Source organism: Mirounga angustirostris, unplaced genomic scaffold (assembly GCF_029215605.1).
Source record: "Mirounga angustirostris isolate CCGP_5_RB_7025 unplaced genomic scaffold, mMirAng1.0.hap1 SCAF_3, whole genome shotgun sequence".
Taxonomy (NCBI): domain Eukaryota; kingdom Metazoa; phylum Chordata; class Mammalia; order Carnivora; family Phocidae; genus Mirounga; species Mirounga angustirostris.
In genome coordinates, this window is record NW_026991711.1 from 31674041 (window position 1) to 31746129 (window position 72089).

The 72089-nt window shown below is 37.3% G+C and overlaps 1 pseudogene; it reads right to left on the reverse strand.

Moving 5' to 3' along the window:
* Positions 1-26622: 26622 nt before the first annotated feature.
* On the reverse strand, positions 26623-55343 carry LOC123839246 (translocon-associated protein subunit alpha-like; annotated as a pseudogene).
* Between the last annotated feature and the right edge of the window lie 16746 nt (positions 55344-72089).

Here is a 72089-nt window from a genome sequence, read left to right on the forward strand (position 1 = left end):
AGATTCAGAAGGAGGACGGGGCAGGGCAGATGCACATTTGCATTTCTCACATCCAAGGCCAATGAATGGAAGCTACTTTGAAAGACAAAGAGCCTCAGTTGGAAGGGCAAACCACAATGTGTGGGCAGTTCATGAAGTAAAAAGATCTGAGCCCTCTGGAGAAGGGTGAAGAGGCAAAGATGTGAGCAATCTGTTTAATAATAGTATGTGCTTGACAGGGGGTCTAGGTTTCTTCCTGCCTCTACTTCCTGACCATCAAGAGAGAGATGTGCCCTGCTGGAACACAGTATGAAGTGGGGCAATGTGTCTCTGGAGACTTCTGCATCAATCCCACCTCTATGCAATGGAGTTTAGCTGCCAACATTTTCCTATAGGATAGCCCTGGAAGTCAGTTGGAGGAGACCAGTTTATGAGATGTGGTTGGGAAATATTTATTAGAACAGCTTAAGTAATAACAACAGCTAACAGTTGAGTGTTTACTGATGTGTTAAGTGTTTCACAAACATTATTTCACTTAACTTTCATAACCCCATGAAGTTGGTATGATATCCCCATTTTAAAGATAGAACAAATTTGGCTTACAAAGGTTAGAATATGGATCCTTGATACAATGTGGAGTTGAGATTGAATTCTAGGTCTGATTGCAGATGCTGAGTTTTTAACAACCATGATCTACTGTCTCTCCTTGTAGCAACTTGACAAGTTAATGAACTTGACTACTTATCTGATCCCAGAGTGTGTTTCCTCTCCCAGAAGACTTTTAGCTGGAACATAGGTTTCTTGGGGCTTGTTCTGTTCTTTTGCTTGAACCAGGTACAAATCTGGGTAATTAAGAACAAATGTAATCAAGGGGAAATAACTCTGTCCCCCAGGCTTCCTAGGAAAAGATAAGTTTCAAAATTGGTTACAACCTCATGAATTTTTAGTATAGTATTTGAAAAAAATTAATTTTAAGACCATTATATTATTCCATAAATATAAACTGATTGACTAAGAAAAGAACTGATGGTACTATTACTATAGTTGTAAAGTTTAATAAGGTTATTGAAAGGTAGACAATTTTTATGGATGGATAATGGTTTTAATCTTAATTTGTAAGTCTTTCTTTTTTCTCTGTAATTTTTTTAAAATTTTAAATCCAGTATAGTTAACATACAGTGCTATATTACTTTCAGGTGTACAGTATAGTGATTTGACAATTCTATATCTTATTCAGTGCTCATCAAGATAAGTATACTTTTAATCTCCTTCACCTATTTCACCTGTCCCTCCACCCACCTCCCATCTGTTAACCATCAGTTTGTTCTCTATAGTTAAGAGTCTGTTTTTTGGTTTATCTCTTTTTTTTCTTTGTTTTGTTTCTTAAATTCCACATATGAATGAAATCATATAGTATTTATCTTTCTCTGACTGACTTACTTTACTTAGCATTATACCCTTTAGATACATCCATATTATTTCAGATGGCAAGATTTCATTCTTTTTTATGGCCGAGTAATATTCCAGTGTGTGTGTGTGTGTGTGTGTGTGTGTGTGTGTGTGTGTGTTATATCTTATCCATTTATCTATTGATGGAAATTTGGGCTTTTAGTCCATTTACATTCAAAGTAATTATTGATAGATAGGTACTTATCACCATTTTGTTCCTTGTTTTTTGTAGTTCTTCTTTGTTGCTTTCTTGCTCTCTTCTCCCTTGTGGCTGGTTGGCTTTTTTTAGTGATGTACTTGGATTCCTTCCTCTTTATTTTTTTTTGCATATCTATTACTGGTTTTTAATTTGTGGTTACCATTACATTTGTATATAACATCTTCTGCATATAGTCTATATTAAGTTGAGGGTCACTAAAGTTTGAACCCATTCTTTACTCCTCTCCCCTCCATGTTTTAGGTATAAGGTGTCATACTTTACAACCTTTTATTTTTGTGAGTCCCTTTACTGATTTTTATAGATATACTTTTTTTTTTTTTTTCACTGCTTTTGTGCATTCTACTTTTCTTACTCTTATGTATGGTCTTTCCTTTCTGCTTAGAGTCCCCTTTAACATTTCTTGTAGGACTGGTTTAGTGGTCATAAATTCCTTTAACTTTTGTCTGAGAAATTCTTTATCACTCTCTCTATTCTGAACGATAGCTTTGCTGGATAGAGTATTCTTGGATGCAGGTTTTTTTCCTTTTAGTGCTTTGAACATATCATGCCACTTTCTTCTGGCATGTAGTGTTTCTATTGAGAAATCAGCTTATAGCCTTATGGGATTTCCCTTGTATGTAACTGTGTTCTTTTCTCTTGCTGCTTTTAAATTCTCTTTTTATCACTACTTTTTGTCCCTTTAATTACTTTGTGACTTGGTATGGATCTCGTTGGGTTGATTTTGTTGGGGGCTCTCTGCCTCCTGGATCTGGATTTCTGTTTCCTTCCCCAGATTCAGAAAGTTTTCACTTATTATTTCTTCAAATACATTTTCTGCCCCCTTTTCTCTATCTTCTCCTTAGAATCCCTAAAATGCAAATGTTACTACACTTGATAATGTCACTGATTTCCCTAAGACTATTTTCATTTTGTATTTTTTCTCTTACCATTCAGATTGGTTGCTTTCCATTAGTCTGTCCTCCAGGTTGCTGATCCATTCTTATGCTTTTTCTACTCTTCTTTTCATTCCATTATGTGTACTTTTAATTTCATTTATTGAGTTTTTTATTTCTGATTTTTTTCTTTTTTATGTTTTCTATCTCTTTATTAAGGGTCTTACTGAGGTCCTCCACTCTTCCGTGACTTTCTTTATGACCATTATTTTAAATTCTCTATCAGGCATATTACTTATCTCCATTTTGCTTAGGTCTCCTGCTGTGATTTTTGTCCTGTTCTTTCATTTGGAACATATTCCTTTGTCTCCTCATTTTGTCTAACTCTCTGTGCCTGCTTCTCTGTGTTAGGAAAGTCAGCTATGTCTCCTGCTCTTGAAAGTAGTGGCCTAAGGAAGAAGAGGTCCTGTAGGGTGCTGTAGTATAGTGTCCCCTGTTTGCCAGAACCTGGTGCTTCAGGAGTGTCTATGTGTTGCATGCACCCTGCTGTTGTAGCTGAGCTGCTTTTTTCTTCAGTCCATTCATCTGCAATGGCTCTCTTGCCTGTTGTGGGCAGAGTTTGGTCCCTGTAGTGTTAGTGGCCTAGTGTGGGGCTGCCTTGGGCTTGAGTTGAGTCTGACCAGGCATTTGCCAGAGATGCAGTAGCATGGAACTGCAGGACACTCTCTCTGTGTTGTCCTTGAGAAGCCTTCTTTGGTTGGTGGAGCCTGCAGTCAGACCAGCTGTCTGCCCCCAGCTCACTGCCGGGGTCATAGTCTGATTGTTGTATGTGGTTATCTTTCTCTTTCCCTGGGGCAGTGGTCACTTTGGGGTGGTGCTGGTCCCTGTTGTAGCTGCTTTCACACTGCCAGACTTGTGCCATGCATTGGATGGGCTTTGGCAAAGTGAGAATTGGAGGGGGTGGATCTGCAGAAGTGTGTAGGGGCTGGAGGTGGGTGTTAGCAAGGTTTGCACTGGTCCTCTGTGGGAGGGGACCTGCAGCTACTGGGACTGAGGCAGGCTGGGTTAGAGAGAGTGGGTCTGCAGAAGTGTGCGTGGGGGGGGGTGGGGGAAGGTGGAGGGCGGTGTTTGCAAGGTTTGCAGGGGTCTGCTGTGGGAGGGGACCTGGAGTGGAAACTTGGCTGGAGGGGTCATGTCCATAGGTGATCATGTGGGCGAGATGTGTGTTAGCAAGTTGGGTAGCAAGTGTTGACACTCTCAGGTGACCAAGTGTTTAAAATGGGGGGCAGGAAAGAGAAATGTTGCCTGCCAGCTCCTTTGTTCCTGGAGAATTTTCCCAATGATTCCTGCATCTCCAGTACAAACTTCTGTATACCCCAGGCATTTTTCAAACTGTTGCTTCTGTGCTGTATCTCAGTGGGGCTGTTGGTTGTGCTGTTTCTTTAAGGGTGGCTCATTTCCTCTCACCCTGCCAGCTCTCCCAGATTGAGGCTGCTGATTTTTCAAGTTCCAGGTTTTAAGTTGGGGATTATAAAAACTTGAAAAATTAGGCCCCTCTGGTTTTCATAGCCAAGTGTTATGGGGATTATTTTTTCCTGTGTGGGCTTACCAGTGTGAGAGTCTGTTTCTTTCCCCTCTCTGGGTCTGCAGCACCCTCCCCACTGTGGAGGGCCCACAGGTCTGTTTGCTCCTGACCACAACTCCATCCTTCCTAGCCTCTTTTGTGTGGCCTCTTCTCTACATTTAGTTGTGGAGTTTATTCTGCCAGTCTTTGGGTCATTTTCTGGGTTAGTTACACTGATTTGGGTGTTATCTAGTTGTGTCTGTGGCATGAGGTGAGTTTAGGATCTTCATGCTCTGCCATCTTCCCCTTACGTCTCCTAATTTGCAAGTCTTTTATCATAATCCCAAACCACTCAAGGTGACAGTAGTTGCCACTTTTGCTAAATTCACATAAGCACATTTTTGTGATGAATTATGCAGTACTTTATGTCATCTTCCATGGGTGTAAGCAGACATTTCTTTTCTTCCTTGCTGGTAAAATCTCAATTTTCTTTAGGCATCTAGCCCTTCCCTAGCAATGATGGTTATCATAGTTCCCTTATCAGGGTTTAATTTAGGATGTGTTACCTGATCCAGTTTTGGTCAGTGAGATGCAAAGGGAAGTCTGTTGGGTGCTTCTGGGAGTGGTTTCTTTGCTGTTAAAAAAGAGACACACAGGAAGAGAAATGCTTTTCTTCCACTGGATATTCTTATGTCTGATTACTGGAGTAATGTCAGCTACCTTATAATCCTGAGGGAGCTATTCTGAGAAGAGCAGAGCAGAGTAGAAAGACAAACTGTTGGGTCCTTGATGACCTACTTAAATGTCCAATCCTGAAACCAACAGACTTACTAATATATGAAATATATCCTTGCTGTGAATTGTACGTTCCATTTTTCTGTTATTTGCTGCTCAAAGCATCCTGATATAGTTATCTATTCCTTTTATCATTTAAACACATTTATATCATAGAATAAACTTGTATTTGTTTTATATTGCCCTTCAAAAATGAGTCCAAGTTTATTATTGTTTTTCATTCTGTGAATTATGCATTCCTTTAGGTAGGTAGATGATAAGATTACATGACCACATTTCTGCTAAGAACAGAAGAAGAAATTCAAATGAGTTAGAGAAATAGGCAAAAATCAAAACATAAGATCTGACATTAAAGGATAGTATAAACTTTATAGTAGTTCATACATTTAGAAAAAGTTAAGTGATATTTGCTCTTTGCAACGATTGGGAAAATTTTCTTAGTAAAATCATTTATTCAATCACTGCCAATTAGCATTTACTGCACATTAGCATTTCTTGTGAATTATCATTTACACTTGGCACTGTGCTCACACCTAGTTTTGTATTTGGTGTCTGCCTGGCAGAGACTGTATAGTTAAGCAGGTGAGGCAAGAGACATGTATTTTGTTCACTTATGTGCAACAAATTACAGCCCCCCCCCCTCCCGCACACACACACAAACTTAGCAGCTTAAAGTAGTTATCTCATAGTTTCTGTGGCTCAGGAATCCAGGCAGAGTTTAGCTAGGTCTTGTGCTTCAGAGTCTCTCACAAGGCTGAAATCAAGGTGTCAGCCAAAGCTTGGTCTCATATGAAGGCTTGTTGGGGAAGGTTCCACTTCCCAGCTTACTCACGTAACTGTTGGCAGGATTCAGTTCCTCTGAGGCTATTGAATTGAAGGCTTCAGTTCCTTGCTGGAGTTGAGCACATCAAAGTGTATAAGCTGAGACGGCAGTAGAGAGATTCTGCTAGCAAGGTGGAAGTCACAGTTCTTTATAATTGAATCAAGAATGGCACCCCTTTATTTTTATTGTATTCTATTTTTAAAAGCAAATCACTATATCTATCCCATACTCAAGGGGAGGGGATTTTACAAGGTCATGTATATTAGGGAGTAGGAATCATTGGAGGCCATTTTCTGATTCTGCCTACCACAATACATATATAAATACTTTCAATATACAGTAATTGGTGATGTGTTCCAAGTGAGTAAGACAAAATAGAAAAACACAAGGGAGAGGAAGCAGTTCTGGCTGGAGGTGTAGAGAGAAGGTAATATTTGAAGAACAGAGTTCTAGTTCCAGACTACGTATTTATTTATGCTCTAGCTTGGATGGCACACACATATGTCACAGTGGAAAATCAATTTGGAAAATCACTGTTCTTGGCCAGAGGGACTCATTGAATCATATGAATAGGGGGGTAACCCCTAGCAGAAGTTCTGTGTGGGATTCATAAGGCAGAATGGAGGGAAGTGTAGAGGTGGAGAGGCCAAGTGAAAAGGGACTGCAGAGTTGAGAATGGAGAATAATAAGTGAAATTGTCTTTGGGTTGAGGGAGTATAAGAAAAGGGTGTGTGAGATGGACAATGAGAAGAAAGAACTGGTCTTGGTAATAACTGAATTGTGAGCTCACTGAAAAGAATAACTTGAAGATAACTCATTTTGACCCTGTAAGCTTGGGCTAATGCTAGTCCTATTAATGAAATAGAGAAATCAGCCAGTTGATTTGGGGTGGGAGGGGGTGAGGTGGGAGGGCTAGGTGGCAATTGGAGTTTGAGGTGCTGCTAGAGAACCTACCAAGTTGCTACTCAGGGTAGGTTTATTTCTTGACCAAACTAATATTAGTGAAAGCTTATTTTAGGCAGATGGGCAAAGACAAACCTAGGAAACCACACCAATATCTGCTCTTCTCGAGGACTGTGAAATGTATTACCATCATCATTGCAGTGCTGAGATTTTGTTTCTCAAATTCCCCAGACTGAATTTCTGCCTAAATAAATAACCATCAGATGACATTATGGGTCAATTTATCATAGGGTATTATAGATAATCAATTTACAAAGCATTTGGGAAAATTTTCCTGTAGCTGTTTTATTGGCTGCTATTAGTGTCACATGTCAACCATCTATTACTTTGGATTTGCAACGGCAGCTACTCTTTTACAAGAAATCTAATCAATTTGATGCATGGAGGTTTATTTTTGAGGTAAAATTCACACAACGAAGAATGCTTCTTTTGTTCCAATGAGACTATACCATGGTTTTAGGTTCCATTAGTGTAGCAATATATAGTTACAGTTGTACATAAGTAGGCAGAATGATTCTGATCGATAAACTATGATGGTTTAATTCAAGAGTACGGTAGAAAATGAAAAAAATAGAGTTTTGGAAAATTGCATTTTGTCCTTACAGTTGTAATACTATACATGGAAACAATCATCTCAGCTTTTTATAAAAGGCAAAACTGTCAGCCAAACTAAATAAACTCCCCAGACTCCAGAGCAGAACCTATGCCAGGGCTAATGTTGAGAGCAAATGTATCCATCTTGTTCCCAGACTGGTAACAGAGTCCATGTGTTTATTGGAACTTTGCCTCAGTCAAAGCCAGGAGTCTCTGGAATCTATAACATGGGCAGTTCTTAAGAGAAGCTTAACAGAATGAAATAAAATGAAACTAATAGGATGACATTTAATTTGTAGTTCTTGTTTTGCTTTTAGTTATGTGAATTAATTGGCATGCAAATAACAAATGGAGGCCAAAAACGTAGGAACAGTCTGGAAAAGTCTCAATCAAGACCTTGGATATAGATGCAGATATGGCTGAAGACAAAGGTTTTTTTTCAGTGTCCTAGGTAAAGAGCCCATACTGTGGCAGTTACTTGGAAGGCTGAAGAAAGCTGACTGGAAACTATTTGCCCGATCAGTTGTGAGGAGACAGGAATTGAGGAGGTGGATATGTGGGGTTACTTGTTGGGGTGATGCAGGGAAGATATGAAACAGTGGAGGGCACTGTGTACACTTGAAGAGTAGATTAGCCTGCAAGGAAGAAGGAAGTGGCTGTGAATACCCATGAGTGTGGGTTGCTGCTTGGAGTCTAGTGTTGACATACTTTTTGCATAAAGCAATGCTCTTTATTCACTTTTGTTCTTGGTTCTCATTTGACCACCCTGGCTCCATCCAGTTCTTGTGAAATTTTCTCTGAAGATGGAAGGATTAGTATTCACCATTTTCTAAAACTTTTCTTAAGGAGAGTGTTTAACAAAATGTGACATCTGGTAGATTTATATTTTCATGCGAGTTTTGCTAAAATATTATCTTACAATTATTTTCTTACAAATAGATCTCACTATTTTTTCTTTCTTCAGAAACTCCCAATTTTTTATAGAATTTGAACTGGTGAAATAGATGTGGAAACAAATGTGTCTAGTGGGTTTGCTGACTATAGTCTTATGTGAGGAGAATCATACATTGAGGTGGCTGGGAGAAACCCCGATGACTAGGAAGTCTCACAACTGTGAACCTTATGCCATATTTTCGTTAAATTTCAGTCCACCCGCCCTCATCCCTGCCATGACATGACATTTAAAGTACAGCTTCTAGAAATCAAGGACATGTTAAGTTCCAACTGTAAATTGAGACAAAATCCTTAATCTACCAAAATATATTTATACATTTTCAAACTAGAGAGAAAGAGTAAGTTTTTTTCCTTAGAATATTACTTTCACTTTTGAATGATAATTTTTGGTTTATTTTTAATAGGTCTAAGAAATGTAGTCTCACTGTAGAATATTTGAAAAGTATAGAGTGCTGGAAAGAGGATTAAATTTAATCATCCCACCCCTCCTTCATCAGAGATACAGTGTTAGGGCTCTTATGTGTTTTTTCCTAGTCCCTTCTCTGTTACATCAAGTTTCTCAAGAGTTTACAAAGTTAGCTCCATATTTTATAAACATCTTTGTGTCTTACTTGTTTTTCTATAACTTGAAAAAATTCCAATGTCATTATAAAGCTTTAGAATAACCTATTGTATAGAGGTAATATAACTTATTTAATTGTGCCCCTTTTGTTGGGTACTAATTATTTTCCGATTTTTGACACTTAATTTGTAAGTGTAATAAATAATAAATAATAAATAATAAATAAATAAATAAATAAAGCTGCCTATTTTTTCCTCATTGCTAATGTTTCTGATCATAAATTGGAGACAGCATTCTTTCTTTTAGATTTTTTTTTTTTAAATTTGAGTATAGTGGACACACAATGTGAAGTTGATTTTAAGTGTACAACATAGTGATTCAGCGTCTCTATACATTATGCTCACTCACTTCAAGTGTAACTAACACTTGGCACCATACAGTGCTATTATAATATCATTGACTATATTCCCTATGCTGTGCATTTTATCCCTGTGACTGTACTCATTTCATAAGTGGAAGCCTGTATTTCCCACTTCTTTTCATCCATTTTGCCCAACTTCCTCCCACTCCCCTCCCCTTTGGCAACCATCAGTTTGTTCTCTGTATTTATAGGTCTGATTCTACTTTTTGTTTGTTTATTCATTTGGTTTTTTTCTTTTTTTTTTTTTAGATTCTACATATGAGTAAAATCATATGGTATTTGTATTTCTCAGTCTGACTTATTTCACTTGAGCATAATAGACCGCATTATTTAAGTTAGATTCCTAGAAGTAGATTACTGTACCAAAGGATGGAATCATTTTTAAGGTTCTAGATACCTATTGCCAAATCACTGTCTAGATAAGTTTTATCTATTCTCTTTTGTAGTGCATGAGAATTTTCATCTCACTGCACTTTTCTCAGAATTTGTCATTAAATATTCAAAGAAAATTATATTTATTTGGGTTTTAATTGGTATTTCTTTAATAGCAAGTAAAATTGAACATTTTCTTCTCATAAAAATGTACCATTCGGGTGCCTGGGTGGCTCAGTCAGTTAAGGAGCTGCCTTCGGCTCAGGTCATGATCCCAGGGTCCTGGGATCGAGTCCCACATCAGGCTCCATGCTCAGCAGGGAGCCTGCTTCTCCCTCTCCCTCTGTCTGCCTGCCTGCCTGCCTACTTGTGATCTCTCTCTGTCAAATAAATAAATAAATCTTAAAAAAAAAAATGTACCACTCATATTTCTTCTTTAGCAACTGTTGGTCTTATATACTTATGAAGGCTCTTTCAATCTCCATTTTACTTTCCTGTTCAGAATAGTTGGGAAGCTAAAATCTGTATTTTTCCTAGTCCCTAAATGTGAGTTAGGTTGTACCAATTAGATACAGGGGCATGAGTTTTGAAAGGTGGAAGTGGGGGCTGATGCCACCTTCCTGTAACAAGGCTGGTGAATTAGAGGCCTCCAGGAGGAAGGAATCCAGGAGATCCCACATTCCATTGTTGTTACCACTTTCATGAATGTGGGGCACTTGTGATGTCAGCAGCAAAGTTCCAAGCAGAGCAAAACTTGGATCCTGGCCTCACTAATATGATCTTCAAGGCAGAAGCTGTATTGTGGCTCCCTGTTTCCAATTTCCCTAGCCCTTTAAAATATTTTGAAAGTATCTAGTATCCTCTTAAATTTTTTCTGCTGGAGATATCTCAGATGGTTTCTGTTTCCTGCATTGAGACATGGTTGATACATTGCCTGTTCCTCAAGTCTTCAAGATTCTCTCTTTGTGGCATGTTTATATGGGTCTATGTTCATATTTTACTGAAGACTTTTAGTGAAAGTCTTTTGCAAAATGCTTTTTGCATAGCAATGCAAAAAAAATTGAAATTAAGTATTTAATAACTCTTCATTTTAAGGGTTTTTAGCCACTATACCCTACTGCTAGTATTAGTATATCTATTAGTATTCTTTATTCATTCCCAATTTATTTCTATTTTCTGGATTCCATCTCTTCTTTTTAGGCTGCTCATTAATTCCCTTTATTACTTTTCAAAATTATGAAACAGTGCTTGGCTTTGGCAGCACATATACAAAATTATGAAACATATTTTTGCTTCTGACACATTTAGAAAACATAAAAGTTATAGTCATTTAGATTTTAAATAGTTTTTACTTTTGTCATTATTATGTTTTTATACCTGTCAGAAAAGAGGTCCTTATTTTTCTTTTACTTCTTTTTTAACTCCTTATTTTTCTTTAAAAGTTTTTTTTTGTATTCATATAATTTATTTTTTTCAGATGAACCTGAGAAATATGTTTTTAAGTTCTCAAAAGTAAGTCATAAGTTAGTTTTAGAATCATTGACCTCTTTATATTGCTGAATCCTTCCATCCATGAATATGGTCCACTTGTCACTTATTCAAATCTTTTCTTCCTGCCTCTCCATAAAATATCATGGTTATAATTTTCTTAAGATATTTGCCTTTCTTAGGATTATTCACAATCTTTTTAACATTATATTTTAAATCAGTTTATTTCTGGCATCTGGGAAAGATTGGCTTTAGTGTATTTACTTACATCTGACTACATTTTTTTCCAGTTGATTCTCTTTATTAGATTAACTTTTTAAAATCTTTAACAAACTTTTTCTGCCTCACACTGGAAAGCCAATTCTTCACATCAAAATGTAGGTATTCTAATAATTTTCCTAAAGAAAAAAGAACCTGAATCCACACTCATTTAAATAAAACCAATGCATACTTACTAAAGTCTACATGTGCATGGTTCATTCACTAGTAAATGCTAATGGGAATATAATGAGAATTTTCCAGTCTATACAGGGAAGCAGGGCACAAGTGCATGGACTTTGGAATGGTAGTAGGATATTTAAAAATAGCTGAGGAAAACATCCTAGTAGAGGAAAAACTATGGAGATAGTAAAAAGATCAGTGGTTGCGAGGAGTTTCAGGGGAGGGTAGAGAGGGATGAACAGATGAAGGACAGGGGATTTTTAGGGCAGTAAAGCTCATCTGTATGATAGTGTAATAGTGTTTACATGGCATTATGCAAAACTCATAGAACTGGCTAACAAAGGGTGAGCCTTAATGTAATCTATGGACTTTATTCAATAGTTATGGATCAATATTGTTTCATCACTTGTAACAAATGTACCACACAAATGCAAGATGTTAATAATAAGGGAAACTGAGGGCAGAGGAGACAGAGAGTATATGGGAACTCTCTACTTTCTGCTCAGTTTTTCTCTGGACCTAAAACTGCTCTAAAACGTAAAGTCTGTTAATTAAAAGTAAATTGAAGAAGAACACAGTAGGAAAGATTTCACAGAATAGTGTTGCCAAATGCATAGTTTAGACAAAACTTGCAGTAGAAACTCAGAGGAAGGAAGTATTACTTCAAGTGAATGTGGTCAGAAAGGATTGTACAAAATATGTAGTCTGAGTGAGATTTTTGGAAGATTGAGTTAGATTGATGGAGATTTGCTGATGTGGCAGTGCTTGGTATGAGAAAAACATGAAGGTAGAAAGGTGTGAAATTTGAGACAGATGGCTACCAATTTGCCTCAAATACATTTTTTTCTGAGGTGGAAAGTAGGCCTTGTGTGGAGTTTAGGATAATATTTTTGAAGGTCTTAGATGTCAGACTGAAGTGTTTAGACTTGAATCTCTAAGTAACAGGAGCCACAACAGGAAAATAACATGATCAAGGTGACATTTGAGTGTTTAAAAGTAGAATTCTGTAAGGTAATTGCAAAAATTCTATGGAAGTACAAAAGGGGAAAATATCCTTCTCCCATCTCCTGCAACAGGATGATACTTATGGAGTTAGAGACAGAACACCCAGAAATACCGTTGATGCTGGGCCTGGATTTCTTCAGGTCTTTTTTCCTTCTGTGCACACTGGCCCCCAGCTCCTGTGTGCTTTCATTCTGATAGCCTGCCCCTTCAGACCACCTGTAGCCAGCAGCCTGGGGGCTCCTGGAGCTGCTTTGCCTGCACATGTGCAGAGAGCCAGAAGCCTCTGTGAGGTGCTGATTCCTTCTGACCCTCACCAGCCAGACCTTAGTTACACCCCTTACCAGCTTCTGGGAGCATTTCTTTATCACTTGTATATGAAACCTTGTCTCAGAATCTGCTTTTGGGGTCTCTGACCCTGGAAAACTCTCTAGTAACAACTTTTGTGAGAGTTTTCTTTACAACTCTGGAAAAACCTCTCCATCTTTCTGGGCATCCATCTTATCTGCATGATGAGATGGCTGGTCTGTGATTGTGATTTCTAAATTTCCCTTCGGCTTTAACATTCTAAGATCCCAGCTCTAACTCTTCTTCTGGGGTTCAGGATGGGGACTGCAGGCCTGAGAAGATAAATCTCCAATCATCCTTTTCCAAGGTTGGCTCCAATTCCAACACCCAATTTTTAGGAATCATCTTTAATACCAGCAGAAATGAGAACAGTCAGTGTGCCAGTGATTAATAATACATTGGCTTTATTAAAACCATTTGTTTAAGCAGTAAAGGTAATTTGTGTGAGAGAAAAAAATATATACAAGTAAATAGGGGATTGTTAAATTAGAGGAGAAGAAGGTGAAGGTGCAGAATTTTCATCATGAGGTGAGGAAAAAGACATCTGAGCAAAATAAATGGAAGCTGGCCTGAAAGATCAAAAGACACATTTAAAACTTAAGCAATAGGGCGCCTGGGTGGCTCAGTTGGTTAAGCGACTGCCTTCGGCTCAGGTCATGATCCCGGAGTCCTGGGATCGAGTCCCACATCGGGCTCCCAGCTCGGCGGGGAGCCTGCTTCTCCCTCTGACCCTATCCCCTCTCATGCTGTTTCTCTCTCTCTCTCTCTCTCTCAAATAAATAAATAAAAATTAAAAAAAATAAAATAAAACTTAAGCAATAAACGTTTCAATGGGAAAAGGATGATTGGAGGTCAGTTTTAGTCAACAAATACAACCTACTTTACTGTCACTTTATTTTCCTCAAAAAATGCATTATAAAGTTTCTTAGGATGTAGTTTCTATCAGAACTTAATCTTACTGGAGCTTAGTGACAATAGAAGTGAAAGGAAAAGATAAGGTCCAACATTTGAGAAGCAGGATTACTCTTGGAGAAAAGTGTGAAGAAAGCTGAGAGCCCTGGGTATCCTCCTACCACTTCTTGCAATATTTCTCCTTCACATTCCTTCATGGTATCTGCTCCTCAGATGCCATGGCCAACCAAACATTCTCTCTAAGTGACAGTTTCTCCTTCATACCCCAATGTGGCCTCATCCTATTAGGGTTCTTCCTCTCTCACACACTGTTTTTCCTTCCTCTGGGCCCCACTTTCTGATACATATTAGTGGGTGGCAGTGGCTTATTAATTACCTTAAGAAATCTATGCTAATGTGTTAGCTAGGTAACTAATTATCTTCTTGCAGAGCAAGTTTTAATCCTTAAAAGTGGATGCTTAGCAATTTAGTCAATTATAGACATGGTTAGGGGAGGGGAATATTTTTGAACAAAAGTGGTATTTTTTTTCTGGCCTTTTTCCCTAAGAGGGACAATGACACAAATCTGTTCAAATAAATTAATGTTGCCTTTTTGATGACTGCCCCATATGGCAGGAAGAGAATTCTATGCCAACATGTAGGCTGACTGATGTGCCCCACCAATCCCTTCATTGTATATTTGTATTAACAGGCATAGAATGGAGTGAATTCATTTTTCTGTTTTTCAGGGTGATATTCACTGACCTATATATCTGCTAATCTGTGTAATACGTTTGTTTAGGAAATTGCAATTGTAGAAGGACCTGCCCCATAGGAAAAGGGGACATTCCAGAAAGGTAACTTCCGATTTACCAAGATGGCCAATGGATTCTTTCAAAGTTCCTCAAATCACACAAATGACTTATTTATTGGTAAGGATGCTCCCCAAAGCTTTGGACAGTATGATGGAAAGCATAGGTGGCAGCACTAAGAACAGTTTTTGTGAAGTTGTGGAAGCAAAGCTCTGATTACAGGAGGCTTAAAAGCAAATAGGAGAATTAGAGGCAATGAGTTTGACAACTTTTTGGAGGAATTCTGCTGTAAATGGGAGGAAAGAAATGGTCACTAGCTGGAGAGTAAAGTGAGATCATGAGGGAATTGTCTTTATTTTATTGTGGGAAAAATAAAAGTATTTTGTATGTTAGTGGGAGAAATCAGTGAGAATGATAGGTTCACGATGTAAGAGAAAGAGGGGAGAATTGCTGGAGTGCTAATACTGGATAGATGAGAATGGGATCTGGCATGTAAGTCACTGGGAGATTGACTGGCCAATTTAGGGCCATGGAAAGAGCACAGAAATGGGGCAGGAACTGAGGATCTGGGCCCGCATGCAGGAGGGTAAGTAGATGTAATGGCAGGAGGTTGTGGAGTTCTCTAAAATTGCTTCCATTAACAGGGAAATCAAGGTCATTGCAGAGAATAAGGGTGGGGGAAGATCTGGGAAGTATGAGTGGAAGACAAGGTAGGGAAGAACCTTATGTTGATTAGAGTCTTGGGGGATGGACTGGGTATCCTGGGACTGGCATAATATGACTGTCCTGATGATCAGTTAGTGACGTTCAGGTCATTAACTGTGGCCAGGCTGTGAATGTTGGGCATGAGGGTTTTCTAGAGTTTTACATGTCTATCACGATCTTTGCTAATGGAGTCTTGAGGGTGTCAGACAGATGGATTACATTCAGTGCACAGACTCCTCCTGACTCGTGATCATATGTTACATACAATATCATTTCCCACCAGAATGAGATTAGGTTTGTTGTCCTAATGATTTTTGTTTAGACATACACTGATTCTAGGCTGGTTGTTCTTTGGCTCTTAGAATAGTGATGCAGTTGGGGTTAAATTGAACTTTGAAAAAAGATCTTCCTATTAAATCAGGGCATAGCCACTAAACATATTTTCATTACTTTCAGAAAACTGTAAATATAGATAATTATTTTCATTAATTAGAAAAATAAATTCCATCATCCCAATGGGGGCATATTTGTGGGTACCAGAGGTGGTTCTTCAAGTCATAAATACTCAGTGATTTATGTCCTTAGACTATGTCTTTGATGAAAATCTTTTAGCAGTTTCTTAGCCCATATTGGAAGTACCTTCAGATGAAGGTTGGATGTTTTTTTAAGCTATATGCTTGTGGATTGAGAATGGTCATGGGGAGAACATTTTGAGAGCACTCTTAGACCTGAGAGAATTCAAACCAGAAACAAAGGTAAATAACAACTTTCTCTTAGAAGAGTATCATGGTTTTGTCTTTAAACAGACAGATAACTTCAATCAAGGGTGACTTTTTGGTTGGCTGAGGAATGTCAGTAGCCACTGATTTCACAGAATCCTGAGGAAACTCAGCCTTTGGCTAGAGTAGATGTGAAAGAGTCATGAAAACAAATGCCTTTAGGATGACTTTTCAACACGTGCAGAATTCTTCAAGTGAAGCTGATGTTATTAAACCATCTGCTGTAGGTCATTTAACACATAATCCATCCACTAAAGGAAAGTACTGCCTTTCTAAGCCAAAAACAGGGAGAAATTATGTCTTTATAAGACCATTTCAAATTAATGCTGGCTGCTCCTGTCACTCTGAAGATAAGACAGGATCTAAAATGAACAAACAGGCAAATGCCTCAGAGATAAATTTCCTGAGTTCTCCTAAAAGATAGGGAAGAAAGAAAGATAGAAGTAGCATTAAAAAGGAGTAATGAAGTATGTTCACCCGTTTTGAAACATGGTCAGTCTCTGGGAGCATTTTTGACCTGTTTGTAGGTGAAGAGACTCTGGCAGTGAACATGGGCTGTGTTTACAGCTGCTTTGGAGGCACACAGCCAGGGACTGGGACATGTCATGAGTCTAAAAGATTCTGTACTTTTGTGGAAGGCTTTCCATTTTAACGGGGCTGCCAATATTAATTTTTTGCCTTTCTGAACTTGTGGAAACAAAGTACTACTAGTTGAAATTTTCCAGAGATGTAATAAAATGTTCATGAAACAACTCTTATTAAGAAAGTACTAAGTTACAACTTAGTCTTCATGTATGGTTCTTTCTGGAGTATATTTTAAAGATAAAATAAATGGAAAGTTTAGTCGAAAAAGAACTATACCCTTCCAATTTTAACTTTAAATTACTAGAACTTCAAGTTGATATAAAGCAAAGTAAATATTTGTAAACTATATGTAGGCATTAAGATTTATTTATCACAATAGTTTAGTGTTTTATACTTATTTTACCTGATAGGTAGATGAGTTTAAAGAATCAGCATATGAAGGATGATTGTATCAATTCAGTGGCACATTATCTAATTATATACCCTCAAAATCAAATGATTGTAGTGAAGCAAAAAATTGATTCAAGCACCCTGAATATCTGTGATGGTGATCAGCAAATCATTGTTTGTTTCTTTGTTTCAGTTGCTTATCAAATAGTATTGCACTTATGCCATTTATTAGGAAGAGTGTAGCAGGAACCAAGGTAGACGTGGTTTCCATGCTCAAAGGTCAGACTAGAGTCAGGTAGACAAATATTAAACAAGAAATTATAACAAAGTATGATGGATCCTGTAATAAAACAGGTATAGTTGTTAGAGGAACATATAGGAAAAAACATATAGGAACATGTAAGGAATAGTCTAGGGGTGGTGGATGGTCACGGAAGCCTTCTCTAGGGAAATAAACATAGGTGACTAGACTGAAGACGGCAGCAGGTACAAAGGACTGCAACCCACACCCTCTCTTTCTATCTTACTGGAGGCATTTCTACTCAGAGGCCATTAATGAGTAGTATCACCTAGGGACCAGAGATTTATAACCCTCTGTTCTTTAAATTATAGTCTTTTACCAGAGCTTATTTTTCTTATCTCTGCACATATTGGGGTATATGGCATATAGACATCTTGAAATTCCTGTTCTCTGTCTTGCCAAGTAGAGGAGGAGGTTGGGGTCATTATGGCATCAGCTCGTATTAATGATGGTTTGAGGAAAATGAATCATTATACTGCACTCTATGCATATGAACTCTGGCACTAGATCTTTTGCATATTACAACCATCATAAATTCCTATGTAAGATCAAGATTATCTTCATCTAGCTGCATCCCGAAGAATTGAAGTGTATTTTAATTTCTTTTATTTTGTTGTTTAATGTTAGTGCTGCCTAGGAAGAGCTGTATGCACAGATAAGATGTCTGGAGTAGTGGCTTCTTGAGGGTGTGTGTGATCATCCTGGAGAGGTCAATGGGAGCCTGTGATAAAGATGCTGAAGAAGGTAGTTGGAAAATAAAGGTTTTTCTCTGCAGAAGTGAACAGAGCTTGGGAACAATCAGGAAGACTTGTTCCTGATTGGCAGGATTTGAGCAATCAGCCTATTAGAAAAAATTCTAAAGCAGGAACAGATGTGTAGTGTTCAAGGGACAAAGTCATGAAATGTGGGAATTTGGCTATGATCCCAGAATAGGAGAGGTCAAAGAATTTCATAAGGGGTATCCAGAGAATATTACAGTTTTGGGGTTTGAATGGCTACAGAGGAAATTTCAAATTGAATCTCTTGTGTGAATTTGGGCCTGGGTAGCAAAGGGCATGAAGTCTCACAATGAAAATGGCTGCAAGAAATAGTTCAGCCTTTGACTGTTGGTAGAATTTTAAGGGGACTTATAAGTTAGTCTCATAGACCGAAATGTCACTATAGTTGTTAGTACAGCCATTTTACCAGCTGCATGAGAAAAAGAGTGGCTCAACAAGGCATTTTTTTTTTTTTAACTTCTACTAAGCTGAGTAATGTGAAATGGGAAGTTCTAGGAATCCTTGGTCCATGGAGGAGAATTATTTATGAAAATCTAGGTCGTGGCACCAAATAGTTATCCATGTAAGCAGTTTCTCTCTCTGTTATGTTCTGGGACCATATTTCATCTCGACCACCAAGTCCGGTCAGTAGCCACAGTCATTCTAGTTAGCATGGTGCCATGATGACTCCATGGGGTATTTTGAGTCTTTTTGTGCCATGTGAGGAGGCATGTTGGATGGAGGCTTAATGATCCACACTCCATCCTCAAGCCTTGTCTGTTTCTACCAATAGATAGCTGAAAAGTAGAAAATAGAACTTTTTAAAAAAATATTTTATTTATTTGAGAGAGAGAAAGAGTGAGAAAGTGAGAGAGAGAGAGAGAGTGTACACACAGGAGTGGAGGGGAGGGAAGGGGCAGAGGGCAAGGGAAGGGAAGAGGGAAAGAATCCCAAGCACACTCCACGCTGAGCACAGAGCTGGACGCAGGGCTGGATCCCATGACCCTGAGATCATGACCTGAGCTGAAACCAAGAGTCAGACACTTAACCAACTGAGCCACCCAGGTGCCCTGAAAGTACAAATTTTTGATAGCAGGAGACTTTTATAGGAAGGAATCGAGAGTGAGGCCCAGAGGTGTACATTGCTTATGTCTTCCTGAATTTGAATGAGTGAATCTGTGTCACAAATTAAACAAGATGTAAGCTTTCTACTTAATTGAACTTAATTGGGAACAAATTCCCAGGAAGAGGTTTTCATTCCACCAATTCATCTCTTAGGGTAACTTTATAAATTGAGAAGTGCTTTGGGCTCATGGTATCCTCTCTTTGAAGGTGTGTGAGAAGTACCATCTTGGCTTAGTGGAAGGGGATGCTACCTTATATTCTCAGCCAAATGAACAGGGCTTTAAGAGGATCCCCTTTGAGCCTTGAATGCCATACCTTGTGGTTAGGAGATGCAAAGGACTAATGGTAGGCTTAGGACCAAGAAGGCTCAAGTAAGATTGTAGAGTTGGGTGGGTCTGACTGTAGGTTATAGAGTTGGATGGGTCTGTCTGTAGGAGGCAATTGGAGGGTGCCACCAAGAAAAGCTCTGCAGTTAGAGGGTCTCAGTTTGCCCAGAACTGTGGAGAGTCCTGATTTATGGCACTTTCAGTAATAGAACTGGGGTAATCATGGGCAAACTAGGATGGTTGGTCACCCTGATATTGTGTTAAGATTGATCAGCAACCCTAGAATTTGTGAAGGAAGGGAGACCTGTTTCCTGTAGTCTAGATATGAACCACATGGGAAAGAGCAGGCATGGGGCCATCTTGAGTCTTATCCAGTACGGCCATCTGGAGGGGCAGGAAAATATCAGTAGAAAGCATTTTGGAGCATAGCAAGACCTGAGAAAGGAGCCCAAATGACCTCTTGGAATAGATATTTATTTGGCCTGGGGCAGTACAACGGTAGGCTAGCACAATCTATCGGGGAACCTCTGAAGATCCAGTGAAAGCATATCCTTGGAGAGAAAAAGTCACCTTTATTGATCTGCCAGGTACCACTTGGGGATGCAGCTTTCACCATCTGGCAGGCCCAGAGCATGGGAAGCCACCTCGTCAGGGAAGAACTGGCCCATCTTCATACTCCCTCCTTCATCTCTGGCCAAGAATGAAATAGCAGCTGGAAGTAGGAGCAGAAGTTTGCTGGATGAAATTGAAGAGAAGTACCATGTTCCTTTCCCTTGTAGGAAGGGAAGAAGACATAATAGTAAGTCAAGTGAGGATATAATACTAAGTCAAGTCTGGTGTTTTGATACCTTGGATGGTACATTCTTATTTACTGTGTTTTAAAGTAACCATAGTATACTTATTCCCCAGGAATCAACAATAGTGCCTTGCAACAGACAGAATTTTTTTCCAGAGGTAAAGGAGGATTATGTCCACTGAATGTAGTTAAAAGGGCCCTGGGAGACAACAATCAGGTTATATAATATTTGTAAAACAAAGCAGCTACAGAAGGTAGGCTATTGATGTCCTAATGAAAACACACACACAGTAAATAACAGAAAATGCCAGGCCTATTCTGAGATAGAAAGTCCTAACCATGTCAGCAAGTAACGTATGTTTAGATATCATATGTTTTAGAGCTCTCCTTTCCCAGTTACATGCCAATGAGGAATAAGTATCATATGTTTAGATACTTCTACTTTAGTTTTCTTTTTCCATTTTGGAAGATTCCAGAGTTGATGTCAATGTGCACTGCTATTTGGGTTCCTTACATTGAGAGAATCTGATACTTTCAAGGCCACGCTTAAACGCAGTCTGTAGGCTTTTAACTTGCCATGGAAGTAAATATGTAGGTATCTGGAAGGCCCACACTATAAGAACAACGCTAAAAATCTTTGCTCTTTCCCAAAGAAGAGTCTAGACCATTTATCACAGCCAGAGGCAACGCATGAAAGGATGGTAACAAATAAATGAATGAGTGCCCAATAAATCACAGTAGCCTGATTAATCAATGAAGATATTGATTTTTTTAGTGATATTTCCCATCCCCTCCCCCTCTCTCAACCAAGGGATTTACACAGGCCACTGAAAGATAAATTTCTCTTCCATTCTTGGAGCTTGTATTTGACCTGGTATAATAGGAATTGATCATTATCTAAATGTTGTTTTGGCTGGAACGTTGTAATTCGCTGTATTACAACGTCTAAAGTTGCGGGTACAGGTGCCACCGACTCTAGTTACATCTTTTTATAATACAGACTAATGATTCTTATCAGGAATCCCCTCGGAGCTCTCCTTCCTGAATTATATGCCAATGAGGGATAATAATAATAATAATAATAATAATAATAATAGTAATAATGGTAACTTTCTCAACATGTCAGAGAAGACTATTGTTACCAGTGGCTGGTGCTCTCTGTCAGAATCTTATGGAATGAAAAGGCCCATTGCTGGGCTGTGATGCCCAGGGCTTTATCTTCTTCTTGAGGGAGAAAAGTTCCCAGTTCCACAGTGGGAAGCAGGGATTCCTTCTCACACCCCTAGTACTGGGGGTCATGGTTAGGTAGAATGTTGCGCACTTCTCTTGGGGTAGAAGAAAATGGGAGGGCAGTTTGTCATCACTGACACATTCTTAGCACAAATCCCAGCTCCCTTCTGTCTCCACTCTGGCTTCCCTATGAGGAGTATATAGCCTACCTCATAGGACTGAGGCAGCCTCCTCATTTTCTCCTTTGTCCACAGAAACCTTGAAGGACCTAGTAGCAATTCGTCCAAAGTTTGAAGCAGTAAAATGTAAAAGACAAACAACCTAACTATATGATTGTGCTTTTTTTGTGTGGAAAATGGTACTGGATATTTCCTAATGAATACTGATCCCTTATAATGCTGGTTAACATACTTTACATTTTTTTGTTAAATTTTTTTTTATAGTAATTAGTTGGTCTTTTATCTTTGACTATAGATCTACATTCTGGTGTGCCTTTTTTTTTTTTTTTAATTTAAGAACATTTCTTAAATCTCTCCTCAATGTATATTCATTCCTTAGATGGGTGTATCCAATTGCATGATTTAAGTACCATGCATATGCTGGGGACTCCCAATTATATAACAGTTCTTTTATCTAAGCCCCAGACTTACATATCCAGCTGCTAATGTTGCATCTCCACTTAGCTATCTCATAGGCATCTCTACCTTAACATGTACAAGATGGAATAGTTGGTATTCATCTACTCTAAAACCTGTTCTCACCCATACTTCCCCATTTCAGTAAGTGGCATCACTACTGACTCAGTTTTCTAAGCCAAGAATTACCCAAGTCATCTTCATAGAGTTAACAGTGGGACGTTTTAAAGGGTAAATCTAATTATATCAAATTTAAATTGCTTCAGTGTCTTCCCACAGATCTTAAAAGATAATTAACAATCTTTATTGAGGTTGTCAACGCTGTGCATGGTCTGGGGCCTACCTCTTTCCATTTTGCTGCACTTCAGCTATACTGGACTCCTTTCTTTCCCTGAACACATAATGTTTTTCCTGCCTTGGAATCTTTGCCTTTGTCTTCCTTCTGCCTGGAACTATGTTACTTCATATTTCTTATCTCAGGTTCAATATCACTTCTTCGGAGATGCAATTTCTAACTCTCCCCACCAAATTATGTCCCTCCCCTGTTATTCACAAAGTATCTTTATTTCCTGCTGTCCAATAATCTCAATATTTAATTATTTTCTTCATGTATTTATTTGTTCATTTAGTGTCTTTGCTTCTCTCAAAAAAAGTTTTTTGAGGCCAGTGACCACATTTCTCTTGTTAATTAATAAATTCTCAGTGCCTAGGCCTATCTCAGCTTCTGGCATCTATAGACATTTAATATATTATTTGTTAAATAACTGAATGCCCAAAATGGTGAGTAAACTTACTGGACAACTGGCCGTCCCTTTTATCAAATCATTACCTATTACTAAATGACTACAATACCTTGTGCTGGTGAAGGTGTGAGGCAATTGCGCTCTCAAGCGTAGTTGATAGAATTATAAATAGTGGAAATTTTCTGGAAGGCAATCTGGTAATAGAAAATATAAAATGTATGTGCTATATAATCCAGCAATCCTACTTTTAGAAAGTAATCACAAAATGGGAAGAGATTTATGCCCAAGGAATAATAGTATAGAGCTATTCATAATAGCACCAAATTGGAAACAGCCCAAACATCCATTAAACAGGTTAAGTAAATTATGGTACATAAGTACAATTGAATAATAGGTGACCATTACAAATGGTATAGATCTATATTATTGACATGGATGAATGTCCTTGACATATTGTTGAATGAAACTCTCAGATTACATATATTATGTACATATATTATGATTTATTTATACGAAGTTGTTAACATTGAACTATATGTATGTGTGTGTGCCTCTTTAGAGAGAAAATGGAAGCATGTTTATCCAAATGTTAGTAGTGGTTATATCTTGGTAATGGAAATTAGAGGGATTTTTGCTTTTCCTGCTATTCTTCAAGGAGAATGTATACCTTTTATACTAACAATAAAACTTGTTATTTATCAGTCAGTACACCAAACTTGCTGCTGGGCTCAAATGGTAATATTTTATTTGGAAATATTTAATATGTATTCACAAATAGGGTTTCTCTGTAGTTCTGTTTTATGGCTGTTTTGTTGGTTTTGGTAGCAGGTTAACTAGTTAAATTAAAAAAAAATTAAAATTATTTTTTTTTGGGGGGGTGCTTCCGAACAGTAACACTATAGGGATGATCACATTTTTAAACCATGAGAATATCCAGGTTAGATGAACAGAAGTGGGGGAGGTGGTAATTCTTTGGCAACTTTTAAAATATCTTCTGTGAATATTGGACTATTCTGAATTACTGCCTGTTTGATTAGTTTTGGTGTTTTATATTTTCTTAGAAGATTTTTTATTTTCAAAGATATTGAGATATGATTTAAATGATTTTATTTCAAAAATAATATAATTCTGATTATATTTCTATTTTCGCACTTTTGCTCAATTAGCCTTACCAAGATTTTATCTATTGTATTGTTTCAAATAACAGCTTTTTGATTAATTGATTTTTACTGAATTCCTACTTTCTAACTAATTTAGTTGTTTTTAATCTTTATTAATGACATCATTTTAGTTTTCTTTTTTTTTTTAAAGATTTTATTTATTTATTTGAGAGAGAGAATGAGAGAGAGCAAGCACATGAGAGGGGGGAGGGTCAGAGGGAGAAGCAGACTCCCCGCCGAGCAGGGAGCCCCATGCGGGACTCGATCCAGGGACTCCAGGATCATGACCTGAGCCGAAGGCAGTCGCCCAACCAACTGAGCCACCCAGGCGCCCTCATTTTAGTTTTCTCAAGTTCCTTTCTACATTTTTGAAGTAAATATTTTGTTCATTTATCTTCATCTTTATTTAATATCAAAAGAGCAATTGAATCTAATTTGGGGAAGTAAAAGTCAGTAAATCTCATTTCCCATTTTCCATTACATGAACTCTCATTGGTAAGGGTGATCAAACAGAGGAAAACAAAGAGGCAAATGAAGATTTTGTAACTTAAAACACAGGGGTCTGATAAAATTTGGATAAATGATAATTTATTAATAAAGAAATGAGAATAAACATTTATAATACTTTATTTTCTCAGTGAGATTTAAGAAGACATTGTTCTCCTAAAACTATAGCTGATGACATAACAAGGGAGCAATGTAAGACCAAGAAAGATTTCTTAGTGTGTTTGTCCATTTAAAAGAGCAACAGTGAATTGTAGATTCCATCCAATGAAAAGCAAATTGCTTTATTAAAAGTTATACTCAAAACCAGTACATGGAAATTCAAGAAAATAGACATGATGAATATATATCAACTATGCCTATAATAAAATTTGTATGAGTGAACAGGAAAAATGAAATAGAAATTGTCAAAGAAATTAAAAACAATGCTGAAGGTTCAAATATAAAGCAGAATGATGAAACCTAACTTACATTTAGATAAAGGTTGTTGACATTTTTGGGTTATAAGGATAAATAAGAAATCTGTAGTTATTTAGGCAGAACAATCAGATGGCTTATGAAGGTTGAAGCAGAAAGGCAAAATTTCTCCCTGTATCTCTTATCAGTTGAGGGCCCTTCCTAACTCTTTTGTGGGTAACTTCCTTCTCCAATAGGTAAAAACACCCGTATTAAGGAATAGTAATGTTCCCTGCTTGCTCAACTCACTATTACGCTCATGCCACGTTGGAAGTCAGCGATGTTCAGCAGGATCTGTGTGAATTCTGGAATCTGGCCACTTTCTGAGTATTAGTGTGACTGATTAAATTATTAATCCCTTCTAGGACCTGATAGCCCTCTTTCTCTGCTGTTTGAGTTGAGGAGTGGGGAGGGGGGTTCATTAAGTTACATTGGAAAATTCTTTCAAGTACTTCTTAGACAGCCTTTTTCATTGTCTCTAGTGGTTGTAGTTTGGGAGGTCTTTACCTCAATCTTGTTTAATCTTCATTGTATCTTATGGGAAGTCCTTAAAGTTTTCTAGAATGTGGGTGGCACTCTTATCTAATTTCCAATGATAATTGCTGATTATATTTCTTTAGATATTTAAATGGGATAATTTGAGAGGGGCTAGAATTAAAGATGTGGATTTAGATTGTTATCTTGGACCAAAAGTCTTCAAGATTACTTCATGTGAGACACTTGTTCCTGTCTATCTGGGCCCCATCTGTCTTACTTGGGAGACGTTTGGAGAGGGAAAGGGCAGCTTTTGATTTGGAAGTATGTCCCTGAGATTTTTTTTTTTCAGTGATATTACCTACTGATTTAGTTTCTACAATAAGTGCTATAAAATATAATTTATGTATTTAAGAATTTAGGAAAACTAAGTACTTTCTAGAACTTAAAAATAGTTCATTAATCAATGTTTATTTAATTGTGGATCATTTATAAACTATCCTTACTTAAGTCACTTTTCCCCCTTAATCCCAAGTTTTTCACTGTGTGTGTGTGTGTGTGTGTGGTACTATTTAGTTTTTGTTAAAAAATAGAGGTGAGGTTTATGTAGCAAAGTCAGCAGAAATTTTCATGCTTCACAATTTCGTCACTGGAAGATCCCCAAATTTCTTGAACCCTTGGGAGGATTTCTCAATGTGCATATTAAAGAGCAAGAAAAGAAAACAGTATTTTTTTTTTAATGCTAAAAAGCATTACTGTGTCTTTAGAATACCATTTGTAAAACAACAACATGCTTATCTATGCCCTCAATGTAGATTTGGAACGGTTTGAGAAGACACAAATTGTTTTCTTTCATACAGTTTGAGGCATGAAATCTACCATGATATTGGGCAAATATATGTTGTATTTTGGGAGAGAAATATTAGAAACTGTAAATAAGAGACACAGGTGCTGTATTTAGTATTCTAAAGATGTGCTTCAGGTGGTACAATAATGATTCTGATGAGACCAACTGTTTACACACATCACACACACGGATTCTAGTGGTTTTAGAAAAGCAAATTTGTGACTTTGCAGAAGTGAATGTGGTACATTTTCAGCATCATTATGACCATTGACTCTGATTGCTCAGTCCACACATCTGTTGCAGTTGCCTTCTATGGTGATACTGCTTTTCTGTCCCTCCAAACTGAAAAATACTGGGACAGTTAAGTAAAGTCTGAATTGTTGCACAAAGGACCATTTGCTCATCAGATCCCATTGATTTCTTCTGTGTCTGTGTTCTGGGAAAACTTCTGGTTGAAACTTTATCAATCTGATTCAAAGTTTTATGAGGAATGAATTCCCATTAACATTACACTGGTTTGATGTATCCATTTCTATTTTCTGTGTGAATCTCTTTTGATTTCTAGATTATAGGAATTAATAAAATCCAATAGCTAGTAGCTCAAAACCAGCAAGAAACATATGTAAAGATTGTTTCTTCATCGAACCTACTCTTTTTCATTAATTGTAACTGTTTGATCAAAGGTAGCATCTTGGAATACATTGCCATTCAAATATTTGAATTTAGGTTTATGAGTAGATCACAGGGTCAACCACCCATGGACTCTCAAAGAGGAATGAAGGGGTCTCTCAGTTGCCTGTTTCTGAAATGGCCCTACAGTGTTTAGATGAAGAATTGTGATATTCTGGATATAAAACTGGTGATCCTGAGGATAATGAAACAAAACGTCTCATTAACAACAAAAGTTCTGTACCCTGTGTATCAAGTCTATAAGGAACTTCACAATGCCAGTCTCTTTTCTCCTTTTATAAATATGGTAGAAGAAGAGGGAAAGAATCCCAAGCAGATTACTTCATGTGAGACACTTGTTCCTGTCTAGCTGGTTCCCCAAATACATCTTCTTCCTTCAAAAAATCTGTGGCTTCATCTCTTTTAACCCTCCACTTCTTCATTTTTATTATTGAATCTTTCACTTGTTCTTCATCCACTCTAAGATATTGAACCACTGGCAACTACTTTCCAGGCCCCTCTCCAAGCAAGAGGGTGGCACACAAGACTACCAAGAGTGGTAGAAGAAGGTGAAAGAAGAGTCTCACTGTGTGGCCAGTTGAGTGTCCAGTCCCTGTCCATGGTTTGGGGGTTCTGGCAATGTTAGCAGCATTATACTTCATCTAGGCTTTGTGGTTATAATTCTCTGTGTAAGAGTTAAACTATGAGGTGCCTGGGTGGCTCAGTTGGTTAAGCGACTGACTCTTGATTTCCACTCAGGTTATGATCTCATGGTTATGAGATGGAGGTTCACACTTGGCGTGGAATCTGCTTGGGATTCTTTCCCTCTTCCTCTTCCTCCCCCTCTGTCCCTTGCCCAGCTTGCACTGTTTCTCTCTCTCTCAAAATAAATAAATAAAATCTTTTTTTTCAAAAAGGAGTTACACAATGATCAGCTTGGAAGGAATAAAAATCATGGTCATTTGGGACTCTACTGATTAAATAACATGTCTTTTGTACCTATAGACCAAATCATTTATATTACAACCATTTTGTTTTGGTGGAGTTTTAAGTTACATTTAGCTACTCTTTTATTCAAAAATATTTTTTAATCACTTCTAAAGTGGGAGTGAAGTAAAGTAGTCTTTAGAATTCCTACTATTCACAACAAACCGCAATGATTTTTCTTCCAAATGCTAATATTTAATTCATTTATTAGGTACCTTTTTATCAGAAAGTGTTTGTTCCTTAGGCTTTGCCCAAGGGTTTGGCACTCTTTGGATCTTGATATCATGGCCAGTGAAATACAGACCACGAAAGCCAAACATCCTAAGTTTCAAAGTTTTGGGAGCATGGACTGAATTCCCTGCAGAGACTTTGGACTAGATGTGACACTAATTTGGTCTCTCACATAAGCAAGTTGATTTCCTGGCCATAAAGTCAGTGGGATGTCAAATGGAACCAAGCTTTGCCTTCCTTAATCCCATCTGCCTCAACTATAGCTTAAGTATCTCTAGAGAAAAAGAGGAGTCTCCAAACATAACGTTGACTTTTATGACACTATTAATCCAAACCAGGGTAAGATGCATTAGATTCTTCCCACCCAATTAAAACAAATACATCTTTTTGTTTCTTTTTTTATTAAGTTTTTAGATTTTAATTCCAGTATAATTAACATACAGTGTTATTTAGTTTCAGGTGTACAATATAGTGATTCAACACTTCCATACATCACCCTACACTCATCACAACAAGTGCACTCCTTAATTTCCATCACCTGTTTCCCCCATCTCCCTCCCACCTCCCCTCTGGTAACCATCAGTTGTTTTCTATAGTTAAGAGTCTGTTTCTTGGTTTGTCTCTCTCTCTTTTTTTCCCTTTGTTTGTTTTGTTTCTTAAATTCCACATATGAGTAAAATCATATGGTATTTGTCTTTCTCTGATTTAGTTTACTTAGCATAATACTCTCTAGCTCCATCCATGTCATTGCAAATGACAAGATTTCATTCTATTTTATGGTTAAATATTATTCCATTATATATATATTATTCCATTATATATATTATATACAATTCCATGATATATATATATCCTTTTCTTTATCCATTCATTCATCAGTGGACACTTGGGTTGCTTCCATAATTTGGCTATTATAAATAATGCTGCTGTAAACATAGAGGTGCATGTATCCCTTTGAATTAATGTTTTTGACAAATGCATTCTTTATTTCCATTTGTAAACTATAAATCTCTAATTGAAAAACCTGGTTAAAGTTCCAAAATCTTGGAATGAATCTTGCAGAGTTAAAGCCTGGTTGAGTTAATGCACAGTGAGTTAATTCTAGAATGATTTCCCAGTCTCCGGGATCAGCCCTTATGGTGGGTGTTGAAATGAACCTTACTTCTCTGCATTCAGGCTGCTTGGTTGGTTTTTTTTAAGCCATGGTAATCTGATCGATATCTCCTCAGTCTCTTGCAGAAGTCCTCATTCTTACATATGGCCTCAGAACTGTTGTCAGTTTCCTTCCAGTGCCCATTTGCTTTTAGTCTTCATCTGATTCTTGAGACCACTGGTCAGCTTTCTCTGTCATCCTCTGAGTGCTAGCAGGCTGACCTTTATGGATGGATGGTCTGGCCTCCCATTTGAGGTTGGACTGTGGGATTCCATTGGAGGTTGGACTGTGGGAGGCACTGGCAGAAATTGGAGGGTAGGATAAGAGAGAGGTTGGGGTACTTATTTCCCAGACTCTCTTTTTGTTTGGTCATCTCTTGGTAGTGGCCATGTTCTACTACCGTATGTGGTAAGTGGTTATAAACCACATATTCTGTCAGATGTTTTTTCCCTATTGCTTTAGGTCTCCCTGGGTTCTCGTTACAGCTCCAGACCCTCCTTGTGGCAGGGTGAATAGTGGCCCCCCATGATATTTAGATCCTAATCCCTGGAACACATGAATATTACCTCATATGAAAAAGGGTCTTTGCAGATGTGATTAAGTTAAGGATCTTGAGATGGAGAGATTATCCTGGGTTATCCAAGGGGGCCCTAAATATAGTTAAAAGTATTTTTTTTTAAGAAAAGATTTTATTTATTTATTTGAGAGAGAGAATGCCAGCAAGCACGGTGAGGGGAGGGGCAAAGAGAGAGAAAGAATCCTAAGCAGACTCCTTGCTGAGCACAGAGCTCAGTTTCATGACCCATGAGATCATGACCTGAGCAGAAACCAAGAGTCAGATGCTTAACTGACTGAGCCACCCAGGCGCACCCCCCCATTAAAAGATTTTATTTAGTTATTTATTTGAGAGAGAGAGAGTTTGCATGTGTGCAAATGGGGGAGGGGTAGAGAGGGAGAGAGTGGGAGAGGGAGAGAATCTCAAGCAGACTCCCCCGCTGAACCACAAAACCTGACATGGGGCTCCATCTCATGACCCAGAGATCATGACCTCAGCTGAAACCAAGAATTCGATGCTTAACCAACTGAGCCACCCAGGTGCCCCTAGTTAAAAATATTCTTAAAAGAGGAAGATATAGGGAGATTTGACTACATATAGATAGGGGGGAAAACATGTGATAGAAGCAAAGTCAGAAGGAGTAAATGCTACACTCTTAGCTTGAAAGATGAAGGGACCACAAGCCTAGGAATGCAAGGAATGCAGATCGAGATCCTGGAAAACACAAGAAAATAGATTCTTCAGTACTGCCTCGTGAGGAAGAGTGGCTCTGCCAGCCAACACCTTGATTTTAGCTCAGTAGGACTGATTTTGGACTTTTGGCCTCCAGAAGTATAAGAGAAAAATTTCTGTTGTTTTAAGTCACTAAGTTTGTGGTAAATTTTTTCAGCAGCAATAGGAAATTAACACACTCCCCTTGGCATTGTAAGCATAGTGGAAACTGTTCTTGCTGTTGCCAGCTCCAGGTTGCTGCACCACCCCGTCCCTTGGTCTCCTTTAACCTGCCCCCACCTTCATAAGATGTCCCATTCCTTACACTCTGTTGAGTTACCTTTGAGACAATGCCACTTATTTCCTTCTGGGTCCCTGACTGATACACTTTGCTTCCTCTGCCTAAGGCCAAGAGAACTAAGACCCATGACAGGGAATTCTCATTTAATTTTCAATGAGTTCCATGAGGAAAGGACAATAGGTTTTGCTTTGTTATGCTTGTTTTAATAAGTGGATTAATTAGTTTAGGAACACTGTCAGCCTGTATTTGGGAAGAGTACCAGTGGAGCAAGAAACAAAGGATCCTAAAATGATGTCATTTACATTTATGCAAATATACCATATGATGTGAGCTACACATGATGTTATTAGTCTTTCATAAATAGTCTTTTTATTGTCAAAGCAAGGGTTTACCTTGCCAACCACAATATGAAATGAAGTAACTCTTATTGAAAGAATTCATTTTTAAAATGTTTCAAATGATATGTATACTTTTGAACACAGGCTTTCTGAAAAATCTCTTCTTTTTTGTTGCTGGCTCATAAGTATTCGTCCGGAAAGTGAGGATTGTCAGATGTTATTACATACACACACAAAGTCTAACAGTTTATTTTGTGGTATTTTATTCCCACTGAAGACATTAAAAGTAAATTTGTGGTTTGCAACTGTAGAACATAAATATATTAAGTGAAAGTAAGCTGAGGTCCAGAATTAGTCTGTAAGCTGGAGAACTTTTACACTTATGCCCTTATAGAATAACAAAACATATTATTCTCTAGAGAACTGATTTAATAGCTTTTTATAGATCTGAACCAAGCAATTATTCCAAATCCTCAGTTATTTGACCTTTCCCATCATTGTTGTTACTGCTATAAAAAGCATTATGTATGTAGTGCTGGGCACTGAGCAGGAATCTTGAGCATGCACTATCCCTAACTCTAAGCTTTAATCTTTTGCTATAGCTCTTCTGTTCCGAAGAGAAATGTTTGCTCAGAGAAACTAAAAGCAGCAGACAGGCCTTTGAAAGCATGTAAAAGGGTGCTTTATAAGTGTTCAGTGAAATACTTATCTTTTTTTTTTTTATGGACCCCCAATTGATCGATTGTCTGCAGTCCTCCAAATAACCTAATTTCCACTCCTTACATGAGCAGTTGACTTCCATTCAACACTCTTCCTGGATATATTTTTTTCTTTATAACACTCATTACTTGCAAAATTATTCTGTTTAATGGATGTGTTTAATGTATTTTATCCTGTTTAATATATATATCCCGTGTAATGTTTTATGTACTTAATGTATCCTGTTTAATGTAATACAATAATGTATTAATGTAAAATTATTTGTTTTTTGAAGGCTGCCTTCTCCACAAGATTATAAACCCCATGAGGATTGGTACCCACTAGATCCCTAGATCTTTGCACATACTTAACATGTATTAGGGATACAAAAAAATATTTGTTAAATGAATGATGATGCTATCAGCTTTGAGCCTTTAGGTGGTCAAGTTGACTGTGTCACAGGTTACGTGGTGCAGCTATGTTTATAACACTACGTATTTTCTCTGAAAAGAAATTCATTGGAAAAAAACCACCTTAGTATGTTGGACCAAGAAGTATGTCCCATACAGATTTCATCATCAAAGTAGGCCTAGAGTTCAAGCCATGCCCCATCCATCCAGAGATGTTCCATTGCTCAGGAGTCAGGGAGAAGCCCTTGTTACCATTGATGCTTTACTTTAAACAATTTAAAAACATGCTGTAACTCCCACTCCTGTACTCCCAGAGTAGGAACAAGGATTAAAAGGCTCCAAGAGTTTCCAATCTCAGTGGAAAATTGGCTGTCACATGGAACGAGATATATACTAACTGATTTTGCCATGCAATTGGGTTCTTAATGAAAGCAGTGTAAAACAAAACTGCACCCCTCTGTATTTCATTTATGCATCTTGTACCTGGAATAAAATGTAACTTCTGTAAATCTTTAAGTTGGATTCAATAAAGCAATAATACTCTACTGTGCAAACTGACCATTTAGCTTAATGACTGATTTGTTACACCATTAACTTGTCCCATGCCTTGTCTTAGGGCTCTTTGCTAACTGAGTAGTTGTTAACTATTGTAATGAACAGATTCTTCCAAGGGGAAAAACCTCTTAAACTGGGCAGTTAGTGATATCACTGGCTGATGTATTAAAGGTGGCCATGGAATAATGAATAGATTTTAAGGTTATTAAAGTTTAATCGTAGAGGCATTGTAGGATCCTAAAAAATAATTTAGAAATAAAATCAGGGAAAGAAAAAGGCATGTAAAATCTTGTCCAGGTTTTGCAATTTGCACGTTACATGTCAGATTTCTTAGCTGCTACTTTAAAAAATCTCTGTAGTCAAATTACATGGTTTGAAAGTGTAGTACTATTATTAGGAATAGCAGCCATGGTATGCATTCTCTCTTTTTGACGAGTGTACTCTGATGTAAAAATCTCTCTCATGTCCTCTAAAGAAATAGATGAAGTCATGGAGGCAGTCCATTTGGAATTAGAATAAGCTGGTGGGAAGGTGTAGATCTTCAGAAAAGAGTCCTTACAAATGGAGCAGGGAATGGATATGCTTATTAATCACAGGTAGCCTGGCCTGGATATCTACACTGAAGATTATATCTTCTTGTCTTTATAGCAGTCTTAACAACTTTTATAGAAATGTAATCAAATCATTTACTTCACTTCTCCAGTGTCTTCTACTTTGAGTTTTTGTAATATACAAGGGCCCCTTTCTCCTGTGAAGCAGAGTCATCTCAATATTCTTTTACAAAGCAAGCTATCTGGAAGTTTTTGATATGTGATTTTCCAGGACTATGTTAGTATCTGTTCTTTCAAAAACATATTAAATGAAAAATAATGAAACCATAAAAGTGTTGGTGGAACCCATGAATATACACATATCACAGGGTAGGAGGGGTATTCTTCATTCTTGAAAGAAAGGCTTTCTCAGCATGGCATCAAAAGCAGAATTCACAGTTGAAATGTTCATACACTTCTACATAAAAATTAAAAATACACTTTTGAATGCAAACTACTATGAAGTTGAAAGGAAAACTAGGAACAGTACTTCTACGTAACAGATTAAATGTTAATTTGCGAAGTGTAAGAAGCAGTCTTATAAATAAATAAGAAGAATTGGAAATAACATAAATACCCAATAATGGGGAATTGACAAAATAAATTATGGGCACTCATAAAGCAAAATAAAAACATGTAGTCATAAAAAATGTTATTTTGTATAGGACTTGACAAGGTATTCATAATATAGCTAAATGAGAGAGGCAGTTACACAGGATATATAGTGTGACAAATGTATTTTTACTTTTACTAAATGTTAAATGACTAGGACAGAATTCTGGAAGGCTTAACAATAAAATATTTATAATGATCATCTCTGGTGGTAATATCTCAGGTGATTTTTAAATGATGTTATTCTAAGTTATCTAAAATGAGCATAAATTGCTTAAGTAAAAGTAAAAAAATACATCAAAACATATTAAATACACTGTGGATATATCATAGGTGTCAGTCTGCTGTTTAAAATATTCTTTCACATTTATTTTATTTTTGATGAATTATCATTGAAAGCTTTTTGAGTCGATGCCTTTGCAAACCATATTGAATCTTCCAGATCCTTGGGGGCATAAGTTGATATTTAAAGTTTTTGTCGATAGGTTACATGATGATCTCATATATAGAATTCTATCATTTTGGAATTTACAAATCAGAGGGAAAATGATGGAGTTACTGCTTGTTTCTGTGCACAACAGAGGAGCACAACCCAGAAGGATGCTGGTCATTACAGCACCATTGCTCATGCTGGTAATAAAGGCTCTGGCCATAAACCCTGCTCCTGCCATGGCTGTGCTAACATAGCTCCGTGCCAGGAACATAGTTAGGGAAATAATTATTGGAAAAATTACATTAAAAATGTGCTGCCACAGTTTGACTACTTTTTCTACGTATCTCATTGTGGTCTACCACTGGTATTCTAAACAGGTACTAAATGGACCAATTCTTGCTTTTACATATTTTTCTCTATCCGCGCCCCCCGCCACCACAGTAGAAGTATGATGCTATGTGTAACTAAACTATTAGTGGGGGCTCCTGAGTCTCTGTTCAAATCCTGCTACTGCCACTTGCTAATGTGTAACCTTGGACAAGTCACTTCACTTCTCTGTTCTTTGGTTTTCAAGTCTTGCTGAACTCGTTTTTGCTCCCTCCACCATGCCATATCCATTAAGACTCCCTGCCCAAATCTATACCTATTGTGTACCTATTTCCTTCTCCTCCTCCACGCTCTGTTTTGTCCACTGTAGGACATCCATTGACAGAAACCACCTGCTTACTTGAGCCTCTGCCTAATGGCCATTGGCTCTTTCAATGTACTACTGGCCAAGGCAGATTTTGTTCCTGCTGGAGAATCATTGGATCAGCAGCATGCTGTCTGTATTAGCTCTGTTAGGTCTATGGGTCCTTCCAAATCTATCCATCTTGCCAAAAATGAAGCTCCATTTATGGGATCTGTAATCTGTTCATGTCAGAATCCTCTTCTCAGTTCCTTTTGTGGCCATTGATGCCAGCAATAAATTAACTCCTCTTCCCCATTCTATGAAGACAGAGGCAGGTGACATCAAATTGGCCTGATTTACCTCCATGTGGGGAGCCTGGGAAATTATTCATACAGAAGATGCTTCTTGCTTTTGAATGGAGGAAGAGGTCAACTGACCATCTCAACTCATGCTCAAAAAGCCAAAATGAGCTCATTTAATCTGAAATAATAAAATTGTTTATAAAATTGTATTGATGTCTTAAGTCTTTAGTGTTTAAACATTTTTCGGTAGCTGTCAAGAGATAAAGATGTCCACAGAAAGCAGAAAATATAAAAGTCAATTCTCTGACTAGAGTGGAAAACTGCTTTATTTGAAATTCTCTTGCTGTCTCCTATAAAACTGAAGACACGTAAAAACAACCTCTTATTTGCATATAAAATAGCTATATAAAATTGGTCTACAGCTTATCTCATGCTGTAAACACAAGGAAAGGAGAAAACACACATTTGTATGTACAGCTTATATTGAAAAGTCTTATTAAACCTAAATTATGCATTTCCATTCAGGAAAAACTTCTCCACTAATAGAAAACTGCAGCCATTTTGCTTAGCAAAACACTCCAAAAGTTCACATGGTAGGAAGTATTTTGCTATGTTTATATAAGCTGTTGGTTTTATTCCAAGGCAAACTATTTGATTAAAATACCATTTGTTAGCCTCCTGTGGAAAATGGCTGCACTACTGAGAAAGTGTCATCATTTTTGAGGTTAGTAAATGTGAGTCATAGGGTAGAGAGAGTAGGAGTAGGCAGAGAGACTGCAATGCAGACCTGATGCCTGTGAGAGCAGAGGAGGAAGGAGATAGGAGGACTGGATAGGAAGACTCTCAGACTAGTGCAGTTCTGAGATAGGCTCAGCTAGGCTGATAAGGAGCTGGAGAGTAGACTGCTCATTAGAAGAGTTCTCTGTTGGGCAAGAGCAGCCTGGAGAGTACATGGCTTCGGCATGAGTGCTTCAGCACATTCTGAAGTGTGAGGGCTGTTAGCTGAGTGCAATCTTTGCAGCATGTTCTCTCTTGAATGGAGACTGGAATGTGTACCTCCATGCTTGTCCTGCTACCATGGTAGCCATTTGCTGCCTCCAAGCAGATGTTCTTATATGCTACCCAGCTTTTCTAGTTGGTACTGGCAGGAAGATTAATCTGATATACTAAAATTTCCACAGCCATAAGCAGACTCTTGAATCTTATTTGTTTTAATAAAAAATTTAATTTAGTTTTGGTATCAAGGATTGGTAATCATGAGACATTTCTCTCTGGAAGTTCTTCACAAAATGATATAAACTTAAAGAAGGAGTAAAGACAGTCTTTTATCTGATAAATTGGTTTTCTTCTCTTCTCCCTTACCGGGACAGAGCATTCTCGGTGCCTGCTACCTGACATGTCCTAGTGACTGACTAGAAATGAAACTCCTATGGGGAGAAATAATTGCTATATCATCAAGTCTTTGGTCCTCAAGTATCTTCTTCATTAATTTTTCCTACTTCTGGCCTTCCTATTCCAGTTTGATTTTGCCACTATTGAAGTTACTAATGGCTTTCTAATGACTTGATGGGGTGGGCTGGATGTAAGAAGGTGACGGGCATGTAAGTAATCTCTACTGATAGTAGATTGAATCACTCGAGGCCAAGAATTAATTTTTTAAAATCATTTTTGTTTATAGGGTGAAACACATAACAGGTACTCAATTCTTGAATGATTGAATAATGATGTAGATGTTGGATAGGAGCCGAATGCGGTTCACTTGGAATGCATTTGGTAGTGATAGAAAGATCTTGTGGTGCTCTCGAGACTGTCATTGTCTTCCTCTTGTGAGTTTCTAAGCAGGGAAATTTTGTTATGGTGGCTAGATGCTACCTGAAAGATGCAGAAAGACAATATTAAGTGACAAGAAATAGGGAGGCAAGTTTATAATAACTTTTTTTTTTAAGATTTTATTTATTTATTTATTTATTTATTTGAGAGAGAGAGAATGAGAGAGAGCACATGAGAGGGGGGAGGGGCAGAGGGAGAAGCAGACTTCCTGCCGAGCAGGGAGCCCGATGCGGGACTCGATCCAGGGACTCCAGGATCATGACCTGAGCCGAAGGCAGTCGCTTAACCAACTGAGCCACCCAGGCGCCCCAGGGAGGCAAGTTTAAAGACAGGGAGCATAACTGTAAAAATTATGGAGAGTCAGAGTTGAGTAGTTGCTAAAGCCAAAAACTTTTATTATCAGGCCCTTTACAGAAAATATGATCACTGAAATATAAGCCAAGAGTGGACATGATGAAGACCAACATCATCAATTTAACAATTTTGTCTGGAAGCAGGAAGACTTTTTTAGAGATTTCCATTAATATATTCTCAATATTTTGGCAGCATTGGATCTTACCTCTATTACCTATCTCCTAGATATCTCTCCTTTTCCACACTCTTCACTTTTTCCTTTTTCCTTCTTCATCTCCCCCTTCCACTGCATTTGCTTTCCTCTTCATCTTCTTGTCTCATTTCTTTTCCTTTCCCTTACTATCTTTTCCTTCTTTTCTACCTCAAGAAACTTAATTCCCCAAATTTTCTGCCAAGTTGTTAATAATATATAAATAGGGTTTAAATTATATATTCGATGTACTTAGACTTTAATTTGTCTTCTTTCAGAGGTAGCATTTCTAGTACCATGTTCTCCTAAGGCAGAGCACACCTGTACTCTTCCATGAAGTACAGAATTCCACAGTGGATTTCACACTAAATCCACTCACATCACTGGCTTTAGATGCATCTTGCTATACCAGTTTATGTGAGTGTCACCACCTGCAGTTTAAATAATGGACAATTTCACTGGCTCCGTATAGCCTCTGGCTCTTATGTCATATTTCTTCCCTACCACCTCTAAAGAAATGCCTATTTTTTTTTCTTCCCCAGTTATTACAAATCTAGTCACTACTACAGAAGCACAGTTTTCTAGTCCCTTCAGTTTTGCTTGTATAGATTTTTAGCTCTATTTTATTTACATTGCTTTTAAAGTAGTATGTGGGCATTTGCATTCATACAGGTGGCTCAATGAAAGAACACTGTGCTCTTTGTACTCAGCAAGCAATTTTTCTCATTTGAGATCCCTTTTTTAAAATTAAGTAATATAGTAATTTAAGTAGTAAGTGCTTCCTGTAAGAGATTTTATTATTGCATACCTTCTACCATGAATACTATCATTTACCATGAGCAAACCAAAATAAAGAGGATTTGTGAACTATCAATTAAGTTGACCCAAAATCAGTAATACACAACTCCAAATTCCCACACATCTTCGACCTACATTCTATTCAATGGACATCTACCTCCTGCTTAACAAATAGTCAAGAAACCACACAGTATCACAAGATTTTCCTAAATCATTTTTGAAAGGTTAACTTATGAACAAATGAAAGGTAAAAGACATTAAGACATAGTATAAGCAATTAAGTTTTTTTGGCAATTAAGAATTTTAATGCAATTTAAAGTAATGATAACGTAATTATCTGTAGTAGCATGCTCCTGTTAAAATCGCAGAGTAAGCCACATTAAAATGTTAAAGGGGAAATTTTAACTACTTAGGCAACAATGATAGGCAAGATGACTTAATTATTTTTTTGGAAACTGATTTTGAAGATCTTTATGAAGATTTAAATGATGGTGACTCTGATGAGTAAGGAGGCATTAGTTTAGGGTTGCTGCTATTGTGAAGATAGAATTTCATGCAGATTCCAGTTTGAAGGCGGATGACCCAGAATGGCAATTCAAGATTTCTTCCTTCTTTTTTCTGTGACTTTATGGACCTGCTTTGACTAATTCCCCAAAAAGTGATTTCCACAAAAGAGAAGGTGACAAGAGAGCTTCAGGCATCCAGTGTAAACCACTCTTGACCCTGAAAACCCCTTGAAGTCCCTTGAATTAAACAAGGTCACAAAAATATTATTAATATTTATGATTTCTTTCTTTTTTATTTATTTGAGAGAGAGAGAGAGAGAGCAGGAGCAGTGGGGGGAGGGGCGGGCAGAGAGAGAGGGAGAAGCACACTCCTTGCTGAGCAGGTGGCCTGATGTAGGCTTGATCCCAGGACCCTGGGATTGTGACCTGAGCCGAAGGCAAATGCTTAGCCAACTGAGCCACCCAGGCGCCCCAATATTTTATGATTTCTAATTTTATATTTAAGTAAGTTTAATGAACATCCTTACATACATTTTTCCTTAGAATAAATTAATAGAAATGGAAGTTTGGGTCAGACAATAAATATATTTTTGAAGCTTTTGATACTTACTGCAAAAATGCACAGTAGAAAATGTGTAACAATTTACAGTCCACTGACATTGTATGAGCAATCCTATTTCCCACTCCTTACTCTTCATCCAGCCCTCTAAAATTGATTCCTTTTCAAAAGTATTTGTCAGCTTGATAGATAAAAATGGCAATTTATTTTATTAATTTGTGTCTTTTTGACAATAGAAATGTAGACAATTTTTCATATTTTTATAGCACATAAATATTCCCTACCTCTCTTGTGGTATTTGTTCAATTTGTTTAACTTTTCCATCTTTCTCACATCATTACTCTGTGTCTTCCTGGTCTTAATCTATGTTTAGATAGAAGAACTTATTCCAGCAGATAAGGATAACAGAGCTGTTCAGACCAGCAAAGAAATTTCTAACAGGATACTCATATGTAGAATAGCTTGCCTTTTGAGGCAATGGACTTCTTGCTGGAAGCATCTGTCTTTGGGGATTTCTTCAGTTGCTAGAAGTTTGAAATAGATGAATTTGGCTGTCTATTCAACCTCTGAAACCCTAGGATCCCTTTGAATTTTTGCACTATGGTTACTAGAGAAATTTTAAAAACCCACAAAACTTTTGTCCCAATAGTTGAGTAGTTAGAAAACACCTGCTCCTTATAGAAAGAGCCAGTAAGGTAACTTTTGAAACTTAAGTGAGCCTCAACTCAACTGTCTACCCACAAAGGACAGGAGGGGCATGTTCTTCTGCAATGAAATCTCAGACAGTGACTCAGCACGTGCAGACTAGGTGTTCATTACACACTGTTTTGAAGGAATACAGTCAGGAAACACCAATAGCAATAATCATCTTGACACAAAATATGACATTAGGTTTTTTTCCGGTTTCAATGTAAACAGTGCATTTATAGTCCACTTAACACTAAAAGGTAATTTTCTCCTAATGAACAGAAGAGTTGTTAAAAAAAAATTATGATATACCAAGAGAGGTGACTATTTTTAATGGAATTATGCATGCTTGATTCTTATTACCATAATTAGCTTTTCCCCTGTTATGTGTTTTGTGGGTTTGTATTCTAGGAGAGTGCTAAATCAATAGCAGCCTCATCAGTGTCTGAAAAAAAGTTCAAGCCAAATGAACTTTCCCATATGGTTGTAAAATAAACTGCCATAAATTAGCATGAGGGTTTTTTTTCGTGCTCTTGTAGAGCCTGAAATCACCAAGAATACATCTTTTTTAGACATACAATTATATCACATTTGGGGTGGGGGAAAGGTACCAAAGTAAAAATATGAAAGAATATGCTGTTGTGTCACCTTTTCTTATTTCTTCGCCTATTATTCCTATTTCCTATGAAGTAATCTGGAATCCTTGCTATAATAAGATGAATTATCTTACAAGTTGAGGCAATAAAAAAAGGAAAAAGAAAAGGATACAATACACAGAAACAAAAGATGAGGGCCAGGCTTTGCCTATAACTCTCATTATGTACAGAACCATTGTGAATTATTTTGCAATTATATTTTTAAAAAATTCTCTTAAGGCATTTTCTCCAGTTGGTTAGTTCTTGTAACATCATCATCTCGTACCATTAATATCATCAAACATCACATAAGGTCCCATTCTGCATAAAATACATTAGAATTACTGCAATTTGGAGCTCACGATTTGATGCTGATCCCAATGTTGGTGATAAATGTTTGGCACTTACAGTGTACCAGGGTCCTGGGCTATGCCCTTTGGAGGTGTTACATTACCTCATTTAATTCTCTTAACAATCTAATGAGGCAGACGCTGTTATTAAAGCCCATTTTAAGATGAGGAAACTGAACCTCAGAAAACTTAAAAAACGTGACCAAAGTTGTCTACCTAATAAAAAACAGAACTGAGGAGTTCTGACTCCAGAGCCTACACTCTTCAGCAGTATGATTTGTTAGCTACCCACCAACCATCTCAGAGAGGAAAACTTGAAAATTGACAGACTTAAAGGATATGTGGACAATATAAACTGTGTAGGCTTTTAGAAAGCCAGTGACTAGAACGTGGTGGGGAGCTCTGAGTAGTGAGATGAGGGTGATGATATATTATCACATGGAGTGAGACTCACCACTGGCAGTATTGGGAAGCAGGCTCAGTTTCAGTTTGGATTCCTCCAAAGTTTTCTTTTCCATCTTTTCCCACCTGTTGCACTGCTTTGCTTTCATTCTCTATTCTCTTCCTCAGTGAAATGTCTACTAGAGTTCAAAGGTCTTTGCTGAGTTTTAGTGATAAGATTTCAGGTTTGCCTTATGGTAATAACCTTGTTTGTGTATTATTCTTATGGTATATACACAAACTGTAAAGGTTTAGATATGGTAAAACTCAGCTACAATTTTTCAGTTACTTCCTCATGGAAGACTCATGGAAGCTAATTCAAATTTTATAAAATGAGAGAAGTAAGGAACTTGATCAAGGAAGTCTTTAAGAACTCATTAGAGCTCGGGCGCCTGGGTGGCTCAGTTGGTTAAGCGACTGCCTTCGGCTCAGGTCATGATCCCAGGGTCCTGGGATCGAGCTCCACATCAGGCTCCTTGCTCAGCGGGAAGCCTGCTTCTCCCTCTCCCACTCCCCCTGCTTGTGTTCCTGCTCTCGCTGTCTCTGTCTCTGTCAAATAAATAAATAAAATCTTAAAAAAAAAAAAAAAAAGAACTCATTAGAGCTCAAAGGCATCAACTTTTAGTTCTCTGAAAATGGGCTGTGAACTATACAGGACCCTAAGACCAAAGTAAGAGCTGGAGACTGAGATTGCAGAGGATGACTTGGGTTAAACGAGGAGAAAGGTTGTTGACAGTTGTTCTTCCAGTAGAGGCCCTGGAATGTGGACAAGGGAGCCCACTTAGGTCTAATTCTGGGTCTGTTAGTGACCACCTGAATTATCTACAGCAAGGTAGTTAAGCTCAGTTTTCTCATTTGTATCATGGAGTTGAAAGAGCCTTCCTCACTGTAATTGCCTGAGGATTTGATGTTTGAATATCTGTAGAACTTTTAGGACTAAACCATACCTAGCAGATAGTAGATGTTCTACCGAAATGGTAGTTTCCACCTTCCTCCACTCTTCATTCTTTCCTGGTGGTGAAAGTAAGATGTTCCCCACAATTGGAGCCTGGTAACTGCTTGTGCCTCAAAGGATTAACCAATCTGTAAAAGATCATTAATAAAATTATAGCTACTATGGACTGAACACATTGTATCCTTCCTGAGCGGATTCTGTGCTAGCTGTTCTTGTGTTATTTCGCAGTTCAACCTTACGATATGCTTGTGAGGTAGATGCAATTATTCTCGTTTATGGAGGAGGAAGCTGAATGTGTAGCTCTTGCCCAAACTCTTGCCACATACTTGCGATTCCCTGGGCCAAATATTATTAAACTCAAAAAACAGTGTTCTTTCCACTCAAATATGTGCTTGCATTAAAGGTCATTTTACTGAAATGATTACTAGGAAATTTATATTGCAAGTCTACATTTTATTCTTTATTCTTAATTGTCCCCTTAACGTTTAATTTTTTAGAAATTTGATTTTGTAATATTTGATTCATATAAGGAAGGATCATATGCATGATACATGAAGGTTATAAAGCAAGATAACATAAACACTTTGAATCCATTCCCAATTTAAGAACTAAGACGTTTCTAGGCTTTTTGGACTTTCCTATGTGTTCCTTCCAGATCTTTCGTCCTGTTTGCTTTTCCCTTATTTTAGACCAGGAAGGACAAATACCATATGATTTCACTCCTATGTGGAATCTATAAAACAAAACAAATGAATAAACAAATGAACACAAAGCAGAATTAGACCTATAAATACGGGGGACAAACTGATGGTTGCTAGAGGGAAGAGGGATAGGGAGATGGACAAAATAGGTGAAAGGGAAGGGGGGTAGGCTCCCAGTTATGGGATGAATAAGCCATTAGAATAAAAGGTATAGCATAAGGAATATAGTCAATGGTATTATAATAACATTGTATGGTGACAGAGGGCAGCTATACTTGTGGTAAGCATAGCATAACATATAGAGAAGTTGAATCACTATGTTGTACACCTGAAACTAATGTAACATTAATGTAATTAAAAAATTAGTTTCATAACATATGTAAGTATCTCTAGGCAATTCTTTACTTGTTTTTTAGTTTTTTCAAAATGATTATTAGTTTCATCACATATGTAAGTATCTCTAGGCAATTCTTGTTTTTTAGTTTTTTCAAAATGATTTCATACTATGTTCAGTCTTCTGTTTGATGTTTTGACTTGACATTATGTTTCTAGGATCCTTTCACGTGATAGCTTCTAGTCCTATTCATTTTCATCGTTATATCATATTCCACTGCATTTTTCAAAATTTATTTATCTATTTTCTTTTAGATGGATATGGAAGCTATTTTTTTTAATTAAAAAAATTAGCTGTAAAGCACACTGTTTTTACTGATATTCATGGAAATACCTTCTGATGTACATGGGCAAGAGTTTCTTCCAAGTGTATGCCCAAAAGTGGAAATGCAAAGACAAAGGGTATGCACATATTTATCCATACTAAAATGTGCCAAATTTATTTTTGAAGAGGCTGTATTAATTCATACCCTTACCAGCTGTGTATAAGAATATCCTTTGCTTCATGTTGTCTCCAAGCCTTGTTGGTATCAGACATAACTTTTTCCCAATCTAATGAATGTTAAATACTATCTTGTTGTGGTATCATGTTCATTTCCCTTATTATTAACCAAGTTAGACTTCTTTCTCAGTTTATTGGGCTTTTAGTATTTTCTCTTCCATAAAATTACCTCTTCATAGTTTTGACCATTTTATTTTGAGTTGCCTGACTTAGAAATTTCATTTGAATTAGTTCTTAATATATTTTGGATATTAATGTGGATAAATATCTTTTCCCAGTATTTGATTTACCTTTTCACGTTCTTTAGGATGCTTTGTAATGTATCATTATTCTTCATTTTTATGTAGTAGAATTTATCAACCTTTTATTGTATGGTTAGCATTTTTTAGTTTGATGAAGTCCAATTTATCAATTTTCCCTTTCACGGATTGTGCTTTCCTGTCAAGTTTAAGAAATCTTTGCTTTGTCCTAGATCTTGAAGATTTTCTCTTTTTTCCCTTTAAAGTTTTATAGTTTTATATTTACACAAGTCCAATGGGTCACAATTAAGTTTATGATCCATTTTAAGTTATTTTTTTTATAAGAAGTAAAGTTTAGGTTGAGATTCACATTTTGTGATTGGAGGCACCATTATTTTCAGCCCCATTTATTGAAAAGGCTCTTCTTCCTCCACTGAATTACTTCTGTACCTTTGTTAAAAATCAGTTGAGCATATTTGTGTGAGTCTATCTCTGGGTTCTCTATTTTATTCCATTGATCTATGATTCTGTCCCTCCACTGACTGTGCTGTCTTGATTATTATAGCTATATAATAAACACTAATATCAGAGTGATTTTTTCCACTATGTTCTTTGTTGTCAAGTTGTTTTAGCTATTCTAAGACCTGTGCCTTTCTATATGAATTTTTTAAGAAACTTGCTATGCCTACAAAAAATTTTCAATAGGATTTTGATAGGCATAGACATTACATTAAATCTATAGATCTAGTGAAGAATTGATATCTTTACCATGTGGAGTCTTCCAATTTATGAAGACAGTGTGTCTCCCCATTTATTTAGGACATGATTAATTTCATCAGTATTTTGTGATTTTCGGTATATAGATCCTGTACATGCTGTGTTTTGAATATACCTAAGTACTTAATTTCCTTTGGAACAATTTTAATCTTGGTTTCTGCATGTTTGTTGTTAGTATGTGGAAATGTGATTGATTTTTTATGTTGATTTGTTATCTTTTGACCTTATTGAACAAACTCATTTGTTAGTTCTAGGATTATTTTTGTAGATTTCTTGGGATTCTCTTTGTAGATAACCATGTTACATGCAAAGGGAGACAGTTTTATTTCTTTCTTTCCAATTTATATGCCTTTTATTTTTTTTGCCTTATTGCAGTGGCTAGAATTTCCAGTAGTATATTGAATAAGAGTGGTGAGAGTAGATGTCAAACATCCTTACCTTGCTGATGTTACAGGGAAAGCATTCAGCCTTTCATCATTAAGTATGATGTTAGCATAGGTTTTTTGTGGATGTTCTTTATCAAGTTGAGGTTAACAACTCTCTATTCCTAACTTACTGAGAGTTTCTATTATGAGTGGTATTGGATTCTGTCAAATGCTTTTTCTATGCCAAATGACACGACCATATAATTTGATTAGCACTTTTTTTTTTTTTTTGTCTTAAGAAGCAAAGGAAAAGAAACAGACTCTGCACTAGGTTCTGGGCTTTTCAGCTGACAATAGTAGTGGTTTATTACAGTTTTTGAACACATTAGGAAGTAAATCTCTATTGTAGATAGCCCTGTAAATCCAAAGCTATAGGAGGTTTAGAAAAATACAGGTTTTAGCAGCAGCTGTAAAATGATGATAGCACTAAAAGTCTAATGTTGGATTTTTCTAAGTCCTTAAACATAACATTGGGCATGAGTCAGTCATACGTTTCAGTCTTCAAAGACATAGAGAAGATATTTTGTCCCTAAATTCTTTCCTATTACTTTGTTTGTACTATGGAATCACGTAGTTGGTAGACTGAGTAAAAAGTAGCATAGACTTTTGTTGCCATCAACTGCTTATAATTCCAATTCACATTCTTAGAAAGATAAGATGCAAAGCAAACTGTTAGCAAAAATCCTCTCAAGTTTGACATGAAATGGGCTGTCCTGTTGGAATTAGACAATGCATGCCAAAGCATTGTCTTCCAGATCAACTTCAAGCCATGAAAGAGCTGCACACAAAGGTCTTCGTTTACATTTTCTCTGTGTTATTCATCCCTCTTGTGGACAGGGCTAGGGCTGAGAAGTGGAGAGGATGCAAAGGGAAATGGGTAACAGACCTTGGTACTAAGGAGAAAGACAGACTCATAAACAATTCTGAGGTTATTACGTAAGTATAGCTAAGATATGGATGAAAAGTGACAAAGAGAAGCATCCAAATGCTTCATTTATGTGACAACATAAGCCCATATGTTTGAAATAATTGGTGTGACAATCAGAACCTTTCAGTTTCCATCTGGATATATGTTATATTGTCAACACTGCCCAATTTTGAAGCTAAAGCCTTCATTTGGTTTTGTAGCATGATAGGTTCTTTTTAGCTCATTTGTTTCCTTTCTTATAAAATGTGTTGTTGCAGCTTCAATAATACACTTTTGATGACATCACAGATGATTCATCTGTTAGTCATCACTCAACACACTAGGCTACACTGGCAGAAATCCTTCTTGCATTTATGCTACCTAAATTGAAAACTACTGTCAAATACTTCAAGAAAGAGAAAGAAACCCCAAGAGAAATAGGTGATAATATTATTCAGTGATATCTATTGAGAGCATTTACTTAATCAAAATAAAAGATGTGACACCTGCTATAAATCTATCACTCTCCCCAGCTGGTGCAGAGGGAGGCAGACGGCTGGGGCTATGAAATACCTTCCATTGGGTACCTGGGTGGCCCAGATGGTTAAGCATCTGCCTTCGGCTCAGGTCATGATCCCAGGGTCCTGGGATCGAGTCCCGCATCGGGCTCCCTGCTCCTTGGGAGCCTGCTTCTCCCTCTGCCTCTCTCCCTCTCTCTCTCTCTGTCTCTCATGAATAAATAAATAAAATCTTAAAAAAAAAAAAAAAAAGAAATACCTTCCATTGTGGAGTCTTCCCCTGAGTGGTGGTTTGAGCAAGGAGGTGAGAGGAGAAGGAAGCTGCCCCAGCTTAGTTCAGCAACATCTCCTGACTTCCTGGCAAGTCACTTTGATGTGTTATGCCTTTGAAGTTAAGTCCTTTCATATATTGTACCCCTCTTCCCAATCTCTTTATTAGCCCCTGCAGTTTATCAGAGGGAGAAAAGTCCTCTGATAATTACTTCTTTTAGGGAGTCTGAGAGAAGCAAGGCATGGAAGAAAACAAAGACAGGAAGAGAGAGAGAGAGGGAGCACGAATGCTAGAAGGGGAAATGGGTAGTGAGTGTAAAGCTATTTGTCATTTGAATCTACCTTACCAAATTTTAGTTGAAAAGTATGCCATTAAAATAACCAGGACTTGGGGGCACCTGGGTGGCTCAGTTGGTTAAGCAACTGCCTTCGGCTCAGGCCATGATCCTGGAGTCCCGGGATCGAGTCCCACATCGGGCTCCCTGCTCAGCTGGGGGTCTGCTTCTCCCTCTGACCCTCTTCCCTTTCATGCTCTCTCTCATTCTCTCTCTCTCAAATAAATAAATAAAATCTTTAAAAAAAAAAATAACCAGGACTTGGCATTATAACAGCTTTTCTGGGGTATTTTATACTCTGGGCTTTAGATTCTTGGGCCTGTTTTATGCTGATAAGAATGCTGTTTTCCTTTTTGCATTTTAGAATGTTAATTTTTAGAGAAATCAAGAGTCTTCTTGAGTATTTTTATTTCACTGATTTTAGAAACTCTTTTAGAAACTCAAACCACACCACTGCCAATACCCTCATATGTAAAATGAAGTTAATAAGGGTATCTATTTCTTAAAGTTATTAAAGGAGGAAATGAGCTAATATTTGTAAAGGGCTTAGAAATACCTGGCAAAGTAAATGCTATGTAAATGTTTATTAAATAGAACAATAAAAATAGTTTAAAAATAAAATCTATAAAAGGGAATAATGAAATATTGAATAAAATACACTTTTGTAAGTGAGATTGTCAGTCATCATTGTACTTAATCTATGTTAAATTATTTCCAAAATTAGACTGGTAACTCCAGAGAAGTTAATGTTGTTTCTGCCCCCTCTTGCTAGATTGGATGATGCTGAAGTTCCATATTGGTGTTACCTTTTATAGGTGACACAGAAAACACTAGTTTTAATTATTTCTAAACTCTTCTGTGATGCTAAGGAGGACACTTGTTCTTAGTTTACTTAGGTTTTGGCAAGATTATTGCACCGTTTGGTGGTCTGACTGAGATGTGGCCCAGGGTAGCCAGATGGTAACTGCCTTTATCCAGTAAAAACTTTCTCTGGCTTGAGATGTGATGAGCAACATCATTTGGCCCCTCTTTCAGGAAGAAATTCAAAGTTGTTTCTGCTTCCATGTTTTCCTTCCATGTTTCTGTTGAATCTCTTACCATGTATTTCAGAAGAATTGCCAGAATAAAGCACTTACTTCCTTGACTGATATATTTACATTAATCATCAGCCTTTCAGCAGATGAACCTGACCTAGCATGTCCCAATGACAGATTTCTTGCTGCTGTTTTTGCAACAGGCTCAGAATATTAAGGCTGGAAATCTACCAGGACTGGGGCTATTGATCACACAGTGCTAGTCCCTGGCTATTGCCTGGCATTTTAGTTTATGGCTTGTATTCAGGCTTTAAGGATTGGTGCACTAACCATTCACTATTGTAGATGGGCATTGGCTGAAAGCCTGACTTAAGGTTTGCAAAATAATCACCATTTCCTGGTTACCAAGCCAACCAATTTTTAAAGTTTCCAGACAAGATATCTACAGACTCAATTAGGGCCTCAGTGCTGAAGAAACTGTACCAGCTCTGTGCATTCAAAATACCAAGAGTCTGTCCACCTAAAAAATACCTGTGGCCATTTACATTCTTTAGACTCTTATCTTAGGAGCAGAGACAACAGTTGCTTTTTATTTGTAATAGTGAATGGTTAGAGCACCAGTTAAGAGTACCTAGGGACTTAGATTCTCTCCTCTATTCCATGGATGTGTTAACTAAATTGTATTATACCTTTACGGTCTACCTGCTATTTCAAGAACTTGTGGTTGAGAATTACCATAAAATGGGTTTCTGGATTTCAAACCTGGCTAGATGACTGATTCCCCACTTATCCCATTATCTTCTATGAACAATTAAAAGAACAGCTGGAACTACTGCAATGTGTTGAGCGATGGCCATGTGCCTAATAGTGTGCTAAGTATAATCAGTAAGTGTGAAATGAGAGAACACTTACCCCCATGAGCTTGCTATCATTATGTCCATTTTATTGCTGAAGAAATCAGTACTCAGTTGACTTACTTAATCATATAGATAGTAAAGAGATAGAGATGAGATTTGAATCTAGGGTAATCTGAAGACAAAGCCCATACTTTTAGTCATTATGCAAAATTTGCTTCCTCAATGGCAAGATTGCTCATTCTCTTTATTGAAGAGTTAACCAAATCTGTTGGGACATATGACAAGATTAGTGCATCAGTATGTCTGCCGTGACAAGGAATACTGGCCAAGAAGTTAAAAGGAACCTAAATTCCATCTGTCTAGAACTCTTTTAAAATATCCACATCAACATATCAACATTTGCACCTCTGCTTTCTCAAGAACTTGTTAAAACCATTGATTTTCTATGTATATGAATATGTCCATTAATGAAAAGAATCTATTCCAATGACATAACATACACGCAGCATTAATTTTTAACAGACGTGAGAGCAAATAGTCCACACATCAGAAACTTGGCATCATCTTTCAGAAACCAAAGCTTGGCCATGCCTTTCTCCCAACTGTCCTCAGGAAAGCCCCTCATTTTCCCCATCTTATCTTCTCTAGGAGACCATGTGTCATAAATATGTCATTATAATGAGCAATATTAGGGGCACAAAGAATTAAAGACAGTTGAAAAAGAAGTTTTTCCATTAATCTACTATTCATGAATATGTAGCTGGAAAGAGTTAAAAATTATTCAGAACAGGCAGGTATATTAGAAAAAGATGGGGAGAATATAGTAATAGTAATGCAACTATTTAAATGAGAATCTTCTATGTACCTGGGAGAGAATAAAAATGGTAGTAGCAACTATTTAAAGAGAACTTTTATGCACCTTTCTTTTTTTATAGGTACATTATTTCTTTAAATTCTTATCACAACCTTTTGAGCTGGATCTCATTTTGGTAATTTTTTCAAATGGAGGAAATGGAAGTTAAGGGTTTTTTTTTGTATTTTGCCCAATGATAACAAAGCCAGAATTCAATTCTAGGTGTGTCTAACTCAGAAGTTCGGGTTCTTTCAACTAAAGCCTCCATAGTCACATTTAGCTGAACATATAGCACAGTGGTACAGTGATGGTGTTGGGGAGCTCTTGGCTTGATTCAACTGTTCTGTGTGGTCAGTTTGAAAATAATTTTGTTTTATTAATTTTTTTTTTTAATTTGTGAAATTTTTTTTTTTTTTACCTTTTTTAAGTTTTTATTTTCATTCCAGTTAGTTAACACATAGTGTTATATTAGTTTCCGGTGTACAATATAGAGATTCAACAATTCTATACATCACCTGCTGCTCATCACAAGTGTGCTTCTTAATCCCTGTCACTTGTTTAACTCAAACCATAGGCATAGGAGACAAGCCAAAAGAGTACTGTTGTCCACATTTTTAAAAAAAGATTAACGTATATTTTATATTATTTTAATTTTTCTCCACAATCCCTTTCTCCTTAATCTCTTTCCTTAAGAAAGAGACCATGAAGGAAGACTACTATTAACCTGATGAGAAATGAAGGCTGAAAATTATTTTGTCTAGATGTGAATTTTTCCATAATGAATCTGTAATAGGACTTCCCTGGACATAAAGAAAATTCAATATACAGGAGGAATGTAGTGGAAAGTGGAATTTAAGATTTAATAATGAGGGGAATTAAATTATATTCTCTTCATTCCTAGCATAGAGCATTACAGCCTCAAATACTTAATATGCATTTTCTATTAACAAGAACATTATTCAACATAATATAATAATATAAATATAAATTTATATTCATATATAATATAATATAAATATCAAAATTGAGAAATTAAGATTGGTATTACTATCTAATGCTCAGATCTCATTCAAATTTTGCCAGAATTGCTAATTATAGCCTTTTTAGAAAAGGGATCCAGTTAAGAATCACAGATTACATTTGCTTGTTATGTCCCTTTAGTCTCCTTTAATCTGGAATAGTTTCTCCTCCCTTTTTTAAATTAAATTTTATTTATTTTTTTCTTTTGTGACCCTGACACTTTTGAAGATTACAGAATACCACTCTTTTGAAGAATGCCACTCACTGCAGGATTCTCAGATGTTTCATTATAATCAGATTTGGTGATACAGGTGGTACACAATTTTGCTCACTTTCATCATTTGACTAAAGGTATTATCTGTTAAACTTCTCCATTCTGAAGGTACTTTCTGCACACCTTTGTAATTAATAAGTATTTTGTGGAGAAGTATGTTGAAACTATGCAAATATCCCATTTGTTGTTAAATTTCAAAAAAATTTTTATTTATCTATTTATATCTATATGGACTCATGGTTTCCTATTTAATAAGTTATATTCAATTATTATTATTATTTTTTTTTTATGCTAAGATATTCCTAGATTTTCCAAGGGGGCTTCTGTGTCATTTTGACATGTCCCTATCATTCTATAAGCATATCTTTGCTTTCTGGACAAAATGTTACACATTCATCTTCACTTTCCCTACCTCAGCCTTGTTATCAACTATTTTTCCAAGGATCCCTGGTTCCTTTATTGAGGAATAGTATTTAGAAAGCAAGATCTCGCACTAGGTGTGCTCATTGCTATTGGGATATCACTGTTCTCAGGCCCTCTCAGTGGACATACACACACACAGACACATACATACACACACACATGCATGTATGTTTCTTACTATGTCTCTATCTAGTTAGCCAGCTGTTGAAAACCTGGCCCGATTCTACCTATTTTGATTCAACCCTGTAGATTATATTCTAGTTTTCTCACATTCTGTATTTATAACTCTCTTTTCTTATACTGAAGAAGTTGGCTCCCATTATCTTTGATGTGTTTGTTTGATCACTTCCCCCATATGTAATAAATTTCCAATGGCTCTGTAGCCCCCTTCCCCCCACCCACATGTCCTCATTCTACCCAGGCTCCAACTCCTTGTGCCAGGCTGTTCTCCAATGTGCGTGACCTCCCCCACCCTTCTTGGGTTCTGGTGCCCCATTCCTGGCCAGCTCCTACCCCTCATGGCTGTCTTCCTCAAATTGCCTAGTTCTGTCACACTGTGCTAGGCAGCCTCCCTGGCAGATGTCCTCCTCACCCTGCTTGGTGTTTAATTCACCACACTGGACTTCCTTTCTTTCTGCTTTGCCTCACCTCATCTTGTTTGAACTATGACATCCTATACCAGGTCACCTTCCAGCATGGATGCCCTTCTCACCCTGTTTGTTTCTGAAACTCTAATCTTATCCCTCATCACCCTCCTTAGGCCTTGTCACTCCATGCATTCTACCCCTTTTCCCCAAGTGGATGTTCATCTTGCCTGCCCCATCTAATGTCTTTATGGTTGAATTACTCAGGATGGCAAAGGAAGGAAATGGAGGGAAAAGGAAGGAGAAGAGGAAGTCAAGGAGAAGAATAATGAATACTTTTGAAAGAATATTATTGTCTTAGTCAGTTTGGGCTACTATAACAAATCTCCATAGACTGGGTGACTTAGACAACAAACACATATTTCTCACATTTCTGGAGGCTGAGAAGTCCAAGATCAAGACTCCTGTGGATCTAGTATTTGGTGAGATACTGCTTGCTGGCTTGCAGATGGCCATCTTCTTGTTATATTCTCACATAGTGGAGAGCAGAGAGCTCTGGTCTCTGAATATCCTTGTAGGGTCACTAATAGTATTCCTGAAGGCTCCACCCTCATGATCACCTCCTGAAGGCCCCACCTCCAAATGCCATGATATAGGGGATTTAAGCTTAAACATATGAATTTTGAAGAAATACAGACATTCAGTCCATAGAAATCATTAAGATTATGCCCTATTTTCTAGTTAAATTTTTCCTTTCTGAAGTGTTTTACTAGAATAGAGTAGCAGGGGCATTTTTTACTCAATTGTCTTTACTAATTAAAATTCCAAAAGATCACAAATAAATGACTGTTATAATACTTTTTAATAATACTTATATAATAATAATTACAAACACATGGGTGGTCTATACAAATGTTAAATATCTGTTAAAAGCCTCAGATTATAATCAAACAGTAATATATGGCTCTGTTTTCTTGTATTTATATATGTATAAAATGGTGTCGTTAAAATATTTAAAAGTAAGACATCTTGTAATGGGTATCATATCTCTAAGCTGATTGGAGTTTTAATTGGAATCCAGTTAAATTCAAGGCAAAACTTATAGTGCCAACTAAATGAGTTCTTAATTTTTCATTGCCTTTATTTGAAAGGAGACTTCAGAGTCTTGCAAAATTTATCTACAAATGAATGAATGTATTAATTTAAACAAAATAAACACAAGGTTCTACTCCATGCCCATTATGGGTGGTGATATCATCATTGTTTGAAGAGACACTTGTAAGGATGACAAAAGTTGTCTAGGTTTATAACCAGCCTTGAAATTTTACTGCTTTGTACTCAGATAAGTATCTCCTTGGCCTTTAATTTATATATTTTCTTTTCCATATTTTATGATAACTGGGAAACTAAACATAGAAAACTTATTTAATTTTCTCTAGGAAAAAAAATATAAAAATATATTCCTAGATATAGAACAGATGCACAGGACATGCATTGAAAATAGTATGAAAACTGTCATGTCAGCCCTCACCAGCACATTTTTTCACCTGCTTGGGGAATTGTACATCTCTGGCTTGTTGAACACATTCTTGACTGTAAAATTGAAGACTGCCAGATCAAAAATGCTGCCTTAAGCATGTTATTTCTTAGCTTATATTTTATACTGGGAAGGAAAAACCATTAAACTACATACTAAAGCATAATGGAATGGTGTTAAAGAATGGAACTGATTTTAAGAAGACATAAGTTGCAGAGATACCTTTGTAGATCAATCAAGATTAATTTATATAGCACTCTTTAATGTCTAGATTTACTGAACTTGGGCAATCTAAGCCAAACTGCAATACTTAGTCACTTAGACCACAGGCCCCTATAATCCTAAGAATATTTCTAAATTTGAGAAAATACCCACATTAAAATGGTGCAATTTATACTTTAATCCTCAGCCCCTTGAAAAAAAATTTTTGCTAAAAGATGTAATTACCCTTTGTCTCTAAAATTCTGCTTTATTATTACATTAAATGATCAGTAAAATATTTTATAAAATAAAAATAAATATGTTCTATATTCATATATGAAGATAAGCAACCTAAGTTTTTAGATTCTAAAAATGGTTTTTTAGTAAAGCAATCTATAGCTGGCTTTTATTAAGTGCTCATTCTAAGCCAGATATGCTTTATATACATTATCTCATTGAACGATCACCTCCATCCTATGAGGTCGACATTTTTATCATCCCCATTTTTCAGATGAGGAAACTAAGACCTAGAGAGCTTACCTAAAGTCACACAGGTGGCAAATGATGCAGTAGGGATTTGAATTCGGTAGTCTGATGCTATGGTCATGCTTTTAACCTTCATGCAGTAATATATGAGTGAGGGACCAAAAGAAAATGGAATCCATATTTTCAAAATTTTGTTACTTTGTTTATGCTACACTGATTATTCTCTATCAGAGTATGATAAAAAAAAAAGTGGCATTTTCCCAAGTTCACTCTTCTATGGAATTCTAGAAGGCAATTAAAGAGACTATAGATGAGATTAGGCTTGAGCAATTCAGAAAAGGGGAGAATGCAAGGGAGAACCCAGTGTTGGTGGCCCCTGCTTCTACCCTGGCTCCAGAGCTGTGCCTGCCCCTCCCACTGACCAGTTCCAGGCAATGCTCACTATAGTTAAGGGTACAGAGTCTGGAGCAGACACAGCTGAATCCTATTCCAGCTGCACCATTTATTACCAAGACATTTTGGAAAAATGACAACCTCTCTGAGCTCCACTTTTTCATTTGTGAAAAAAAGGAACAGGATACAATAACACCTTGTAGTCTTGTTTGGGGATTAAAATGAGCTAAAAGTGGCCCATAATATGGTCAGTCTTTCTCGTCCTGCCTCAAATTCCTATTTACATTGCCCTGTTGCTGACCACTGGCTGTCTGAAGACCTTATTTTCTTAGTATTCTACAATGAGGTCTTGCTTGCTGCAAAATCCATTCTCTTCTTCCCATATTCATAGTCATGTTTTGTGTGTGAAGGTTGATCTCAGTTTGACTTTGGAAACAAAGCAATTGAATGAGCCTACTGGGCATATTGGCATCTTAAAAGCAAATGTGTTAACTCAGATGGATCTAGCTTGTAGACTGTCGAGCTATGTGACAATATGAAAGTGATTTCAGGCAAGGTAGGAGAGACATTTTTGGTAAGCCTTCTCAAACCAAAACATATTAACCATGATCTATTCTTTCAGAGAAAAGGCTGGCCTCCTCCATATCTGTCCCCCACCTCACCTATGGGTCCTCTTAAAAGCCTGCATATTTTCTTCTCCAGTGCTGGAAAAAGGGGGGTCTGAAGATTAACTGACCTGGTTGTTTTGAAAGGTTCCTGACCTCACTTTAGAGGCACACATGGGGGAATTTTATAGTTTGTTGGTATGCACAGGTGACTCAATAATTATAATAAAATGCTCTTCTGGTTGAGGTGTATAGATGTAATGAAAAATAAAGCAGCAAATCGTTAATGAGTAAAAAAATAATTTCAAAGAAAGGCAGGGCATGGATGGCTTTCTGAAGATGAGAGGCTAAAGGTAGGAGTCCTAAGAATAGGATTCATTTAGCTCAGGTCATGGGATTTATACATGACAGAGTAGTTTATAGTAGCATGAGTGTTGTTACTAGAATCTCAGTGTTAGTCATAATATGAAATATATGATATTATCCCTTCTTGAAGACTCAGCTCTGAAGTACCACTCACAGATACCCATATTTCCAGTGGCATGCATATTGACCATTGACAGCTAACACGGGAGGCTAGGGGAAAAGAGAATCCATCAGCTTCTTCCCACATATCATTCTTCAGAAAGAAGAATTAGCAGAGCTGAAGCAGAAACCCTCCCTTTTTTTTTCTGGCTAGGACTTATTTCTTTATATTGTTCTCTTTGGTTCTACAAAAAATAACTTAAAGGATAGTTGTCTTAGTTGCCAGACCAGACAGAACTATAACTTCTGAAAATGCAGTGATCATTAGCACATCTTGGCCTTTCTCGTAAATTCATCAAAAGCCCCTTCACAATGTAGATTTCCTTGAAGTTTCAGAATTGACTGGGAAGGACCAGCTCCTCCCTGGCCAAGGCTGACAAGGCTGTGACTTGAACCACCAGGTGACGCACCTGATTAGGTCCCTGAAAGAGCAGAGGATAAAGAGATTTTGAAAACCTAAACCCATTGTGGAGAAAGAAGTGCCCCTTTGAGCATGACTGTAGTAAAATAGGGAATAAAGGAATACAAATACTTCAAAAAGTAGTATGAGATCATGCCCTTTTATTTATTTTATTTTTTTAAAGATTTTATTTATTTATTTGACAGAGAGAGGGAGAGAGCACAAGCAGGGGAAGTGGCAGGCAGAGGGAGAGGGAGAAACAAGCTTCTCCCCGAGCGGGGAGCCTGATGTGGGCCTCAATCCCAGGACCCTGGGATCATGACCTGAGCCCAAGGCAGACACTTAACAACTGAGCGCCCCCCACCCCCCGCCCCAGGTGCCCCGAGATCATGCCCTTTTAAAAAACATTTTAAACCTGAAACTTTCTGTTAATGGACTGTGAGATCAACTACCAGGCCATAACTTCAGTAGGAATAATAAGCATTCAGAAGCAAAAATGAGGAAGAGTCTAGGTACTAGATAGTCTAGGTACTAGATAGTAGTTAAATGAACTACTTTAAACTTATATGAGCATTGTCTTTTTGGAAAGGCTCTGTTGGGGGCATGATCTTTGGCTTTTCTCTATAAGATTTTTTTCTTATTAAAACCTTAGTGAGGGGACAGTTATTTCACATGTGGTTTCAGATTTTGCTTCTCTTATTCCTGATTTGGTCTCTGCTTTGTATGGTCAAGGATTTTATTGTTTAGGATAAGGCATGTTAGTTTGTAGAATTATCTGTCTAATATCCCCATCATTATTCCCTCCTTAGTATTCCTGGCCTTCTTCCCTGTGTTCTGTGAATCATTATCTGATTCTGTTTATGTCACTATCATCTGCACCTCATAATTGTATTTTTGACCTTGGTCATATCACTCATTCTTTCTGTCTCAGTACCCTCCTTTGATAAAGAAGAATGACAGTTACTTTTAAGCTCTTTAGAGAAAGATGTATATCCTTAGTTATTTGTAAAACATTAGAGTCCTAGGAAATGTAAAACTGAGAAGGTACTTAAACAAAAAAATATGGATTTTGGAAAATCTGTTTTTTTGTTATTGTCTCCTTTTCAAAAACTAGGCAGTTAACCCAAGTGTAACACCATTGTAAACAGTCGCTGTATATTTGAACATGTTACTGTGCTAGATCCTACACACTGTAAATAAATCATGGTTCCTTTCCACTTGGATAGTGAGCATGATTTGCTCAGAATATTGATGACATATAAACAAATAAGCTAGATAAAATGCAAGTATTGTCCTAATCACTCCAAATCCAGGGAAGTTAACATATCTCTGAATAAAACATATAGTCAAATCCCAAGATCCATTCAGTAATTTCAACCAATATTTAAGCAAATCCAACCAATATAAATGGGGATCAAATATTTGGGTGCTAGACTCTTTGCTGACCACTAGGATTATAAGAAGATTAAGCTCTCTCTCTTTTTTAAATATTTAATTTATTTATTTGAGAGAGAGTGCGAGAGCGCATGAGTCAGAAGAGATGGGTAAAGGGAGAGGGGCAGAGGGAGAGGGACAAGCAGACTCCTTGCTGAGCAGGGAGCCCAAGGCGGGGTTCAATCCCAGGACCCCGAGATCATTACCAAGATCATGACCTGAGCTGAAGGCAGATGCTTAACGTACTGAGCCACCCAGGTGCCCCAAGAAGATTAAGCTCTTATTGAGTTTATAGACTAATAGGAGAGATAGATATTGTCCTAAAGGAAAAGAGGAGTCGTTAAACATCTTAAAGCAGTTAATGGTTTATATAGCTTTGTATTTTAGAAATATTACTCTGAGTTTCCTGTGAAGAACAATTGGCGAGTGGGAAATCAAAGCAAAACTGGAAAGAAGACCAATTTGTAGGCCATGGCAATATGAAATGCTGACAACATGCAAGATTCTCTGTTAAGCACTGAAAATTCTAGAATAATATATATGACAGATGGGTTTGCCTCCAAGGTAATTAGAGTATAATTAGAGATATATGGCTTAAAACCAAATGAAAATAAATAATAATACTGGCCTTGTTTTTCTTGGAAGCATGGGGTATTTTTATTTGTCTTTGTATTTTATATCTGAAACAGAGCTCTTGTTCAGTAGATGTTTGAAGGAATGAATGAGTTGAAAGACTATCTAACAAACATATGACATATAATTTTAAAAAGACTGAGAATTTCATATAAGGAAATAATTACTGTGGAGTGTGATGAGTTCAGGTACAGGGACAAACAGCAGAGAAGACAAAGTAATTAACTCCCTTCACATCAGACAGGACATCTGATCTGAAATAGATTTTCAGAGGTAAAATTGTTTTCCAGGAGGGTACAAGGGTGAAGGATAATTTACAGAGAAAAGCACGTGCAAAGGTATGAGAGTTGTGAAAGTATTTGAAATTCTCTGCCATCCTGTGTATTAATCTGTTTGGAGTATAAAGAGGAAGGGATTGAGGCTAAAAAAGAAGAGGAATTAGGTTGACAGAGAACACATCTTAAGAAACTTCAAATATCACACAAAGTAACTAAGATCATACCCTGTAGCCTTTTAAGAAATTTTGAGCCAAGGGCCGAACTGATCCATTGTTTTGCTAGTTTATCCCAGCAGCATTATGGAGGATGCATTGGGGGACCTGGGTCTAAATCAGGAAGGTCAGTTAAATAGTTAGTGGGAAGCTTCCACTGAAGTCAAGTTAAGATAATCGTTTTTTTCTTTCTCCTTTCAAAATTCACTTGAAACAACTTAGATTCTACTCTTGACAAAGAAACTAGAAGGTCTGTAACTCTGAGCCACCATGTATGAGGGCAATGAATACTGTTATGGGAAGACACCAAGAAAGGATCCCCTTGACTGAATATTTCAGACACCACAGCAGAACACTGCCAAAGAAGTGGAACACTCTGAGAAAATGTTATAGATAGCTCTCAAGAAAAAAAATGTACTCTGGACTCCAGTGGTCATTTCACCTCCTCCAGGGCAGAATGAATAAATGTCCAAGAGAACCTAAGAGTTACGCAAATGGAATTCTCTCCAAAAGCAAAGGAACATGAGTGATGGGTAAAATGGTTCTTCTGACAAATACGGATGAAAAAGGACTTCCACTGTACCACAGAATTGTAAAAATTTATATTGCAAGGAAAAAAAGAATTACTTAAAAATTGATATATAATATAAAATTCACCCTTTTAAAGTGTACAATTCAGGGGTTTTAGTATATTCACAGACTTATGCGATAATCACAGTTACCTCATTTTAGAAAATTTTTATCAACTTTCAAATATTTATTTATTTATTTATTTATTTGTTTGTTTATTTATTTATTTATTTATTTATTTATTTATTTATTTATTTTAGAGAGAGAGAGCAGACAAGCAGGGGGAGGGAAAGGGACAAGGAAACTCTGCACTGAGCACTGAGCCTGACACGGGGCTTGATCTTATGACCCTGAGATGATGACCTGAGCCAAAACCAAGAGTGGATAGATAACCAGCTGAGCCATTCAGGTTCCCCGGTTTTTATCAACTTTAAAAGAAGTGCTGTACACATTAACAGTTACTTTCCATTCTTCTTTCCTCTAACTCCTAGCTACTACTGGTCAACTTTCTATCTCTGTGGATTGTTCATTCTGCGTATTTTATAAAAATTGAATCATACAATAAGTGGCTTATTTTGTCTGGCTTCTTTCACTTAACATATTTTCAAGGTTTATCCATGCATGTATCAGAAATCTACTCCTTTAAGTGGCTGAATATTCTTTTGTATTGGTATACCACATTTTTTGTTTCTTTGTTTAGTCATTCATCAATTGATGGACCTTTGGGTTATTTCCACTTTCTGGCTATTGTGAAACATGCTGCCATGAACATTAATGTACAATCTTATGTGTGAACATATTTGTTTTACTTCTATTCATTATATATTTAATAATAGAAATGCTAGGTTATATGGTAACTCTATGTTTAATTTTTGAGTAACTGCAAACTGCTTTTGAAGTGGCTGCCCTGTTTTACATTCCCACTGGCAAAGTATAATGAGGATTCCAATTTCTCCACCTTTATTTACCCAAAATTTGTTTAAAAATGTTTACAATATATAAAGACTGAGGGAAAATTTGATGGTAAGAAAATTTGAGAGAATAAGGCTTGAGTGCTTTGCAAAGATGCTTCTTTCTCTGAGACTGGAAGGAGGGCTGTAAGGCTGGGAATGCATGTAAATAGATTTCTATGAAGAGAGATGAGAAGCTGAGGATATGGTTTTTCTGGCAAACCTCTAGGCTGTGAATGAACCAGGGTTATCTACCATAAAACAAATTGAGTGATTCTTGAGGAGGGAGGTGAAGATTTGGAATAGCTGCTTGTGGGATTGGAAATTAGACCAACAGATATAAAATTAACAAGTGGTGCTGAAGAGTCAAACAATATTTAAGTCACTATGAATTATGGTTATGCCCACCATCCCTGAAATCACTATCAGGGAATCCTCCTTTCTGAACAGAACAGTAGCACTTAGTGGTCTGGGTGGGAGAGTGGCAAAGAGGGTTATTTATTAGGATCAGGGTTGAGAAGTTTAGAGTTGATTTGGATGAAAGGACACTGTTGAAGGTGTTAGAAAAAGACTAGCCTAAGTGGCTATGATTGGAGAGGGAAGGAAATGAGGTTGGGAAAATAGAGTGTTCAGGACAATAAAATAGTATCCATGAGATTGAAGAAAAGTTTTAGTGAGAAAAAGGGATTTTGAAAATTTATAAACAAAAAATGTTGATATGTAAATTTTTAGTCAAGCAAATATTGCCTTGTCCAGTCCCTCAAGCTTTGTTGTGTCTTTATTTAAATAATTATATCATCTGTAAAGACAAGGTATAAACATATTTAGAATGGGGAATGATGTATTGTAAGTTGAATATGAGGACAAATGGCCTTTCTGTCTTTAAAGGTGAGGGAGAATTTCTTAAGGAAATGTGGTTTTAGGAGATTTTGAAAGATGGCAAAGGAAGAACTTCTGAAAAGGTGAGGTAAAGAGGGCATTACAATTATTGTGCAGGAGGAGCTGACTGAGAGTAGATGAAGAGGATGGTGGGTTTTAATTCTTAACATCCAGGAATGTCTTTCCAAGGAAAATGAGATCCAGATGAGTCTTAACTAGTTATTCAGCATATGCTGAATCTCCCCTTGGGTTAAAGGTCTTCCATGTCACCTCTCCAAGTAAAGTCTGTGAGGTTGTAAGCCCTTGAATGACATATTCATACAGCTAATCAGTTTTATTTCACTCTCTCCTTCCTGCTCAGCTTTCTCAGCCACACCTGCTGCTTTTAGCCACTTCCATTCCCAAAAGGAAGCTGGAGAGTGAGGTGGGGCAGGAAGCAGAGAAAGCATGGCAATGAAAAGGAAAATATAAAGGGTTGGAAGATGAACATTTAAAATAAAAAGTGTTCAAGTGGGGATGAGGGATTTGGAAAGAAATGGAGTTTGTGAAAGGAATAAAAATGACATTATAAGAAGAGGAAAAGGTGAGGGCAAACATGAATAGAAAGGATGATAATGCCAGAGAGTTTCTTAATCATTGTGATTGCTTTTTTGCTGGTTTGTTATGAGGAGTAGTAAATATGGAGCCTTTATTAGATCATCAGTTCTTATTATCGTTTTTTTTTTTTCACTGTGAATACACGTGGGAATGGTGGTCACATGCAAGGCACACTCTCATGGATATACCCAGGTTTATTAGCAATTTACAGCATACTAATTTTAATTTCATTCCTTTTTCTTTCAGCTAAGAATGTATATTATAAGCAAATAGGTAAAAGTGATCTTGTTACAGAAATAACTAATTTATCCTAAAAATTAAAAACCCTTCAAACATTTTTTTTTTAAGATTTTATTTATTTGACAGAGAGAGACACAGCGAGAGGGAACACAAGCAGGGCGAATGGGAGAGGGAGAAGCAGACTCCCCACTGAGCAGGGAGCCCAGTGCGGGGCTCTATCCCAGGACGCTGGGATCATGACCCGAGCCGAAGGCAGACGCTTAACGACTGAGCCACCCAGGCGCCCCCCAAACCCTTCAAACATTTAATTATTATTATACTTTTTAGAATTCTCACAACCAATTAGAGTCCCTAGGTTGAGGACAACTGCAAGTTATTTATGAAGTTTTGTATGCCAGTTTGCTGCAAAATAGAGAATAGTAGCTGGGGTAGTGCAATCAATTCAACATATAAGTTTTGAGTGTCTCTAATGTGCTAGACATATTGATCTTGATCACTTATCATAAGCTCTCCAGGAGCAATATCCTTCTTGATCCTGTTTCTTCTATCCTTCTTCCTCCTCCTCTCCCTTGTACCTCAGTTTCTATTATTTCAGGATGTATACTGCGTGTTCTACAAATAAATGCATGAGTTATGGGTGCTTTGGTGCTTTATAATGAAAATGACATAGAGACTCCCTCTATGTACCATTTTAAACTAAGGGGATGAAAACATGCAATTGAAATTGTGATGTTGTGATTTCTTCATACATGAGCGTTATTAGTTTTTTCCTTGTCCCGTTGCAAAAAATAAAAATCAGACTGGTGAGAAACCAAGTGGCACTTGGAGAAGTAGGAAAACTCGGGTTTATTTTATGCTGGCAGACCTAGACAAGCTTGCAGTCAAAATTCTGGGCCCTGGGTAGTGGGGTTACAGAACTTTTATAGGGTAGTGCGGGGGGAGGTTCCAAGGGCTGTGCTGACTGCTGGTAGGTGGGTTAAAATTGGGGGTGGGGGGAGGTCGATTTAGGTGAGAACAGCAGTTAGGGCAGTGTAGGAAGCTCATGGTGGGAAGCCTGTCTGCAGAAGCAGAAACGGCTTCTTATCTCTTGCTCCTAGCAGGGCTTCTGGTTATCTCTTGCTATTGCTAGTAACTTTCCATCTTCTGGGGCCTGCCAGCCTGGGCCTGCTCTGGGTAATTTTCCTCTTCAGTCCCACGTCTGTATCACTCAACTCCTAGGATGTTTAAGAGTTCTGTCTTTTCCAGGGAAGTTCCAAGTTTTGGGAGACACAGAAATGGGAATATCTGAATACTGATGCAAAAAACAGACAACAGATAAATAAGAGGCTAATTCAATCTAGAAGGTGAAGCAAAAAAAAAAAAAAATGCCATGGGTGATGTGTTTTTGAAGTAGTGTTGCTGGGGTCTGGAGCCAAGGGCCAAGAAAGAATTCTCAAGACATCTTTGGTGCAAAAACATGGTTTTATTAAAGCATGGGACAGGACCCATGGGCAGAAAGAGTTGCTGTCCCGGGATTGTGAGGAGCAACTGATGATATACTTTGAGGTTGGAGAAGTAAAGGTAAGGGAAGTTCCAAAAGAATTTTGATATGCTAAAGAAGACCCACAGGATACCAGAGGCCTTGCTATTTGTCAAACCAAGGTTATTTTTAACTCTAGCAAGGCATTAGCATTAAGACAGTTGGGAGCTTCCTGGAGGAACATTATACTCTGCCTGCCTCAAGTATTTGTAAATGGGCTGCAGGTTATAAGGACATTTAATTTTATCTACATTTCCTTCTGCCTTTGTTTCCCACATCATGGGTACTGGGTGAGTGGGAGAGGGTTTAACATGCGAATTGTTCTAGAGCAGTTGAAGGTAATGAGAAAGAATTGAGAAATGGCAAAAGAACTTTTTGAGAAGGTTTATTGTGGGTTATAAATTGGATAGCAGATACAAATGGAGAGATGGAATTATATTGTAAATATTTTAATTGTTGGACTGCCTTTTGAATGTACTTCATATAGAGACATGGGATCCCAGCTTTTTGACAGGCTACATTATTATTGAAGACATAAGGCAATTAGTTTTAATGGAGGTAACAATATGATCTGGGGGCCCAGAGCAGAATTCTGATGGGATATTGATATTTAAACAGGTTTTTGAAGGCTATAAGTCCTTAGAGTTGTGTAATGTTTAAACCATGTAAATATCTAAAAGCTTTTTATTTTTCTGTACTTTCTTTTCTTAAAGTAATTTGATTTAAAAAATGCTCTTTACAAACACTTATTGAAAAGGATATATGCACCCCTATGTTTATTGCAGCATTATTTACAGTAGCCAAGATACAGAAGCAATCCAATGTCCATTGATAGATGAATGGATAAAAAAGATGTGACACACACACATATATATGTAATATATTTTATGCACACACATACAATATTACTCAGCCATAAAAAAAGAATGATATTTTGCCATTCATAATAGTATGAATGGGTCTAGAGGGTATTATACTAAGTTGAAGTAAGTCAGAGGAAGACAAATAACATATGATTTTACTTATACATGAAATCTAAAAAACAAAACACATGAATAAACAAACAAACAAAAAGCAGAAACAGACCCATAAATGCAGAGAACAAACTGATGGTTGACAGAAGGGAGGAGTGGGGGAGAATGGTCAAAATGGGTGGAAGGAAGTGGGAGTACAGGCTTTCAGTTATGGAATGAATAAGTCATGGGAATAAACGGCACAGCATAGGAAATATAGTTAATGGTATTGTAATAGTGATGCATAGTGACAGATGGTAGTTACATTTGTGGTAAGCATACTATAACATATAGACACTGAATCACTCTGTTGTACACCTGAAACTAATGTAACATCACATGTCAACTGCACTTCAATAAAAAAAAGTGTTCTTTACAACAACAACAACAACAAGTCCTTAGGGGAAAGGGCAAGACATTCCATGATGAAGATAATGTCTGAAAAAATACCAAGTTGTTTTTTGAAAGTATAAAATCTTATGTGTATTGAAATGTAGATTTTTATAGTAAAATGTGTTAGGAAATGAAGTAAAAAAATTTGTTATAACTACTGTTAATATTGAATGCTTAGTAAACACCAGGTATTGAACAATTATCTTAACCTTTGCAACCAAGTTGTGACTACATTCATCATCATAGTCAAGGTAAATAGTTAGAAGAGGACTGAGAATAGAATCCTAGTGAGTGCTGACACTTAAAGAGAAATATAAGCCTAAAATATGAATGGTTAAGAATAGTAGAGAAAAAAAGAATAGTAGAGACTCAACAGAAATCAGTGTCTCAAATCAGAGGAGAAATGTTCCAAGAAGATGAGTGTGGGCAACAGTGCCGAATTTCAGTAGTATGAGGCCTGAGAGAAAAGAGTAGGAACTAATGTGTAGGCATCACTGTTAACATTTTGGGAGAGCATTTTCAGTAGACTATTGGAAATGGAAATTATATTAGAGGAGGCTTCAATGAATGTATGAGGAAGTAGAAGCAGCAGAGAACCCACTGTTCTTAGGGATTAATGGCCCTCCAATGGTCACAAATGGGAGACTGACGCATGGTATCAACAAGAGCTGAGAATCTTCTATAGATGAAGAAGGAGGAACAACAAAGACAGCAGGCTTGACCTATGGGAGATAAAACATCCCTGATGTAAGCAATAGGAGGGAATGGCTCCAAAGCCAGATGGAAGAGAAGAGTTGTGCTTGGCAGGGAGAGATACCACAGCAAGGCAGAGCTGGATGGAGGGCTTAAATATTGATCTGACTCTACACTGAGTTTTTTTTTTTTTACTGTTTTGTACCATTTCTCCCTATTTCTATAGGAGCAATTAAGCCAAACCTGATAAGAGGACCACTGTAATAATCACAGTAGCTAGGCACTGTAGGATGCCGAGATTGTTCCCAGTGTTTGGTCAGAATCAATGTTTCAGGACTTCTTCATAAAGTAGCTATGGCTTTTCTGAATATAGGAAGTTTTCAAAGCAATGAAGAAGTGGAACCTCTATATCAGGTCAGATTTATTTATATCTAGGTTCAGCATGGACCAGACAGGGCATAGTGTGAAATACAGGCTATGCAGGGACTTAGCTTCCAAACTCTCACCCCCTCTCAGAGAAAACCTTCCTCAGTGGATTCTGTAATTATAATACCAATTACATCCAATGAGATGTTTAGCCATTCAACTATCCCATAATATTTCTGGGGTGTGCAGTTGCTCAGGAGCACAGAATCCTGTCCAAGTACGTTCATGCTGCAGGCAGTGTTAGCTGCACACAATTTATGTTGGACCCGGTTTTGACTTGCTGCCCTTAATATATTTTGTTGTTGTTTTTTTAGAGGATAATTTTTTCCTTACTTAATTGACATCTACTCTTTAGGTAAGGTAAAAAGACCCACTAATTTTCAGAACAGATGCTCCGTTAGGTCTGGCTTCATGAATTAGAAACCAAATATAATCACATGGTATTAATCTGAGTGCCTTGCTAAGCAGTAGACTGTCTTCTCACACTTACCTGTTGATGTCTAGGGCCTCAAAAATTAGGTATTCTAATTTTTTTCTTTGTAGCTTTTATTTTCTTATTTACCCTATAAGACTGTAAACATTTCTGAGGTGATGGTGACGAAGGAGTCTTAATTATAGTTAACTCTATAGAGGGATTCTTTTACATATGACATTTCTCAAAATATTTCATGTTATGTAATCTGACCTTAAAAAACTCCAAGGAGATAGGAAAGATAACCCCTTCATTTTATAGATGGGGAAACTGAGGTTCAGAGATTAAGTTACAAGCCAATCTTAGGAAGACGTTAAGCTGGAAGGAGAAGGCAGGTCATTGCAGTACTTAGAACCATCTTATAGAACCCCTTACTTAGGGAAGAAATTAATTGCCTAAGAATCAGGGCATCATGGTCCTAGGAACAAAGACTTTAGCCAGGTTTGAAGCCATGTGCCAAATGTGTCACTGTGTCATATTAAGAATTACCATTTCTCAGGGTGCTTGGGTGGCTCAGTCAGTTAAGCATCCGACTCTTAATTTCAGCTCAGGTCATGATCTCCAGGTCGTGAGATTGAGCCCTGTGTCAGGAGTGTGGAATCTGCTTGAGATTCTCTCTCTCCCTCTCTTTCTGTCCCTCATCCTGCTTACACAGACACACACTCTCTCTCTAAATAAATAAATAAAATCTTTTTTAAAAAGTTACCATTTCTTGAGCACCTACTGTGTGCCAGTCACTTATCAATCATACCCATTACTGCAAGGTTAGTAGTATTATCCACATTTTAATAAATACAAAGCTGTCACTTAAAATGATTAATTGGCTGGTGATGGGCCAGATAATAATATGTGATAGAGTCAGGATTTGAACCCTAGTCTGTCTGGTTTACTCTGTGCTGTCTCATTGGAGTTCACAGCTTATATGCCATGTGACCATTGCAGTTTCAGTTTCCTTATCTTTAAAAATGGATAGACTGTACATACCTTGCAGGGTGTTTTGACAATCACATCAGAACACAAGGGAAATATCTAATAAAATACCGTTGGCTGTTTCAACAGCAGTGATGGGTGCTATTTGTCACTCTAAGTTAGTCGGTTACTGTTGGAGCTGGAGCTGTGCTCTACATTTTCTGATTTCCAGCTCTCTCTCACAAGCCATGTGATGCTGAGGGAAGGGTCTTGTGAGGCAGACAAAGAAACACGAGGAGGAAGAGGAAATAGGACAGAGAGTGGAGACAATCAGCAGTGACAGTCCGAAATATAATGATGGGCAAGTGGCTAATCAAGAAGGGACCCTCAGGGAGGATTCAGTCATGTGTGCAGAGGAATGGCTGTGAAGCAAAAATAGTCCCAGTGGAAAGAGAGGCATTGATGGATGTGAAAGCAAGCAGAGACATCTTTTGGCTTAATTTACCATTTATTTGACTTGAGGTAAACTAGGAGAAAAGATCCATTTAAAATGGATTTCAAATTATGAAATTAAAGAAGCTGCAAATTGAGGCGCCTGGGTGGCTCAGTCGTTAAGCGTCTGCCTTCGGCTCAGGTCATGATCCCAGGGTCCTGGGATCGAGCCCTGCATCGGGCTGCCTGCTCCGCGGGAAGCCTGCTTTTCCCTCTCCCACTCCCCCTGCTTGTGTTCCCTCTCTCACTGTGTCTCTCTCTGTTAAATAAATAAAATCTTTAAACAAAAAAAAAGAAGCTGCAAATTGCAGGTATAGAAATTACAGATGATCTGACCACATCCAACTGCAGAAAGGATCAAATAAATACAATTAAGATATAACTGGAGTTAAAGATGGATACAGAGGTTTTAAAAAAGGACCAGACTATTTTGAATGAGTTTGCTCATCTATTTACTTGTTTATTAAGTACTGCTCAACTCTGGCCATGAGGGAGGTACTGTGATAGTAGTTAGAGATACAAAGGTGAAAAAAGAATGGCCCTTTCCTCAAGGAGTTCAGATTCTGTTAGGGAAACATATAAACATATATAAGAAAGTAACTAATATGACATGATAAGCCCCATCAAAGAGCTTTGTATAGAGTATGATTAAAGAACAGAACAGGAACACTTAATATAACCTTGAAGAGCACATTAGGAACTACTTAACTAATGGGTTAAAATGATCATTTTTATGGAGGATCAACAGCAGTTCTGAAGGAAAAGTGAGGATTGTTCCAGAAAGAAGTAAGTACAAAGATACAGAAACATCCTGCGCTCAAGGATATGCAATGTGTTATGGCTGGAGTGTTGAGCGGAAGATAACAGAGAACAATGTGTTAAGAAGTTTGGAATTATACTTGTGGGTGATGGGGAAGCTTGGGAGGATTTGAAGCACTGAGAAACCTCTTTTGGGGGGCAGTGTGCAGACGAAGGTGGATTCAGAGATCATTGCCTTCATCCAGGTGAGAGATGAAAGCCTGAAATAAGGTAGCAGAATGGAGAATGGGGTCAGAATATGCCATCTTCAGATTTTTTTTAAAAGTTTTCTTATGACTTGTAATTTGAAAGTAGCTGGCAACAACTCAGGACCTCACCTCTCCCCAGTCACGTTTCTGACTCCAAACATAGAAGGAAAGGTTAAGCAGGAAACTCGAAGGAGACATCTTTTGACATGTGTGGATATTTCTGTTGGGGAAAATGTAGACTAAGCCCAGGACAGGCCCCATGGGTTGGTGGGAAGATGGACAATAATTGCAGTACGGTGGCCCCACTTTACAGAGCAGACTTACTGCTCTGAGCCAGCACTCCTGAAATCTGTTGAGGGAATTAGCTTAGCTTAAAGGTTCTGGAGCCCGTGAATGGAAGACCAACATTAGAGGCGGGAACTCTAAGAGCTGCTTGGTTTAAAGGGAGTTAGGTAGAGAGAAGTGTCAGAACTGGGAACAGCTAGTGACTTATATAAAAACTATAAAGTATGTTTAACATACAAATGTTATAAATTTACTGTTTTGTTTCATAACATTTAGAAATTTTTGTATTTGCTATAAAATGTACTAATTAGTTTGTTGATAGTTCAAAAATTGTTCAAAATTAATACTATCAAATAAATTATTCAAAATTCATAATATCAAATAAATCATTCTAAAAGATAAAACACTGATGTATCTTAGTGTTAAATAAAGGAAATACCTTAGTGGTTATTTTGTCTGGTATTACAATGGCTAATGAAATGGCTTTCCTATTTGATTGTGGAATCCTTATACTTTATCATGGAGAATGAGAGATATTCCAGAAACGTAGGGTAGACTCAATTTCCAAAAGAGTGGAAAAAAGAAATTTAAAAACTACAGATGGAGGATTACTAGCCACATTTTAGAATGGGTTAGTAAGCTGGAAAATTGCTAACTGAGGAAAGGAAGCAGTAATCACTAGGAGCCTGGGAGCGCACCAAGAAAATCCAAACAAAAATAATTTCATTTCCTCTGTGAGAATCTGTAGACTAAGAGAATGGTTTATATATATAGTTATTTTCATTTTAGCAAAATGATATTTGAAAAATGTATGACTAAAAATGGAATGATTGTACCATTAGGTCATATTTATAAATGTTTGATCCATCTGTTACTTTGGAGCAAAAGTCTGCAAACGTTTGCCAGAAAATACCAGAGAGCAAATATTTTGGGCTTTGTGGCTAATGGTCACTGTTGCAACTACTCAACTCTGCCATTGTAGCATGAGAGCAGCCATAGATATACATAAATGGATGAGTGACAGGAGTTCCAATAAAACTTTCTTTACAAAAACAGAAGGCAAGTTGAATTCTACCCACAGGCTTCAATTTGTTGATCCCTGGATTATGATTTTAAATAATGAGTCGAGATCAATCTGGACTAAAGTATATAGTGGCATGCTGTAGGATCCCAGCTGAGACTATGCTTTGTTAAAAAAATTTTATCAATATTGTCAGTGAAGTAGAAGGCAGCTTAAATCATATTCATGAATAATAAAAACTGATGCTCAATAGCTAACATTAGAAGATAGGATTCAAAATGGTTATTTGATGGATGAGCAATGAGCAAAAATAAGAAAGCTGAAATTGAGTAGGGCTAAATTTCAAGTTGTGTACTAAAGTTAAAAAGGAATTCTAAAAGTGCAGAGGGAGACTTTGCTTGATAGTTATTCATGTGGAAAAAAAAATCTCTGTGCAACAGACCAAAAAAAATTTTTTTAAATTAATTTATTTATTTGAGGTGGGGGGGTGGAGGGAGAGAAAAAGTCAAGCAGACTCTGTGCAGAGTACCAAGCCCAATGTGGGACTTGATCCCATGACTGTGAGATCACGACTTCAGCTGAAACCAGGAGTCAGATGCTTAACCAACTGCACCACCCAGGTGCCCTCAGACCAAAATGTGTGCAGTGAGCCAGTGATGTAAGGTGGTTACCAAGAAGGCTAAGGATACCTTAGGCTGCATTAACTAAGTAGAGTGTCCATGGCAAGATAAGTTGTGATCGCACTGGGTTTGGTGTGAACCAGAGTCCACTGGAGGGCTGTGTTCAGTTTTAGGTATCATATCTTATTAAATATTTTGCCATGTAAGCAAGGATAGATACCCATTGGTTTAGAGAAAGATATAAATATCTAAGGCATTTATACCTTGAACTGTTGAAAATATTTTACAAAAGTGTATTTAG